General features: G+C 55.0%; 1 pseudogene; it reads right to left on the bottom strand.

The window, feature by feature from the left end:
• Positions 1-34,609: 34,609 nt before the first annotated feature.
• On the bottom strand, positions 34,610-67,532 carry LOC131478848 (transmembrane protein 266-like; annotated as a pseudogene).
• Positions 67,533-70,465: the final 2,933 nt, after the last annotated feature.

Here is a 70,465-nt window from a genome sequence, read left to right as displayed (position 1 = left end):
GAGAGAGAGACAGAGAGCCAGCCTTGCTCTGCCTTAGAGAGAGAGAGACAGACAGAGTCAGAGTCAGAGAGCCTGCCTTGCCTTGCCAGATATAGAGACAGAGAGCCAGCCTTGCCTTGCTAGAGAAAGAGCAACAGACAGCAACAGACACACAGATTGTCAAGGCAAAGCTGTCTCTCTGAGAGACAGAAAGACAGAGAGAGAGTCAGAGAGGAAGCCTTGCACTGCCTTAGACAGAGAGAGAGACAGCAGACAGATTGAGAGTCTTAGAGTCAGCAGGCCATGTGAGAGAGACAGAGAGAAAGCCTTCCCTTGACAGAGACACATAGAGCCAGCCTTGCCAAGCCAGAGAGAGATACTGCCAGAGAGAGAGACACAGATTGGCAAGGCAAAGCTGGCCCTCGGATAGACAAACAGACAGAGAGAAAAAAGAGATAGAGAGCCAGCGTTGTCTTGCTTTAGAGACAGAGAGACAGACAGAGTGAGAGTCAGAGAGTCAGCCTTGCCTTGCCAGAGAGAGAGAGAGAGACCCCCCCCTTCCCTTGCCAGAAAGAGAGAGACAGACAGTAAGAGAGACACAGATTTTCAAGTCAATGTGGGCTCTCTGAGAGACAGACAGAAAAAGAGAGAGAGACAGAGAGCCAGCATTGCTTTGCCTTAGAGTGAGAGACAGAGTGAAAGACAGAGAGTCAGCCTAGCCTTGCCAGAGAGAGAGACAAAGTGCCAGAATTGCCTTGCCAGAGAGAGAGAGATAGAAAGACAGAGAGCCAGCCTTGCCTTGCCAGAGATAGAGACAAAGTGCCAGAATTGCCTTGCCAGAGAGACAGAGAAAGAAAGACAGAGAGCCAGCTTTGCCTTGCCAGCCAGAAAGACAGACAGCAAGAGAGACACAGATTGGTAAGGCAAGGCTGGCTCTCTCAGAGACAGACAAAGAGAGAGGCCGAGAGGCAGCCTTGCCTTGCCAGAGAGAGAGTCAGAGAGCAAGCCTTGCCTTACCAGAGTGAGAAAAAGATAGCGACAGAGACACAGATTTGCAAGGCAAGGCTGGCTCTCTGAGAGACAGACAGACACAGCAAGAGAGAGAGACAGAGTGCCAGCCTTGCTTTGACAGAGATAGAGCCAGAGTGCCAGCCTTACCTTGCCAGAGACAAAAGGACAGCAAGAAAGACACCGATTGGCAAGGCAAGGCAGGCTCTTGAGAGACAGACAGACAGACAGACGGTGAGCTAGCCTTGCCTTGCCAGAGAGACAGACAGCAGGAGAGACACAGATTGGCAAGGCATGGCTCTCTCTCTGAGAGACAGACAGATAGATTTAGAGACAGAGAGAGAGCCAGCCTTGCCTTGTTAGCGAGAGAGAGTTAGAGAGCCAGCCTTGCCTTGCCAGAGATAGAAGCAGAGAGCCAACCTTGCCTCGCAAGATAGAAGGACAGCCAGCGAGAGAAACAGAATGGCAAAGCAAGGCTGCCTTTCTGATTTACTGAAAGACAGCGAGCTAGAGAGACACAGAGAGGCAGCCTTGCCTTGCCAGATGTAGAGACAGAGAGCCAGCCTTGCCTTGCCCGAGAGACAGACAGACTGTGAGAAAGACACAGACTGGCAAGGCAAGGCTGGCTATCTGATAGACAGAGAGAGACAGAGAGAGAGAGAGAGAGAGAGAGAGAGAGAGAGAGAGAGAGAGCCAGCCTTGCCTTGCCTTAGAGAGAAAGAGACAGACAGCAACAGACACACAGATTGTCAGGGCAAGGCTGTCTGTCTGAGAGACATAAAGACAGAGAGAGAGTCAGAGAGACAGCCTTGCCCTGCCTTAAAGAGAGAGAGAGACAGCAGACAGATTGAGAGTCTTAGAGCCCGCATGCCATGTGTGAGAGAGAGACAGAGAGAAAGCCTTGCCTTGCCAGAGAGACAGACAGAGAGCCAGCCTTGCCTTGCATAGAGAGAATGACAGCGAGAAATACACAAATTGTCAAGGCAAGGCTGTCTCTCTGAGGGACAGACAGACCGAGAGAGAGTTAGACAGAGAGCCAGCCTTGCCTTGCCTTAGTGAGAGACAGACAGAGTGAGAGTCAGAGAGTCAGCCTTGCCTTGCGAGAGATAGAGCCAGAGAGCCAGCCTTGCCTTTCCAGACAGAAGGACAGCGAGAGAGACACAGATTGGCAAGGCAAGGCTGGCTCTCTGAGAGACAGAAAGCAGAGAAGAGCCAGAGAGTCAGCCTTGCCTTGCCAGAGAGAAAGACAGACAGCGAGGCAGACACAGATTGGAAGCGCAAGGCTGGCTCTCTGAGAGAGAGACAAACAGAGAGAGAGCCACAGAGACAGCCTTGCCTTGCCAGACAGACAGATTAAACAGAGAGACACAGATGGCAAGCAAGGCTGGCTCTCTGAGAGACAGAAAGACAGAGAGAGTCCCAGAGGCAACCTTTCCCTGCCTTAGAGAGAGAGAGAGACAGCAGACAGATTGAGAGTCTTAGAGCGAGCAGGACATGTGAGAGAGACAGAGAGAAAGCCTTTCCTTGCCAGAGAGACAGACAGAGAGCCAGCCTTGCCTTGCCAGAGAGAGATACAGCCAGCGAGAGAGACACAGATTGTCAAGGCAAAGCTGGCCCTCTGATAGACAAACAGACAGAGAGAAAAAAGAGACAGAGAGCCAGTGTTGTCTTGCCTTAGAGACAGAGAGACAGACAGAGTGAGAGTCAGAGAGTCAGCCTTGCCTTGCCAGAGAGAGAGATAGACAGTAAGAGAGACACAGATTTTCAAGGCAATGTGGGCTCTCTGAGAGACAGACAGAAAAAGAGAGAGAGACAGAGAGCCCGCCTTGATTTGCCTTAGAGAATTATAGCAGACAGAGTGAGAGACAGATAGCCAGCCTTGCCTTACCAGAGAGAGAGACAGAGAGCAAGCCTTGCCTTGCCTGAGAGACAGAGAGACAGTGAGAGAGACACAAATTGTCAAGGCAAGGCTGGCTCTCTGAGAGGTAGACAGACAGAGTGAGAGTCAGAAAGGTAGCCTTGTCTTGCCTTAGAGTGAGAGACAGACACAGAGTGAGAGACAGGGAGCCAGCCATAGTTGGCCAGAGAGAGAGACAGAGAGCCAGCCTTGCCATGCCTTAGAGAGAGACAGACAGAGTGAGAGTCAGAGAGTCAGCCTTGCCAGAGAGAGATAGAGCCAGAGAGCCAGAATTGCCTTGCCAGAGAGACAGACAGACAGTGAGAGAGACACAGATTGGCAAGGCAAGGCTGGCTCTCTGAGAGGGAGAAAGCAGAGAAGAGCCAGAGAGCCAGCATTGCCTTGCCAGAGAGAAAGACAGACAGCGAGGCAGACACAGATTGGAAACGCAAGGCTGGCTCTCTGAGAGAGAGACAAAAAGAGAGAGCGACACAGAGCCAGCCTTGCCTTGCCAGACAGACAGAGAAAAAGAGAGAGAGGCAGACTGGCAGCAAGGCTGGCTCTCTGAGAGACAGATGAACAGAGAGAGACAGAGAGAGACAGAGAGTCAGCCTAGCCTTGCCAGAGATAGAGACAAAGTGCCAGAATTGCCTTGCCAGAGAGAGAGAGATAGAAAGACAGAGAGGCAGCCTTGCCTTGCCAGAGATAGAGGCAAAGTGCCAGAATTGCCTTGCCAGAGAGAGAGAGAAAGAAAGACAGAGAGCCAGCTTTGCCTTGCCAGCCAGAAAGACAGACAGCAAGAGAGACACAGATTGGCAAGGCAAGGCTGGCTCTCTCAGAGACAGACAAAGAGAGAGGCCGAGAGGCAGCCTTGCCTTGCCAGAGAGAGAGTCAGAGAGCAAGCCTTGCCTTACCAGAGTGAGAAAAAGATAGCGACAGAGACACAGATTTGCAAGGCAAGCCTGGCTCTCTGAGAGACAGACAGACACAGCGAGAGAGAGAGACAGAGTGCCAGCCTTGCTTTGACAGAGATAGAGCCAGAGTGCCAGCCTTACCTTGCCAGAGACAAAAGGACAGCAAGAAAGACACCGATTGGCAAGGCAAGGCAGGCTCTTGAGAGACAGACAGACAGACAGACAGTGAGCTAGCCTTGCCTTGCCAGAGAGACAGACAGCAGGAGAGACACAGATTGGCAAGGCATGGCTCTCTCTCTGAGAGACAGACAGATAGATTTAGAGACAGAGAGAGAGCCAGCCTTGCCTTGTTAGCGAGAGAGAGAGTTAGAGAGCCAGCCTTGCCTTGCCAGAGATAGAAGCAGAGAGCCAACCTTGCCTCGCAAGATAGAAGGACAGCCAGCGAGAGAAACAGAATGGCAAAGCAAGGCTGCCTTTCTGATTTACTGAAAGACAGCGAGATAGAGAGACACAGAGAGGCAGCCTTGCCTTGCCAGATGTAGAGACAGAGAGCCAGCCTTGCCTTGCCCGAGAGACAGACAGACTGTGAGAAAGACACAGACTGGCAAGGCAAGGCTGGCTATCTGATAGAGAGAGAGAGAGAGAGAGAGAGAGAGCCAGCCTTGCCTTGCCCGAGAGACAGACAGACTGTGAGAAAGACACAGACTGGCAAGGCAAGGCTGGCTATCTGATAGACAGAGAGAGACAGAGAGAGAGAGAGAGAGAGAGAGAGAGAGCCAGCCTTGCCTTGCCTTAGAGAGAAAGAGACAGACAGCAACAGACACACAGATTGTCAGGGCAAGGCTGTCTGTCTGAGAGACATAAAGACAGAGAGAGAGTCAGAGAGACAGCCTTGCCCTGCCTTAAAGAGAGAGAGAGACAGCAGACAGATTGAGAGTCTTAGAGCCCGCATGCCATGTGTGAGAGAGAGACAGAGAGAAAGCCTTGCCTTGCCAGAGAGACAGACAGAGAGCCAGCCTTGCCTTGCATAGAGAGAATGACAGCGAGAAATACACAAATTGTCAAGGCAAGGCTGTCTCTCTGAGGGACAGACAGACCGAGAGAGAGTTAGACAGAGAGCCAGCCTTGCCTTGCCTTAGTGAGTGACAGACAGAGTGAGAGTCAGAGAGTCAGCCTTGCCTTGCGAGAGATAGAGCCAGAGAGCCAGCCTTGCCTTTCCAGACAGAAGGACAGCGAGAGAGACACAGATTGGCAAGGCAAGGCTGGCTCTCTGAGAGACAGAAAGCAGAGAAGAGCCAGAGAGTCAGCCTTGCCTTGCCAGAGAGAAAGACAGACAGCGAGGCAGACACAGATTGGAAGCGCAAGGCTGGCTCTCTGAGAGAGAGACAAACAGAGAGAGAGCCACAGAGACAGCCTTGCCTTGCCAGACAGACAGAGAAAAAGAGAGAGACACAGATTGGCAGGCAAAGCTGGCTCTCTGAGAGACAGACAAACAGAGAGAGAGAGAGAGACAGAGAGGCAGCCTTGCCTTGCCAGACATAGAGACAAAGTGCCAGAATTGCCTTGCCAGAGAGACAGAGAAAGACAGAGATCCAGCTTTGCCTTGCCAGCCAGAAAGACACACAGCAAGAGAGACACAGATTGACAAGGCAAGGCTGGCTCTCTCAGAGACAGACAAAGAGAGAGGCAGAGAGGCAGGCTTGCCTTGCCAGAGATAGAGTCAGAGAGCCAGCCTTGCCTTACCAGAGCGAAGAAAAGATAGCGACAGAGACACAGATTTGCAAGGCAAGGCTGGCTCTCTGAGAGACAGACAGACACAGCGAGAGAGAGACAGAGAAGAGCCTTGCTTTGAGAGAGATAGAGCCAGAGAGCCAGCCTTGCCTTGCCAGAGACAAAAGGACAGCAAGAAAGACACAGATTGGCAAGGTCAGGCAGGCTCTTGAGAGAAAAACAGACAGACTGACAGTGAGCTAGCCTTGCCTTGCCAGAGAGACAGACAGCGGGAGAGACACAGATTGGCAAGGCAAGGCTGGCTCTCTTATAGACAGAGAGAGAGAGAGAGAGAGAGAGAGAGAGAAAGGGAAACAGAGAGAGAGAGAGAGAGAGAGAGACAGAGAGCCAGCCTTGCTCTGCCTTAGAGAGAGAGAGACAGACAGAGTCAGAGTCAGAGAGCCTGCCTTGCCTTGCCAGATATAGAGACAGAGAGCCAGCCTTGCCTTGCTAGAGAAAGAGCAACAGACAGCAACAGACACACAGATTGTCAAGGCAAAGCTGTCTCTCTGAGAGACAGAAAGACAGAGAGAGAGTCAGAGAGGATGCCTTGCACTGCCTTAGACAGAGAGAGAGACAGCAGACAGATTGAGAGTCTTAGAGCCAGCAGGCCATGTGAGAGAGACAGAGAAAAAGCCTTTCCTTGACAGAGACACATAGAGCCAGCCTTGCCAAGCCAGAGAGAGATACTGCCAGAGAGAGAGACACAGATTGGCAAGGCAAAGCTGGCCCTCGGATAGACAAACAGACAGAGAGAAAAAAGAGATAGAGAGCCAGCGTTGTCTTGCTTTAGAGACAGAGAGACAGACAGAGTGAGAGTCAGAGAGTCAGCCTTGCCTTGCCAGAGAGAGAGAGAGAGACCCCCCCTTCCCTTGCCAGAAAGAGAGAGACAGACAGTAAGAGAGACACAGATTTTCAAGTCAATGTGGGCTCTCTGAGAGACAGACAGAAAAAGAGAGAGAGACAGAGAGCCAGCATTGCTTTGCCTTAGAGTGAGAGACAGAGTGAGAGACAGAGAGTCAGCCTAGCCTTGCCAGAGAGAGAGACAAAGTGCCAGAATTGCCTTGCCAGAGAGAGAGAGAAAGAAAGACAGAGAGCCAGCTTTGCCTTGCCAGCCAGAAAGACAGACAGCAAGAGAGACACAGATTGGCAAGGCAAGGCTGGCTCTCTCAGAGACAGACAAAGAGAGAGGCAGAGAGCCAGCCTTGCCTTGCCAGAGAGAGAGTCAGAGAGCAAGCCTTGCCTTACCAGAGTGAGAAAAAGATAGCGACAGAGACACAGATTTGCAAGGCAAGCCTGGCTCTCTGAGAGACAGACAGACACAGCGAGAGAGAGAGACAGAGTGCCAGCCTTGCTTTGACAGAGATAGAGCCAGAGTGCCAGCCTTACCTTGCCAGAGACAAAAGGACAGCAAGAAAGACACCGATTGGCAAGGCAAGGCAGGCTCTTGAGAGACAGACAGACAGACAGACAGTGAGCTAGCCTTGCCTTGCCAGAGAGACAGACAGCAGGAGAGACACAGATTGGCAAGGCATGGCTCTCTCTCTGAGAGACAGACAGATAGATTTAGAGACAGAGAGAGAGCCAGCCTTGCCTTGTTAGCGAGAGAGAGTTAGAGAGCCAGCCTTGCCTTGCCAGAGATAGAAGCAGAGAGCCAACCTTGCCTCGCAAGATAGAAGGACAGCCAGCGAGAGAAACAGAATGGCAAAGCAAGGCTGCCTTTCTGATTTACTGAAAGACAGCGAGATAGAGAGACACAGAGAGGCAGCCTTGCCTTGCCAGATGTAGAGACAGAGAGCCAGCCTTGCCATGTCCGAGAGACAGACAGACTGTGAGAAAGACACAGATTGGCAAGGCAAGGCTGGCTATCTGATAGACAGAGAGAGACAGAGAGAGAGAGAGAGAGAGAGAGAGAGAGCCAGCCTTGCCTTGCCTTAGAGAGAGAGAGACAGACAGCAACAGACACACAGATTGTCAGGGCAAGGCTGTCTGTCTGAGAGACATAAAGACAGAGAGAGAGTCAGAGAGACAGCCTTGCCCTGCCTTAAAGAGAGAGAGAGACAGCAGACAGATTGAGAGTCTTAGAGCCCGCATGCCATGTGTGAGAGAGAGACAGAGAGAAAGCCTTGCCTTGCCAGAGAGACAGACAGAGAGCCAGCCTTGCCTTGCATAGAGAGAATGATAGCAAGAAATACACAAATTGTCAAGGCAAGGCTGTCTCTCTGAGGGACAGACAGACCGAGAGAGAGTTAGACAGAGAGCCAGCCTTGCCTTGCCTTAGTGAGAGACAGACAGAGTGAGAGTCAGACAGTCAGCCTTGCCTTGCGAGAGATAGAGCCAGAGAGCCAGCCTTGCCTTTCCAGACAGAAGGACAGCGAGAGAGACACAGATTGGCAAGGCAAGGCTGGCTCTCTGAGAGACAGAAAGACAGAGAGAGTCCCAGAGGCAACCTTTCCCTGCCTTAGAGAGAGAGAGAGACATCAGACAAATTGAGAGTCTTAGAGCCAGCAGGCCATGTGAGAGAGACAGAGAGAAAGCCTTTCCTTGCCAGAGAGACAGACAGAGAGCCAGCCTTGCCTTGCCAGAGAGAGATACAGCCAGCGAGAGAGACACAGATTGTCAAGGCAAAGCTGGCCCTCTGATAGACAAACAGACAGAGAGAAAAAAGAGACAGAGAGCCAGTGTTGTCTTGCCTTAGAGACAGAGAGACAGACAGAGTGAGAGTCAGAGAGTCAGCCTTGCCTTGCCAGAGAGAGAGACAGACAGTAAGAGAGACACAGATTTTCAAGGCAATGTGGGCTCTCTGAGAGACAGACAGAAAAAGAGAGAGAGACAGAGAGCCCGCCTTGATTTGCCTTAGAGAATTATAGCAGACAGAGTGAGAGACAGATAGCCAGCCTTGCCTTACCAGAGAGAGAGACAGAGAGCAAGCCTTGCCTTGCCTGAGAGACAGAGAGACAGTGAGAGAGACACAAATTGTCAAGGCAAGGCTGGCTCTCTGAGAGGTAGACAGACAGAGTGAGAGTCAGAAAGGTAGCCTTGTCTTGCCTTAGAGTGAGAGACACAGAGTGAGAGACAGGGAGCCAGCCATAGTTGGCCAGAGAGAGAGACAGAGAGCCAGCCTTGCCTTTCCAGGGAGACAGACAAAGAAACAGTCGTTCCTTGACAGCCAGAGAGAAAGATAGCGAGAGAGTCACAGATTCGAAAGGCAAAGCTGTCTCTCTGAGAGACAGAAAGACAGAGAGACAGAGACAGAGAGCCAGGCTTGCAATGTCAGAGGGAGAAACAGAGAGACAGCCTTGCCTTGCCAGAGAGAGAGACAGAGAGCCAGCCTTGCCATGCCTTAGAGAGAGACAGACAGAGTGAGAGTCAGAGAGTCAGCCTTGCCAGAGAGAGATAGAGCCAGAGAGCCAGCCTTGCCTTTCCAGACAGAAGGACAGCGAGAGAGACACAGATTGGCAAGGCAAGGCTGGCTCTCTGAGAGGGAGAAAGCAGAGAAGAGCCAGAGAGCCAACATTGCCTTGCCAGAGAGAAAGACAGACAGCGAGGCAGACACAGATTGGAAACGCAAGGCTGGCTCTCTGAGAGAGAGACAAACAGAGAGAGAGCCACAGAGCCAGCCTTGCCTTGCCAGACAGACAGAGAAAAAGAGAGAGACGCAGACTGGCAGCAAGGCTGGCTCTCTGAGAGACAGATGAACAGAGAGAGACAGAGAGAGACAGAGAGGCAGCCTTGCCTTGCCAGACATAGAGACAAAGTGCCAGAATTGCCTTGCCAGAGAGAGAGAGAAAGAAAGACAGAGAGCCAGCTTTGCTTTGCCAGCCAGAAAGACAGACAGCAAGAGAGACACAGATTGGCAAGGCAAGGATGGCTCTCTCAGAGACAGACAAAGAGAGAGGCAGAGAGCCAGCCTTGCCTTGGCAGACAGAGAGTCAGAGAGCCAGTCTTGCCTTACCAGAGCGAGAAAAAAATAGCGACAGAGACACAGATTTGCAAGGCAAGGCTAGCTCTCTGAGAGACAGACAGACACAGCGAGAGAGAGAGACAGAGTGCCAGCCTTGCTTTGACAGAGATAGAGCCAGAGAGCCAGCCTTGCCTTGCCAGAGACAAAAGGACAGCAAGAAAGACACAGATTGGCAAGGCAAGGTAGGCTCTTGAGAGACAGAAGGACAGACAGACAGTGAGCTAGCCTTGTCTTTCCAGAGAGACAGCCAGCGGGAGAGAAACAGATTGGCAAGGCATGGCTGGCTCTCTTATAGACAGAGAGAGAGAGAGAGAGAGAGAGACAGAGAGAGAGAGAGAGAAAGGGAAACAGAGAGAGAGAGAGAGAGAGACAGAGAGACAGAGAGCCAGCCTTGCTCTGCCTTAGAGAGAGAGAGACAGACAGAGTCAGAGTCAGAGAGCCTGCCTTGCCTTGCCAGATATAGAGACAGAGAGCCAGCCTTGCCTTGCTAGAGAAAGAGCAACAGACAGCAACAGACACACAGATTGTCAAGGCAAAGCTGTCTCTCTGAGAGACAGAAAGACAGAGAGAGAGTCAGAGAGGAAGCCTTGCACTGCCTTAGACAGAGAGAGAGACAGCAGACAGATTGAGAGTCTTAGAGCCAGCAGGCCATGTGAGAGAGACAGAGAGAAAGCCTTCCCTTGACAGAGACACATAGAGCCAGCCTTGCCAAGCCAGAGAGAGATACTGCCAGAGAGAGAGACACAGATTGGCAAGGCAAAGCTGGCCCTCGGATAGACAAACAGACAGAGAGAAAAAAGAGATAGAGAGCCAGCGTTGTCTTGCTTTAGAGACAGAGAGACAGACAGAGTGAGAGTCAGAGAGTCAGCCTTGCCTTGCCAGAGAGAGAGAGAGAGACCCCCCCTTCCCTTGCCAGAAAGAGAGAGACAGACAGTAAGAGAGACACAGATTTTCAAGTCAATGTGGGCTCTCTGAGAGACAGACAGAAAAAGAGAGAGAGACAGAGAGCCAGCATTGCTTTGCCTTAGAGTGAGAGACAGAGTGAGAGACAGAGAGTCAGCCTAGCCTTGCCAGGGAGAGAGACAAAGTGCCAGAATTGCCTTGCCAGAGAGAGAGAGATAGAAAGACAGAGAGCCAGCCTTGCCTTGCCAGAGATAGAGACAAAGTGCCAGAATTGCCTTGGCAGAGAGAGAGAGAAAGAAAGACAGAGAGCCAGCTTTGCCTTGCCAGCCAGAAAGACAGACAGCAAGAGAGACACAGATTGGCAAGGCAAGGCTGGCTCTCTCAGAGACAGACAAAGAGAGAGGCAGAGAGGCAGCCTTGCCTTGCCAGAGAGAGAGTCAGAGAGCAAGCCTTGCCTTACCAGAGTGAGAAAAAGATAGCGACAGAGACACAGATTTGCAAGGCAAGGCTGGCTCTCTGAGAGACAGACACAGCGAGAGAGAGAGACAGAGTGCCAGCCTTGCTTTGACAGAGATAGAGCCAGAGTGCCAGCCTTACCTTGCCAGAGACAAAAGGACAGCAAGAAAGACACCGATTGGCAAGGCAAGGCAGGCTCTTGAGAGACAGACAGACAGACAGACAGACAGTGAGCTAGCCTTGCCTTGCCAGAGAGACAGACAGCAGGAGAGACACAGATTGGCAAGGCATGGCTCTCTCTCTGAGAGACAGACAGATAGATTTAGAGACAGAGAGAGAGCCAGCCTTGCCTTGTTAGCGAGAGAGAGTTAGAGAGCCAGCCTTGCCTTGCCAGAGATAGAAGCAGAAAGCCAACCTTGCCTCGCAAGATAGAAGGACAGCCAGCGAGAGAAACAGAATGGCGAAGCAAGGCTGCCTCTCTGATTTACTGAAAGACAGCAAGATAGAGAGACACAGGGAGGCAGCCTTGCCTTGCCAGATGTAGAGACAGAGAGCCAGCCTTGCCTTGTTAGCGAGAGAGAGTTAGAGAGCCAGCCTTGCCTTGCCAGAGATAGAAGCAGAGAGCCAACCTTGCCACGCAAGATAGAAGGACAGCCAGCGAGAGAAACAGAATGGCAAAGCAAGGCTGCCTTTCTGATTTACTGAAAGACAGCGAGATAGAGAGACACAGAGAGGCAGCCTTGCCTTGCCAGATGTAGAGACAGAGAGCCAGCCTTGCCTTGTCCGAGAGGCAGACAGACAGTGAGAAAGACACAGATTGGCAAGGCAAGGCTGGCTATCTGATAGACAGAGAGAGACAGAGAGAGAGAGAGAGAGAGAGAGAGAGAGCCAGCCAGCCTTGCCTTGGCTTAGAGAGAAAGAGACAGACAGCAACAGACACACAGATTGTCAGGGCAAGGCTGTCTGTCTGAGAGACATAAAGACAGAGAGAGAGTCAGAGAGACAGCCTTGCCCTGCCTTAAAGAGAGAGAGAGACAGCAGACAGATTGAGAGTCTTAGAGCCCGCATGCCATGTGTGAGAGAGAGACAGAGAGAAAGCCTTGCCTTGCCAGAGAGACAGACAGAGAGCCAGCCTTGCCTTGCATAGAGAGAATGACAGCGAGAAATACACAAATTGTCAAGGCAAGGCTGTCTCTCTGAGGGACAGACAGACCGAGAGAGAGTTAGACAGAGAGCCAGCATTGCCTTGCCTTAGTGAGAGACAGACAGAGTGAGAGTCAGAGAGTCAGCCTTGCCTTGCGAGAGATAGAGCCAGAGAGCCAGCCTTGCCTTTCCAGACAGAAGGACAGCGAGAGAGACACAGATTGGCAAGGCAAGGCTGGCTCTCTGAGAGACAGAAAGCAGAGAAGAGCCAGAGAGTCAGCCTTGCCTTGCCAGAGAGAAAGACAGACAGCGAGGCAGACACAGATTGGAAGCGCAAGGCTGGCTCTCTGAGAGAGAGACAAACAGAGAGCCACAGAGACAGCCTTGCCTTGCCAGACAGACAGAGAAAAAGAGAGAGACACAGATTGGCAGGCAAAGCTGGCTCTCTGAGAGACAGACTAACAGAGAGAGAGAGAGAGACAGAGAGCCAGACTTGCCTTGCCAGAGATAGAGACAAAGTGCCAGAATTGCCTTGCCAGAGAGACAGAGAAAGACAGAGATCCAGCTTTGCCTTGCCACCCAGAAAGACACACAGCAAGAGAGACACAGATTGACATGGCAAGGCTGGCTCTCTGAGAGACAGACAGACACAGCGAGAGAGAGAGACAGAGTGCCAGCCTTGCTTTGACAGAGATAGAGCCAGAGTGCCAGCCTTGCCTTGCCAGAGACAAAAGGACAGCAAGAAAGACACAGATTGGCAAGGCAAGGCTGGCTCTTGAGAGACAGACAGACAGACAGACAGTGAGCTAACCTTGTCTTTCCAGAGAGACAGACAGTGGGAGAGACAGAGATTGGCAGGACAAGGCTCTCTCTCTGAGAGACAGACAGATAGAGTTAGAGACAGAGAGAGAGCCAGCCTTGCCTTGTTAGCGAGAGAGAGTTAGAGAGCCAGCCTTGCCTTGCCAGAGATGCAAGCAGAGAGCCAACCTTGCCTCGCAAGGTAGAAGGACAGCCAGCAAGAGAAACAGAATGGCAAAGCAAGGCTGCCTCTCTAATTTACTGAAAGACAGCGAGATAGAGAGACACAGAGAGGCAGCCTTGCCTTGCCAGATGTAGAGACAGAGAGCCAGCCTTGCCTTGCCCAAGAGACAGGCAGACAGTGAGAAGGACACAGTTTGGCAAGGCAAGGCTGGCTCTCTGATAGACAGAGAGAGACATAGAGAGAGAGAGAGAGAGAGAGAGAGAGAGAGAGAGAGAGAGAGAGATGAGCCAGCCTGGCCTTGCCTTAGAGACAGTCAGAGTCAGAGTCAGAGTCAGAGTCAGAGAGCCTGCCTTGCCTTGCCAGATATAAAGACAGAGAGTCAGCCTTGCCTTGCTAGAGAAAGAGCGACAGACAGCAACAGACACACAGATTGTCAAGGCAAGGCTGGCTCTCTGAGAGGCAGACAGAAAGACAGAGAGAGAGTCAGAGAGGCAGCCTTGCCCTGCCTTAGAGAGATAGAGAGACAGCAGACAGATTGAGAGTCTTAGAGACAGCATGCCATGAGTGAGAGATAGACAGAGAGAAAGCCTTGCCAAGCCAGAGAGACAGACAGAGAGCCAGCCTTGCCATGCCAGCGAGAGAGACACAGATTGGCAAGGCAAAGCTGGCCCTCTGATAGACAAACAGACAGAGAGAAAAAAGAGACAGAGAGCCAGCGTTGTCTTGCCTTAGAGACAGAGAGACAGACAGAGTGAGAGTCAGAGAGTCAGCCTTGCCTTGCCAGAGAGAGAGACAGAGAGCCCGATTTCCCTTTCCAGAAAGAGAGAGACAGACAGTAAGAGAGACACAGATTTTCAAGTCAATGTGGGCTCTCGGATAGACAAACAGACAGAGAGAAAAAAAAAGAGACAGAGAGCCAGCCTTGCTTTGCCTTAGAGACAGAGAGACAGACAGAGTGAGAGACAGAGAGCCCGCCTTCCCTTGCCAGAAAGAGAGAGACAGACAGTAAGAGAGACACAGATTTTCAAGGCAATGTGGGCTCTCGATTAGACAAACAGACAGAGAGAAAAAAAAAAGAGACAGAGAGCAAGCCTTGCCTTGCCTGAGAGACAGAGAGACAGTGAGAGAGACACAAATTGTCAAGGCAAGGCTGGCTCTCTGAGAGAAAGACAGACAGAGTGAGAGTCAAAGAGGTAGCCTTGCCTTGCCTTAGAGTGAGAGACAGACACAGAGTGAGAGACAGGGAGCCAGCCATAGTTGGCCAGAGAGAGAGACAGAGAGCCAGCCTTGCCTTGCCAGGGAGACAGACAGAGAGACAGTCTTGCCTTGCCAGCCAGACAGACTGATAGCGAGAGAGTCAGAGCTTCGCAAGGCAAAGCTGGCTCTCTGAAAGACAGGCAGACAGAGAGAGAAGAGACAGAGAGCCAATATTGGCTTGCCTTAGAGTGAGAGACAGACAGAGTGAGAGTCAGAGAGTCAACCTTGCCTTGCTAGAGATAGAGCCAGAGAGCCAGCCTTGCCTTTCCAGACAGAAGGACAGTGAGAGAGACACAGATTTGCAAGGCAAGGCTGGCTCTCTGAGAGGCAGAAAGCAGAGAAGAGCCAGAGAGCCAGCATTGCTTTGCCAGAATAAACGACAGACAGCGAGGCAGACACAGATTGGAAACGCAAGGCTGGCTCTCTGAGAGAGAGACAAACAGAGAGAGACAGAGAGACAGAGAGCCAGCCTTGCCTTGCCAGAGATAGAGACAAAGTGCCAGAATTGCCTTGCCAGAGAGAGAGAGAAAGAAAGACAGAGAGCCAGCTTTGCCTTGTCAGCCAGAAAGACAGACAGCAAGAGAGACACAGATTGGCAAGGCAAGGCTGGCTCTCTGATAGACAGACAAAGAGAAAGGCAGAGAGGCAGCCTTGTCTTGCCAGAGAGAGAGTTAGAGAGCCAGCCTTGCCTTGCCAGAGATAGAGCCAGAGAGCCAACCTGGCTAGCTCTCTAACTCTCTCTCGCTAACAAGGCAAGGCTGGCTCTCTCTCTGTCTCTAACTCTATCTGTCTGTCTCTCAGAGAGAGTGCCTTGCCTTGTGAATCTGTGTCTCTTCTGCTGTCTGTCTCTCAGAGACAGTGAGGTAGCCCTGTAGGTAGAGTTTACATTAATTATAAAGATGGTCCATGCGTCTACAAAGACGGGCTGCATGGTACAGCTAACATCCCATAGAGGCACCGGTTCAAGTCCTGGCTGCTCCACTTCCAATGCTGCTCCCTACTAATGCTACTACTAATGGTTCCTGGGACAGCAGCAAGAGGGGCCCAGCATGGTAGCCTAGTGGCTGAAGTCCATGCCTTGCATGCAATAGGATCTCATATGGATGCTGGTTCTCATGCCAGCAGCCCCGTTTCCCATTCAGCTCCCTGCCTGTGGCCTGGGAATGCAGTCGAGGATGGCCCAAACTTTGGGACCCTGCACCCATGTGGGAGATCCGGAAGAAGCTCCTGGCTCCTGGCTTTGGATCAGTTCACCTCTGGCTGTTGCAGCCACTTGGGGAGTGAGTCAGCGGACAGGAGATCTTCCTCTCTGTCTCTCCTACTCTCTGTATATCCAACTTTCCAGTAAAAATAAATAAATCTTCATACAGAAAAAAAAAGTGGTCCAGCAGGTGTACAAACCAGTACTAAATGGAATATAGAAATTGCAGGTGGTAGTTTTGTATGCTACACCACAATGCCAGCCCCTTTTCACAGTTTTTTTTTTATGCATTTCTGTTTGGGGTTGGGGACAGTGAGACTGAGGGTATGGTCAGGTGACCAACAACTCATTCCTTTGTATTCTCATGTGCATTTCCTGATATGGATACTATACTTCAATAACGGGTTGTTCAAAAAAACCCACTGTGAACCCAGAACTGAAATCCAGACACACCATTTGCCATTTTCTAACTCTCCATTCTGCAGGCCAGCAAGCCAGCTAGGCTCAGCTGAGTGCCTCTTCTGGTTTTGCCTGGACTATATCCACATGTGTGATCACCTGAAGGTTGGCTGGCAGCTCTTTCTCCGGACTGGGCTGCCTGATGGGGTACCTCACATGTCCCCCCCAGCTAACACTGTGTGTTCCCCTGGTAGAGACAAGGACTCCAATGCACACACGAAGGCCCCTCCAGGGCTCAAGAATGGTACACCATCAGATCTACACCTTCTCAGCCAAGGCAACTCATTAGGGCAGCCCAATTCCTACGTCTGCTGGGGGAAGGACACTCACACTGCAGAGTGCATTGTCCTCAGGGGCTAGCAGCATGGTCTGCCCTGGGAGGGGCGCTGACACAGCTGTCCCGTCCAAATACCCTGGGCTGCTTAAAACAACCTGAGGGAGCACCGCTCTGAGCAGAAGCACCATGAAAACCCAGAGCACTGCCCCCTGCAGGGAGGGCCTCCGCCACCCTCAACAGCACTGCCCCTGCCCTTGTCCTGGGCTTCCAGCATCAGCGTTGTCACTGCTGTTGTTCGGTCAGCTTGAGGCCTCCTCTCCTCTAGTCCCCATCTGACTCAATCATTCCTCATTCAGGAGGCTCTGAACACTGCAGACAGACCATCCACCTGCCAAGGTCACTGTGAACAGCACCCGCCCGCACAGCCTCAATGGCCCTGAAGATGTCCTTCTCCTCTGCAAACAGGGTCTGAGAGGGGAGCTCAGCTGTCCGAGGTCCCTGCTGTCCAAAGCTCTTCTATTTTAGCCAGAGATGCTGTTGTCAGGCTGACATCCAAATGTGAGCCCCACCTCCATTGTGTGGACACTGAGAGTGCGCTGCCATGAGCCCCTTACCCCACCGGGCCCACCTCCCAGGCCCTGAGCATGCTCTGCTGTGAGACTCCTCCCACCGGGCCACCTCCCAGGCCCTGAGAGTGCCCTGCCGTTAGCCCCCCACACTGGGCCCACCGCCCAGGCCCTGAGCATGCTCTGCTGTGAGCCCCCCACCCCACCGGGCCCACAGCCATCCCAGGCAGGCTTGGTTACAACCCAAGTCATGGAAGCTGTGGCTTCTGCAAGCGTGCTGCTGGTTCAGGGGGCGGGAGCCAGGCTTTCCAGGCCCCCCAGATGCCGAGCAGGGCCCCCAGAACCCGGACATGCCTGATGCTCTCCTCTGCAGGGCCTCATCTCCATCCTCCTCCTCCGTGGTGTTTTCTGCATTTTTTTCCCATCTCTGCATTTCACACAACACCCTGCAGCATCCACCTCGCAGAGCAGCCCTCTGTACTCCCCCGTCTTCCAGGCCAGAGCATCTCCACCCGCCTCCTTCCCAGGTGGCCGCAGACCTGCCTGCTCCCTGCTTGCACACGGCTCATTCTCCCCCACCCAGTCCCTGTACCTTCAGGTGGGTCTCAGGGGCAAGGGGCAAAGGTCTTGTCATTTGGGGTGGCTCCGACCACACACCCCACCTTCAGCGCAGCCTCTCCTCAGGTTCCCCTGCTTCTGGTCAGGCGGGGGGCGGGGGGTCTTCTTTGGGGTCCTCAGAAGGCTGCTGCCAGGAGCGCAGGGTGAGTTGGTATGAGACTCCCCCATGCAATCTCTATCATTTCCCAAACCCACAAAAAGAGTGAGGCTCCAGGAAGGTCAGCCCTGTATGATGGTGTGGGAGGCACCAGTGCACAGGTTGAATGCTGTTGCCAGGAACCAGTGGTCTGGTAGCCTGAGGGTGTTCGACATGGAGCAAAGCTGCACTGTGGCCCTGGGTTCAAGCACAGGGGTGAAAGGGGAGGAACGGGAGTTGGTGGAGTCTGCAGCGCTGGCCACATGAAGCCCTTCTCACAAGGCGGTCACCTCAGAGGGTGAGCCGCCCAAGGGACAGAAGAGACCTCGAGGGGAAGGACAGTCTAGGGACTCCCGTGCCCCCACAGGCTGTGCCCTAACTCAGGACAGCCCCGCCCGCTGTCTCACCTGTGCCCACTCACTGCCCTCCACCTGCTGGCCCCGACCCCTCTCCAGGCCTCACCAGTGGGGTGCCTCTTTGATTCAGACTGGATTGCCATATATTCTTATCATTTGCTCATTCCTAGTGGGCCCTGTTATCACCAAGCCTGGTTAATAAAGACTCGATAATACACCCTAGACTTGTCTGGCGTGATCTCGCCCGCACCCCACAACACTATCCCTCTGCCTCCTCACACTTGTAGTCACAGGGCAGAGCCTGGGCCAGTGACAGGAGCAGAAGGGCCAACTTCAGGTCAAGAGGGAAGGGAACAAGGCTGGCTGGACACAGATGGTCCTTGTCTGGAGTGACAGGACCCCAAAGGGGCTCTGGCTGGTCCAGCTGAGGGATCAGGCTTGGCAGGTCAGCACTAGGGGAGGGGGCATGGCCAGGACAGAGCTCGTGCAAGCACTGGGCTCTGCTGGGTTGGCAGCCACAGGAGCCTGTCCAGGGGCAGAGCAGGTCCTGGGGGGCCTACGCCCCTCGGGAGCTTCCTCCAAGGGAGGGTCCATGCCCCTCTGCTCCGTGGGCTGGATGCGTTCCTCCGCCAAGTCCTGGGTGCCTTTTGCATCCTGTGTGACCCCAAAACAAACGGCAGCTTTTTGCATCCACGCTTGAAACACCCTTGTTGCTGCTTCCTTTCTTTCTCTTACAGATTTCTCCGCCGTGATCATCACAATCGCTTCTGAGTGGCACTGTGCCATTCAACGCGTGGGCATTCACAACAGATGCAGACTCATGCCTCCCGGTCACACGCAGACAAGGTATTTATACACCATCGCTGTTCATTGGCTCTGGCCTCCGTTCTCACTTCCATTAATGAAATTATCCCCACAACATTATCATGGCTAAACACTTGCCATTCCAACACCCTGTGACACATCAAAACTCCTGCCATTTTCCATCACAATGACCACAGGCAATTACTTAGGCTAGGTAATTCAATGCCCAGCTTCCTGCCTTTGGAGACAGTTAGAATAAGATGCTTTTCTTTTTTGTAGCTGGAAGAATGCTGATGTATGTCCATAGATTGTGGGAGACAGCAGAGAGAGAGAGAGAGAGAGAGAAAGCCCGGGAGAAGCAGACCTGTGGGTCTCAGCACTTGCTAGAAAAGCCAGCCCAACTTTTCTGCTGCGTGACCAGTGATGACTGGAGCATTCTGCCGGGGAGGAGCACATTAACGAGATGCTTTCCGCAGGTTTTTGTCGGGGTTAGCAGCCCAAATGTCTGCAGAAGCTCCTCCAGGGGAGACCTGGAAAGCGCTTGCACAGCGGGAATCCCAGGTGCAGCCCAGAGTCAGCTGTTTCTGCTTCTTCCAGGGCATCCCCACTGGCATCCATCTTTATGCCTCCAACGGGGCCCTGGGTACTGACCCAAGGAAGGCTGCTGCTTGTTCCAGGACAGACACATAGCTCCCATGCCCCACGGAGCCACGGGAACCATGGGGAGATGAAAGGTCACTGCACAGTAGGGGTATTCACTTAACCATTAGTTCATGTCCGGCCTGGCCCTTTGTTGACTTTGATACTAGCAGTTCCACCTCACAAGGGACTTGCGAGCCTTGCACGCAGTACACAGTAAGGGCTGTACTCTGGCAGCCACACCACCTGTACTTCCATCAGTAGAGGACAGCAAGTCTGTCTGTCTGAACCACTGGCACAGCCTCAGGCCAAGAAGAGAGCCCTGTGTTCATCTCAGTTGTCATTGAGGAATGGCTTCTGTACTGTTATTGTTGGCTCGGTTGTTGTCATTATCCTGCTGGTCCTGGTCTGATGGGGAAACCAGAGGAGGTCTGAATGTGAAGGCAGTGACCCACGAGGATTCATCTAGCCAGGAAGGGTGGCATGCTGGCGGAGGGGTCCAGGAGGGGTAACTTGGCTGGGGGCATGCTGGCAGCAAGTACCCAGGAGGAATGACCTGGCTGGTGAGGGAGTGACATGCTGCCGGAGGGATCCAGTTTTGTGGTTTACAAGCGAGATCATGCCAAACAAGTCTAAAGTTCATTCAGGAGATTTTATTAAGCAATCTTGTTGATAACAGGGTCCACTTGAAATTAGCAAACCACAAATCCATATAGCAATCCAGTCTAAATCAAAATCCGCAAGAGGAACAAATGGTCATTACCCAGAAGTCCATCTGTTTATCTAAAATCTTATGTCCCAGCTTCCCCAGCAATATGTTATCCTGAGAGACATAAACAAACAACCTGGCCACACTCACAAAGCTGCAGACACCCACATTCCCTGGCTTCTCTGCCCACATTCCATCACTTCCAGGTCTCCCCTCTCCTGGAACTCCCGACAGCACACACATTAGAAATACAAATATCTTTGAAAGAGAAAAGTAAGGGTTAATGCTTTTTCTGCTTCTGTATCTTGCTTGGCTAGATCAGATTAAAGGTAGGGGAATGGCCATGCTGGGCCTGACAATGGGAAGAGGGCCTAAGTTTCTATCTCCTGATAAGTAAATTCCTTAGTCCGAGGAAATGAGGCTGGAGGGCCCTGAGCTGGTGCCAGACTAAGGTCATAAAATTTGTACCAAACCCAGCAAGTGTGCTGAGCTCGCAGTATAAAATGCCTGTACCCCTGGACATCGGGGCTTCTTCTCCTTGCGGAGTGGGAGCCCGTTCGCGAACGTCAATAAAATCCCTCTTGCTTTTGCAGCCTCTGACCTGGTTATTGGGAGCTTTCGGGCGGCGACTCCTGGGGCCCATACCTGTTAAACCCCCGCGGTTTAACATCTTAGCATTGCTATCTGCACTGTCCCGGCCAAGCCCTGCACAGAGGGTGAGGAATACAGACACGGGGCCATGCTCAGGGCTGCCCGTCCTCCTGTCCTCGGGTTCTGTCCACCGGAAGCCAGAGAGCAAGCAGGTCCTGCGGAGGCCAAGAGTAGGAGTGCCAGAAGTACGTGACCAAGAGAGCGAGCCCCTCCCTGTCATGGGCCTTTATAGGGGCATGTGAGGGGAGTGGTTACACCACAACACAGCAGGTTGTGGTGTAACCCCTCCCAGGTTCCAGGTGATGACAGGTAAGCATCCCAGGTGTGCCGGGTCCGTGTGAAGGATGTGGAAAACAGGAGGGTGTGAGGAGCATTGCTTGCATTGCAGGCAAGGCCGCGGAGGAACTCCCCGCCGAGCAAGGCTTTGGCAGGATGTTGCTTTGATCACCTGAATGCAGCCTGCTTTCCATTGCCGGACTTCCCCACTGAGTTTTCAGTAATCTGCCTAGGCACTGTCTGCCCCTGCGGAGTTAACAGTTGATGTATGGTATCTGTGCGAGCTTGGAAGTTGATGTTACTGATATTCGCCTTTAGCATAAAGGTTTTTATCTACTGCTGCTACAGCTACCACCATTGCTATGTTAATCAAAGGTGTTCCGTCCCCAGGTGGTGGGAACTTGTTTACAGCCTTTCCTCTCCCGTTGATGATATGCTAATCAAGGGTGCTAACTTCCCAGGTATAGGGGAAGCCCATTCTTTCCTTCTTTCTTTGATCTTTGGATCTTGCCTCCTGTGTTACATTTCCTCCCTTAGTTGATTCAAGAGGTATGAGCTTGCCTTAGGTGAGACAAATGGCAGAATTATCTTTAGCAACACCCATTTAATCATAACGTAAAAAGTCTGAGCCAGAGTTTGACTGATTCTGTATAAATAAAGTGGACGGCTTTATTGCATAGTCCACTATCATCATGGAATCCTAGTGGTCCGTCTCTTTCTTTCTGCGACTCATCCACGCACCCTTCCCGAGTTCCGAAACCCAGGCTGGAGCTGGACTCCGGCACAGGTGGGCAGTAGGGACCAGAAAGTGGGTGGGGCAGGGTGGGGTGGGGGAGTGGCTTCCAAGCTGGTGACCCTGAACTACCCGCCTACTCCACAACAACAGTAGGCAGTTAGGGTCTCTGGTCCCTGGGGAAGTTACCTTTTAAAATTTAAAGTTCTGCTCCTCCCATTTCTTACTCTTTTAAGAGCACCCCCTCTCTTTGAAGGGGAACCAAAGAATAAAATCACCACATCAATCCCTCTCTCAGCACCCTCCAGACAGGACAAGGAAGCCACCCTTCCAAGGTCATTTAGTTCTGGACAAGGTGCTGCATTGCTGTCCTTTGTAAAGGAGGCATTTTCTCTGTCCTTTCTCCCACCCCAGTTTGAGTGACTCCCCAAGATGGTGCATGAACCACTTCCACCATTTACTGGGATCTTCTCCTCCCTTGGAGCCCCGTCCTGTCAGTACCACGGGCGTCCTTTTTCCTGAGTAACTCTTGCTTCCGTGCTGGAACTATCCACACGAAGAACCTGCTTTCATTGAGACAGGTAACGAGGTTGCTAGTGTGTTTCACGTGGAATTTCCCACAACACAAGGAAAGCTGAACTTCCAGGCAGGAGAGCATGAGGATGACTGATTTGCAAATTGTCCTAAGGAACAACATTGATGAGTACACAAATGACAGGTTCCTGGGGGTAGGGAGAAAGCTTGGAGCGGGCATCCACCCACAAGGACAAGCCGGTCCAGGCCCATGCTGGCAGGCTCCTTCCCTGGAGCAGGGTGTGCCTTCCACTCTGCCCAGGATTCTTGAGGCTCCAGCAGCGCCATCTCAGGCTCAGCCCACAGCCAGGGAAGGCAGCTACAGGCATTTGCAAAATAATTGCCTTTTTAATCTCAAATAAGCCTATGAGCAAATTGCTTCATGAGGAGCCAGGTTTCCAGTGAGTCCTCAGGGAGCGGAACTTGGCCCAGAAGCGGCTCCAGCTTGCTCTGTCATTGTCTGTGCCACACAGGAGTCCATGTCATGGTGTTGTGCCGGATTTTGAAATCCCCAGATAATCATCAAGTCTGAAGTCGGAGCTAAGGCATAAAGATGGTTTATTTAGGTTAACCTAGGTCTACCAGCCACCTCCCCGCCGCCCAGCATAGCTGGGCGGGGGAGAGGCAGCTGCAGGGAAGGCAAAAAGCACAGGAGCCAGAGAGAGAGAGAGCACGAGAGCCCAAGCCTCCCAGTTCTTATACATTTAAGGCTATTAATTATACAGTCATGATTTAGCAGGCTTCCATTGGTGGGTTTGAAACAAGCAACTTTCTTTTTTTTTTTTTTTTATTCATTGATTACATTGTATTATGTGATACAGTTTTAAAAAGTACAAATTGATGCGCTATAGGGCGGTGAATCTTATCAAACACCAGGTACTTCCTTCCTGAGGAGTGGTCTGCCTACGTGACCTGCCAGGTGTCCTGCCGGGTGTCAGGTAGACTATCAGGCCTGGAGTTCACACAGCCCCCAGCCAAGCCACTAAGGCAGAATCACAAAAGGCAAAAAACATCCAGGTTCTTCAATGGGCTGGGTGGGGGTAGTGGGGGCAGCACCCACCTGCTGGGTCCTGACAGCCATTAACAAGGTGTGGGGGGGAGGAAGGGAGAAGAAGAAGGGAAGAAAGGGAGAGAGAAGCTCTCCTTAACAGAGTGAGAAAGTGGGGAGAAGGCAGGGCATAGGGGGAGGGGGGCTCCCAAGGCCCCCAGACCCCGGCAAAGAGGCTGACTCTGGGGCCTTCAGCACGAGACCCAAGGCTCCCTTGCTGGATGACAGAACAAACACCGTCCCACACGGAGAGATGATGCTGATGATGCTGGGACCAAGAGGCGCTGCAGCAGGACAGGGATACTGCAAAGGGGTGACCCGGCAGGGCCCTAGCGGTCTTTGAGGGGACAGGTGGGCAAGGGTGGCCACTGGCCATGAGAATGACGCCTCAAGCACCCTGGGTGTGGCGGGCCCGAGGCTGCACTCGGGAAACAGACCCATACACCAATGCAAAGAGTGTAGTGTGAGGAGAGATCTAACAGGTGTCCTGAAGGCACCTGCCTCTTTGGATTTTAAATATCTGTTTCCCCTAGGTCGGCTTCCCTAAGATTCGCGCCACCTTGGGGTTCTACTTTTGCTGTCTCCTATTCCACTCTAACCTCATAAACTCGCCTTCTCCACCCGAATCTGCTGTAACATCATGGCACCATACCTGACAAGCCCACCCACCAATCCCTCGCCGTCCCTCCCCCAATCCCCCACAGCACTGACAGTCCCCTCCGTCCACCAGTGGCTCACGTCGCCCTCCCATCCTCTGCTCCTCTCTCCCAGTGTGCATGCTCCCCGTGCTCCTCACCCTGCCATTCCCCTATCCTCCTTCATCTCACCCCTGACCCTTCTCTGCAGTCCTCTCCTGCCACCATGGCAGGAGACATTGTTTCCCTTCTCTCTCTCTCTCCTTCCCTCTTCCTTGTTCTGGAGTGCAGTCAGTGATTGCTCCTTCACCTCTCCTTGTATACTCTTCCCCCTATGTCCTAATTCGGCCAGGATGTTGGATGCAGATGAGTCCAATTAGTCTTTTTAGCTACAAGCACAGTTCCTGTTCCTGCCCATCCCAACGACCACTAATCAGCCCAGAGCCCCAGCCCCAATGCGTGCTCACCAGCTCTGCCCCTGTGAGCTGGCTGCCCTCCTCAGCAAGGTTCATCAGGGTCCCTGTGCCGAGAACACGTTCGCTTTCATCGCTGCACTGATAAAGAATGACTTCTGCTTCCCCGGCTCTCGGAGAACAAAATTAGTCCAGTTAGATTCTCTTCTGAGCCCCACTATCTATGGAGCAGCTCGGACGCAGACCGGTTAAACACGTCCAATTAATCAAAGTCTTCTAAGTCATCAGAACGTTCTAGAGCTCCTGATTGCTCACAACCTGGGTAATTAAAAAAGAAGATTTAAAAAATTGACCACCCTTTGAGGACCCCTTAGCAAGGTTAAGGTGCCCTCTGCCAAGAGTTGGGAACATCTGTCAGAAAGGAAACTTCCAGAACCTTCTGGTGCTTTTCAACCTGGCATCCCCAGGGCTGCATGCAGTCTGGAATTTTGTGCTAGGGGTTTCATTTGTTGGAGGGAGAGGTGTAATCAGATGGACACCACGTCCAAGGCCCGCCTTTAGGCTGGAACACTAACTCCTGTGCTCACTGCTGGTGAACAGCCCTGTCCCCGCCAGCTCGCCTGGGACTTGCTGTGTCTTTGTCCTCCTTGTCTGTCCAGGCTTGGTTAGCATCTTCTGAAAGCTTCAGGAAGACACTGAAGGCAAATTTTGCTGGTTTCCCCAGGTCTCGCCTACCCTGCACACAGTAGGAGCGCGGTAAGCCATGTCCAGGTGCCTGGACCATCCACAGCAGAACCCCTAATGGAGTTTGTTCACAGGCAGACTCAGCCTGCACTGTTGGGCAGAGGCTGCCACCTCCCCCCACCCCCCTCCACCAGGCACAGCGGGCTGGGGTCTAGGAGACCTCCTTGGGATATTTGGCTAAGGTGCACAGAGGGTAGGGACTGGACAGCTGATTCCTGAGTCTACCCACTGTGCAGAGGGAGGTGGCTCAGTCTGTGCTGGCCAGCATGTGCAGGGACCATGAGCTTTACAGGAGCTCCCCACCCTACCCCTCCCTGAAATGACTCAGCCATCACCACCTTGGCCTTGGTCCTGGAGGAGCCAGTGAGATGAGGCCCTCATCCAGTCGGTGGCAGGTCCAGTGTGGACTCCTGACCCTCATTGCTCTCCCAGGCCATCAAGCCAACATGCTGGGGCAGGGCTGTGATACCTCTGGGCCCTGAGAGCCAAAGGTGTAGCCAACTGACTGGTGAAGAGCGGACAGAAGAGCATGGGGAGGGGAGGCAGCAGGGAGCTGGTGGGAGCCCAGTGCGTGGGCTCCAGGGCACAGCTTTGACGCCCAGCGTCCACGGCAGGCTCCTTGCTGCAAAAGAGCAACCCAGCGACATCTGTCCGAGAGGAAGCTGGCAACACACGTGTGCCCAGCCAAGGGCAATCATGCCAGCCGCCAGGAGTCCAGCTCAGGCTGCCTTGGGGCCACCACAGCCAAGCAGCTTTCAAACGGGAGCAGCTGGAAGTGTCAGCTCCTGCTGCAAAGAAAACACCTCCCTCCCTTCCTTCCACCAGCCCTCATTTGTCACCAACACTAAATCCTGTGAGAGCTAGGACACAGCCAAAGCAGACACAGCAGACGCAGCCACTGGAGGACTGCCAGCGCTGCCCAGCACCTCGGCCTGGAGCTACCTGAACTGCATCCACAAGCCCTCAGAGCACCCCAGGGGCCTACCTAAGCCCCTGTGCCAGAGAAGACCAGCAGAGACATCTGTCCATGCTGGCTGTACCCTGAACCGTGTTTGCACTAACAGCTCTGCCCTCCCACAATCTCCAGCCTGGCCCCAAGAAAGGGCCCGTGGATCCCTGGACAGCCCTGGCTGTAGCCCAGTTGCTTCCTCATAGAAGCTTTTAATGCATTACGTGCAAGGCAAGGTGATTCTGCCCTGGTCTGAACACAGCCAGGATGCCCAGCCCGTGCAGAGGCCATTCCATGTCTGAGAGGCAGGCAAGTGTCTGCTTTGTCCCCTGCCAGGCACCTGCAGCCCACTGGGCTCCTCCTTCCTGTCTCCCCCTCTGCTCCTCCCCTTCCCCACCTGAGGGCCACTCTTTGCTCCCCAGTGTGATGTGTTGAACGCCGACCTCTGCAGCACCTCTGAGTGGATGCCTCCTGGGCCTCTTTGCGGAAGGCTCTTGCAGGTGCTGGTTTTCACAGGCTCCTCCTGGATTTTCTGGGTGAGTCTTAAATCCAGCAGGACTGTGCTCAGAGAGGCCTGGGTGAGAAGAGGTATGTGGTGGCAGGGTTCTGAGCCATGACCAAAGTGTTCCCTAGGGCCTTCCCAGGGAGCCTCGGCCCATATGGCCCCAGAACCAACCATGGATTCTTGGGTCCAGCACTGGGAGAGGAAAAATTCTAGTGTCTCGGGGTCTTCAGCTGTGGCTGCACCAGAGTGGGTCCCTGGTGTGGGGATGGCAGGCCCTGCCATCTTGCTAACTGGACCCTGGGCAGGTGCCCAGGCTGGAACACACCCAGGGTGCTGGCCACACTCAGTGCAGAGCCTGAGCCAGCAGGCTATGGCTTTAGGACAGGGAGGCTGACCTGCTGATCTCCCCAGCCCCAACTCAGTGGTATGAAGGGTGACTGTGGGGCCGGCCCATGCAGCCTGAAGCCGATCACTTGTGCTGGGAACTTCTGGGTCACCCAGGTGAGTGACACAGACCCAGGTACTTGAGACAACACCTGCCCACCAGGGTACTGATTAGCAGGGAGCTGACATGATGACTCTGTACCCTCGGCACCAAACCCGTCCAGCCTCCAGACTATTCTTGGGTGTGGTGTGCCTGTGTGCACTTCATGTCACAGCAGATCCACTCCTTCTAGAATGCGCACAGTGGCCCTGCGGCCAACAGGTGTGTGCTGGCCATCAGCTGGAGCTGACTTATCTCCCACACAGAAGCTCACTCCCCATTGGACACGGGCTCTGTTCCTTCCCCTGCCTGGCAGCCACCTTGCTGTTCCCTGCTTCTCTGAATGTGTCTATTTTGGGTTCTTTGTAAAAGCGACTTCTCAGCATTTGTCCTTTTGCTTATTAAATGCTGCACAATGTCCCTCCGGTTCAGCCACGCTGCTGCAAAGGGCAGAACTGCCTTCCTTTCCATTCTCTGTGCAACCAGTTCTTGGAGGCTGCCACCCTGCCATGAGCCGATAACCCTAAAGCCAGAACTTGCCAGAAGCTCAGCAAAGCACTTGCGGAGCAGGCAGATCCTCACATATCCCCTCAATGTTTGGGGTGGAAGACGCTGCCTGCCCAGGACCTGCTGGAAGAGGAAGCAGCCAAAGCCTGGCACATCAACGCTTCCACCCTGCCCACTTCAGGCCTGACAGTACCCATGCACCTGGCACCTGCTACTCATCCCACATGACTGGGCTCGCCTTCCTCTAGGCCTCACATTTTGGGACAAGATACCCCACCCGGTAGTGGCCACATGTCTCCCTTGCCATTCACTTTGAGCAAATATTTACTAGAAGGGGCAGGGATTGCCAGCAGGGATACCAACATGCTGTGGAGGAGTGCCTGGTGTGAGTCTAGGTTTGGCTCCTGAGTCCAGCTGTCTACCAGCAGCAGCTGGGGCCCTGCCACCCATGTGGGAGGCCTGACCTGAGTGCCCCTGGGCTCAGCAGGGGAGGCAGGGAGGGCATGGACCCAAATGTTGCCCTCCCAGCCCCTGCCTGCCCGTCTCCCACAGGCTATGCTTCTCACCCGGCAACACGCACAGCAAGCTCAGGCTCTCAGTGTGTGGGGCACATGCACGAGTGAGTGACTGACACGTGAATGAATGCAGCACCCTCTGGTTGGGGGCAGAGAAGAGGATATGCGCTGGGAGGGGCCAGGCCAGCAGCCGTCCATCTCCTTTGCTTCTCTGTCCCCTCAGGGTTTCTCTGGACTTTTCTGGGTCCTGCTGCAGCACACCATGAGGGCATGAGAAGTGAGGCCTCAGAATCCCACACTGCCAGGGAGAGGTACTTCCTGCTGCCTCCAACTGGACAAAGCCCTCGGGGCAGTTCTCAGATGCCCTTGGCCCTGGACCTCCTGAGGGAGGAAGGGAAGCCCCATGGGGGGCTGCAGGGCTAGAGAACCATCAGAAGACGAAGCACCAGAGCCCTGTTTGAGCTCAGAGGCTGGAGCTGTGGGTGGGAGCATTCCAGTCACTGGCAGTCACTTGTAGGGGGGGACAATGCCTTCCCACAGCACAAACATCACTTCCTGGGCCCCAGCCCTGGGGACTACAGGCATCCCACACACCTGGGGCACTTGGGCTGCTGTTGGAGTGAGTGTGTCCAGCCTCTGTCCTCCAGATGAGCCCGGGAGCCCGCTCCAGGAGGTGCCTGGATAACCCCACGGAGCCCACAGGAAGGAGAAGAGGTGGGTATCAGCAGGAATCAGCAGGCACCTGCACCTGCTGGCTTCACCCACGGAGGACAGGGACCACCGGCCATGGGAAGTGGGTCCTGGCAAAGGCATGCAGGAGGACGTTGTGCTGGAGCCTCCAGGAGTTTGCAGCCCTCCACACGTGTCCGGGCCTGCATACTAGTCTCTGACTTTTGAACTGATAGCTGACCTGTGTGTGCCACTGGAAGCCACACAGGGTGTTCCAGCAGCCACAGAATGGGCCATGGGGTCACACACCATCTGGAGAGCTCATCTACTGGAAGCCAGGGATTCTGCTCACGGCAGACTTGACTCCAACCAGGGGTCCCAACAGTGACTTCCTGGCCCAGTGGCTGGGCTCCATCCCAGCCTGGGCACTTGCATGGGACACTGGGATGCTGGGGGGCTCACTTTTTGGCTCCATGACTGAGTTTCTCCACTTGGAGCCATCGCAGGTGCTCCCCACTGCCTCAGGGGGCTGGGGCCCATCCTACACGCATGCCCAAGCATGCTGGGGGCACCATGCAGGGCATAGCCACTCGTCCACCTGACTGGAGCATCCAACACCGAACTCTGAGGAGCAGATTGTGCCCTCAGGAAGCTGCCAGCCTTCCTGCAGCTCAGCTGGCAGTTCCCAGGCATCCAGTCTCCCAGGTGGCTGAACAGCCACCTGCTTGGCTTGTCCAATGTCCACCAGGCGCTGGACCCACACCTGCTCTCTGGCCAGACTTGATGCAGGCATGCTTTGTTTGAATCATCACAGTCCAGAAGCTACTGCGTGGGCTCACAGAGCTTGGCTGGCATCGCCTGCAGACTCAGTCAGCTTCCTGCGTCCAGCCTGTGGTTTGACTCCAAGTTCAATGCTGCCAGCATGTGGCAAGGGCCCATGTGGGTGGCTGAGTGGACCCTCTCCCAGACAGCCCCCACCATTCTCTTGCATTAGCCATTTGATGTTCAGACACACTTAGCTTTTATCTTGTGGATCCTCTGGGTACCAGCCCTGCCTGCCACCCTGCCCGACCTGGGGTAGCATCCGGCACCATGTGATTTATCACATTTCCCTTTTCTGGAGGATTCTTCGGTCAGCTGCTATATGTGGACAGCCCTGGGCCTGAGGTTCCCTCGGCAGCAGATCCAGGCTCTACTTCCTGTCTGGGATGTGGCGGTGCGATGCTGCCCGGAGGTGGGAAAAGCTGGGGTTGTCCGTTCTCTGCACTTTGTCATTGCTCCAGTCTCCCTCAGAATTAACAGCTTGCGAAGGGGCGAAGGGGTCCCTACAAGGAGCCTGCTCCTGGTGAAGGTTTCTCCCACTGGGCCCAGTGCTCACCAGCGATTTCCTGCATGCTCTCTTCCCACAGGCGTGCTCACAACAGCATGGATGCCCCTGTGCTCTGCAGACTCACTGGGGTTGTCTTAGTCACTTGTCCACAATCTCTCACTGCTGTTCTTTATCTTGATGCCCACACCGGGCCAGGCACAGCCCCCACAGGTGCTTCCTGTGGCCCGGCTGGCCTGCAGCTCTTGAGCTTATGTGCACTCCCTGATGTGGAAATCACCCACGCTGGCCTGCTGCTTCCCTGCTTCTGTTCTGCAGTGTTGGCAGCACTCACTGGGCATCTGCTGGCTGTACCCAGACCCCTGGCAAGCCCCTGCCAGACACAGGGCCCTAGCAGGAGCTGAGAGTGTCCTGACTTGCATGTGGTTATAAGGGAGATTGTCTCAATGTACTCTGAGGCCCTTAACACCAACATTTGAGAAAAGTTGCAAATGACTGTCATTTGAGAAGACCCCAGAAGGACCCCCAGCCTTTGCAGGTGCTAGGCTCTGTGTGGCTTGAGGAAGGCAGCATCCCAGGCCAGCTGGGCCAGCATAGCGGGCTCTGGGGCGGGCAAAGGGCCTGGCTGTGAAGACCCACGTGTCCAACAGGAAAGTCTACAGGTGCAGTACACAGTGCCAGGTCCTGGCTCCAGCTTTCTGCCATTGCTCACCTTGGGAGGCACCAGAGATGGTGTGAGTACCGAGTTCCTGCCACGGACATAGGAGACCTGGATGGAGTCCTGCTCCCTGCCCCAGCCTGGTGGTCATGGAGACAGCAAACCAGCAAATAGTATCTCTCTTTCTGCCTCTGTCTGATTCATTAACTAACTGTAAAAAGCAAGATGGCCCCAGACACCTTCCACGCAGGCCGGCAAGAGTCGGAGCTAGGCTGACTCATCAGGCTCTCTCAGCTTCCTCTTCACCACAGAGCCCCAGCAGAAGGCTGGGAGCCCCAGATCTCAGCCCTGGGGGCAGGCACAGAGAAGCCCCTTGCTGGCTCTTTCTTCCTCCTCCCTGGCTGAGGGTCTCCCTGCAGATCTCCATTACCTAATTGCAATATTAAGGCCATCCATCTCCCGGTAGCAGAGCCGTAAAGCCAGGGTTTTATTGCCCACTTACAGCACAGACCCTGACTGTTCACAATTATTCCACAATTACTGCTATATTGTTAAGTAAATAGCATGCCAGAAGCAGCAATTCCAGGGCTCATAAATATATAAACAAGCATGGGGGTGCGGGAAGCAGATGGGACAGGCGCAGGTGGCCACAGCCAACACAGTGCTTGGAGACCTGCAGCCACAGCTTTCGCCCAGCAGGGTGCTGGCAGCCGTGGGTGCCCAAAGGGCAGAGCTTTAGGTCCTGTGCCCTGCAGCTGGGTGACCCAACGCAAGACATGGGCAGCTGCCTCAAATGGACACAGTCCTGCCATGCCAAACTGCCCTTTGCATGGGCACTCTGGGGACTCCTGACTGGGCCAGGAAGTGTTTGGGTGGAATACAGACAACCTGACTCCCCTGCCTGCTTGTTTTAAACAACAGTGTCCACAGCATCTTTGCTGATTGTAACCAACAATGGGAACCTGCCCAAAGGTCACCAACAGGAGGGTGGACAAGCGAAGGGTGCTCATGTGGAGGCATGAAATGCCAGCCTGTAGCCAAAGGAAGGACCTGCTGGCCCACACAGGCACACAGCTCCAGTTTCCACTCTGGGTGACAGAGGACAGAATCCAAGGCGCAGTGGTGCTAGCTCCTGCTGTGAGAAATCCCCAAGCTGGCCACAACTCCTGGTGAAGAAGCTCCCCTGATGTCCCAGTGTCTGGTACTGCCCTCCCCCACCCTGCCAGGCCCTGCCTCCAAAGTTCAGAGCAGCCCAGATGCTTCCCCAGCCACTGCTTCCTCCTCCACTGCCCCAACCCCCAACCCCCAAGCACCATGGCACTGGTAATCCCTAGGGACCTTATCTTCCCTGGCCTGTGACCTTAGAGATTCAAAAGTGGGAGCCAGGCCACACGTTATCACCGAGAGAGTTGTGGGGCGAGCTCACAGCAACTGCCGGCTGTCACCCAGCGAGGCACCTGGGACGGAACACAGCACACTCCCACCCCTGAGTACTGACAGGGCCAGCCCAGGACACATGCCAGGTCCATTGTAACCAAGAGCACACCCAGCCACGGGGCCAGAGCATGGGACACGTGGCCAGATGAGTGGCCTTGCCCAGAAGTGTACACCTGTCCATGCCCACATGGCCAGACCACGCCCTGAGCCAGGACATGTGGCTGGCAGACCAGGCTTAAGGGTGAGCACCTGCGGACCTCCCTCAGTGCCTGTTTGCTCCTCCACAGGAATCACCAGGGACCCCATGGCTGCCAGCTGGACTGAGCCTCTCCAGGGGCTCCTCACTGCCCTGCTCTACAGCCCGTTCTCCCAACAGTTTCAGCCCCTGTCCTCCTGCTGTTGGCATGGCAGAGGTAGAAGCTGGGGCCATGTTCACCTGCTCTGGGCTCCCTGAGTGCCACCCAAAATCAGCCAGATGCAAAGGACTCCATCACCGGAGCCGGCAGCTGGGCATGGTTTCTGTGGCCCTTCAGCTCACATTACTTGAGGGACCTTCAGAAGTTCTTGCCTCACAGACAGGTTCCTCCCATGATGTTAAGACAACAGCAGTACAGTGAGTGGGGGTGGGGAGGGGTGGACGCATCTGTCCCAGGAGCTGGAGGGCTCAGTAGGAGTTGGAGAGCTTCCTGTCCCCACAGCTGCTGTGGCTGCAGCGCGGGTGGAAGCTGAGCAGGGACTGCCAGGCATGCCCTGGAGTTTGAATCCTAGGTTTCGCACAGCCCACCCTCCTTATGCTCAGGAGTCTGGGGTCTGCCTGGTGGCGTGTGACACTCAGCACTTTGGTGCAGCTCAGATGGAGGGGCAGCTGCTTTCTGCAGCCCCTGGTCTGTCCCATCTGCTGGCAGGGAACCGTTGCTGCTGGAATCCATTCTCCTTCCCTTTCTCCCTATTTTTTTTTCTCTCCCTCCCTCTCTCGGGGGAAGAACCTATGTCAGCCCAGACTAGGATGGGTGATTGCCTGCTCCAGATGACTTGAGGTGGTCAGGTATCTGGGACCATGAGCTTCGGGCACCGGGACCTGCATAAGCCCCAGCAAACCAGGACAGAAGACCCCAAGTTGGGGGTTTGAAACAAAGCTTGCTCCATCAAATGTGAGACAGGAAGGTGCAAGTCCTCCATTCAAAACTGTCCAGAATAATTCCCAGTGAAGGTACAGTAGAGTCCTAGACTGGCAGAGCGGCTGTGGGATCAGTTAGAGGGGAGGGTACTCTGAGGGAGCAGGTGATCCCCCCACCTCCAGATCCTGCTGACGCAGAAGGCTTAGGCACAAGCCAGAGACAGCAAGTGCGAAGTGAGGCCCCTGCCCTGTTCTTCCCCAGATGTCTGCCTCAAGTCGTGCAGCATTGCCAACAGCCCTGGGCCTTAGCCCAGTGTCACCAATAGCCCCTGGACCGCACTGTCCCCAGTTCTGCAGTGTCACCAATAGCCCCTGGGCCTCACTGCCTGCCACCCAGCATCACCAACAGCCCCTGGGCCTCACTGCCCGCCACCCAGCATCACCACCAGCACCTGGGCCTCACTGTCCGCCATCCAGCCTCACCAACAGCCCCTGGGCCTCACTGCCCACCACCCAGCATCACCAACAGCCCCTGGGCCTCACTGTTCACCAACAGCCTCTCCAACAGCCCCTGGGCCTCACTGCCTGCCACCCAGCATCACCAACAGCCCCTGGGCCTCACTGTTCACCAACAGCCTCTCCAACAGCCCCTGGACCTCACTGCCCGCCACCCAGCATCACCAACAGCACCTGGGCCTCACTGTCAGCCACCCAGCATCACCAACAGCCCCTGGGCCTCACTGTTCACCAACAGCCTCTCCAACAGCCCCTGGACCTCACTGCACACCACCCAACATCACCAACAGCACCTGGGCCTCACTGCCCGCCACCCAACATCACCAACAGCACCTGGGCCTCACTGCCCGCCACCCAACATCACCAACAGCACCTGGGCCTCACTGTCAGTCACCCAGCCTCTCCAACAGCCCCTGGGCCTCACTGCCAGCCACCCAGCCTCTCCAGCTTCTGCAGGCTAAACGATTTTGTTGCACGTCCCAGGTGTTAAGAGGGTGACTGATCCCCCAGGCCAGTAGCAGAGCCTCGAGGTCCTTTCTTCACCAAGGGCAACACTCTGCATGGGAAAACCAAGGCCACCTGCAGGGGTCACAGCTACATTCTTGGGGTCAGTCAGCAAGAGATCAGAGCCTCTATCTGCTGTGTTCTACAGTCCTGTGGCCCTGGGCCAGAGGCCCACATTCCCTAACAATTTCCCTTGGTTTAATGGTGCTAACCTCCGAATGTCCCGCATCAGGCACGAAGCAGAGGGCGCAGGTGCACAGCTGCGCAGTGGACGCGGCAGGAGCACTGAGACCCACTTCCGGAGGCTCACTTGGCGAGGGTAGCATCTCCTCCACGCCGCTCTCGGCCACCGTTTCCTCGTCCCACACGCCGGCCTCCACCACCTTGTAGCGGCTGTGTGGCTGGCGTAGCACGTGCGGGTCCTGTAGCGCCGCCTCCCGCTCCGCGGCCAAATCCAGGTCTTGCTGCGCCAAGTGTGCACGCAGCTGCCGGATCTCAAACTGCAGAGGGAGAAGGGCCAGGCACGTCGGCTGGGTGGGGAGGTGGGGGACAGGAACCCTGGCAGGGTTTGTCCCCAAAGGGGAGGAGTGAGTTGGTAAAGTGACTGCCTCGTGCGCGTGTCCATCGGACGAGCCCACCCTGGTCTAGGGCCCCCGCCTGCTCTGTCCCCTGCCGCGCTCTGGCCATGTGGCCTTGGATCTGTCTCTCCCTCCCCAACCTTTTTCCATAAGTTTTCACCTCTTTAAAGGACCTGGGTTGCCCCATCAGGGGGCTTTATGAAAACCACACATTTTAATTTTGGTTTAATTTTGGCCTTCTGTGTCTGTGGCTTGTGGTTGTTGGCATTCGGGGTAACTGTACTGTGACAATAAAAGATGGGGTAGGGCATTGGGGCAGGGAGAACTCTGTGTCCTCTGCTCAAGGGGCAGCAGCCGGGAGCATGCACAGCCCCCTGTCTGCCTGCCCCCTCCTTCCCACCTCCCCTGCCCTGCCTGCCCTCCCCAACTGGAAGTTCCCTCCTGGCTGGTGATGGCCAAGTACACGCAGCCTGTCCTGACCTCTCCCGGAATGTCAGGCCCACACCTCCAATGCCAACTCAAGCTGCTGGAAACAGGAGCGAAACCTGCTCCTCCGATAGCCTCAGTCCATTTCAGCTGCACCTTCTTCAAGTGTACATGGCCTGTCACTCTCCCTCACCCAAACACCTGTGCCCCAGTCCAGCTCTACCTCCAAGTGCTGGCCATGGCTGCCTCCTCCCCGGTGTCCACTGTCCCCACGGTCAGCACTCGCCTGCACCTGGGCAGCCACACTCCTTATCCCCCACCAGCACCGGCCCTCCCCACTCCCAGCTGGAGCCATGAGGGTCCCATAAGATCACTGCAGACTGCGACGTCCCTGTCACTCAAACGCCATGGTGTCCCACCTCTCTTGGGAAACTCCTGAAGCCTTGCAGGTGCACTGTCTGCCAGTGCCCACCTGGCCAACAGTCTCACCCTCTTTCCCATTGCCAGCCCCTCCACACAAGCTCACTGTCCCTTGAAGATTCAGAGACCATGCGCTCTCAGGGTCATTTCCCCAACTGCTTCTTCATCCTACAACCCCTGACCTTTCGTGGAAGGTAGCTGGCCCAGGCCGTGGGTCACAGCAGCCTGTCTGAGTGCTCGGCATCATGCTTACCACCTTCTGGCATTTTGTGTGTGTTTATTTTAATGTTCTCTTAGTTTTTCTCTTTAGGAAAGTCAAACATGCACACTAATAAAAGCAGTCACGAACACCAGCAAAGCTGGCATCCAGCAGCCACTCTGGGTTAGTGTCTGTGGGCTTTCTCTCTGGCATTGTTCAGGTTTCCCAGAGAGGCCTTTAGTTTCTTGCCTATGGATAAAACCTCGAGTTGGCTCTGTACTGTGCAGGAAAGTATGAGATGGGGAGGGCGGGTGGAGGGAACTGGGGATGGTTAGTGCACCTCTGCCTAACCTACACTTGAATATTTTGTGTGCACATTTTTGAAAAAGATTTATTTCCATTTGATTTATACAGGTAGAGAGAGGGGGAACAAAGGGACAGAGCTCCCCCATCTGCTGATCCAGTCCTTAAATGTCCTGAGCAGGCGCTGGTGCAGTGGTATAGTGGCTAATCCCATGTGGGTGCCCATTTGAGTCCCAGCTGCTCCACTTCCCATCCAGCTCCCTGCTTATGGCCTGAGAAAGCAGTCAAGGATGACCCAAAGCCTTGGGACTCTGTCCCCATATGGGAGACCTGGAGGAAGCTCCTGCCTCCTGGCTTTGGCCTGGCTTAGCTCTGGCCATTTGGGGAGTGAACCAATGGGTGGCAGATCTCTCTCTTTACTAACTCTTTCAAGTAAAATAAATGAATCCTTAATATCTATATCTGTATTATCTATATAGATAGATAAAGATACAGACATAGATATAGATCTCCTGTAATACCTACCCATGGCTGGGCCAGGCCACATCCAGGAGCCCAGTACTCCATGCAGGTCTTCCACATGGCTGATAGGGATCCAAGTATTTGAGCCTTCCAGGGTGTACACCAGTAGGAATCTGATCAGAAACAGAGCACCGCAGCATCAGATGTGGGTACCCCAAGTGGTGTCGGTATCCCAACTACTGCAAAAAAAAAAAAAAAAAAAAAGCCCGCCCCTGTGTGCAGACTTAGCCAAAGCCCTGCCTCAAGGCCAGCTTCACCCCGTCTCCTTCTTCCTGGACTCCAGGGATTTTCAAAGGAGAATTAGTCATGCCTCCCCTGACCCCTGCAGCAGGTGCCCTAGTAATTAACTCTCCCATCTGCAGTCCGCTAGATCAGCTGTCTCCTGTCTGCTCTCTACCCTCTCCTAGCCACCTGTCTCTCTATGATTCTCTGTACTTTATGATTCTTTTTTCTCTTCCTATCATTTGAGTGGCGTTTGGGGGAGGAGAGCAGGGTGTGGTTCCATCACCATTTCCCTTAGGGACTCCCAGCATCCCCTTCCTTCTGCCCCCAGGGAGCCATGTGCTGGTGAGGGAATGGGCTTGAAGAGGAGTCTGTGTGATGTCAGCGACTGTAGACTGTCGTCAGGATGTCACAGGGAGCTGAGAGGAAGTGTGTACCACAGCTGTACAAGCAACTCTTCTGTTCTCCGCTCCCCGCCAGAGTTTTCACACCCCGGGTCTGCTTTGGTGCCTGGTGCCCAGGAGGCACCCAAGAAACAGTCTTGAATTAAAAATGAATAAGCAAAGGCATGAAACTTGTTAATTGCATGAAATTCTGTACTTTAGATCAAGCCCCAAACTCTAGCTACAGTATGAGCTCTGACCTTAGCCCAAAGCTGAGACCAAGACTGAACTTCAGTGCTAGCTGCACATGAAGTTCTGACCCTGGCCACACACTGGCCCCTGACCCTGGTCGTTGGTTAAGTCCTAGTCCTGGCCATGCCCTAAGCCCTGATGCTGGCCATACTCAGGGCCTTGATCCCAGCCACACTGAGCCCTGATCCCAGACATACTCTGAGCCCTGATTCCTGATCCCAGACACACTTGGGGCTCTGATCCTCTAACCCTAGTCCCAGACTCAGCCCTAATTTCTGATCTCAGGCTCTGGGACCTCAAAACCAAGTAGTTACATGGGCTGGGGGCTTCAAAGGGCCAGAAAACAGGGTTGGGTTGCTTCATGACTGGGTGCCTTCTGTGTAGGGGGACAGCATGCAAGCTACCCCTCTGGCAGCAGATCTCAGAGGGCCTGTAAGGCAACCTTCCCAGCCCTACTGGCCTGGGAGTCCTGCCTGGCCCTGCGTGATCTGAACTTCCTATGGGCACACCCTGTCCACTTTCTCCAAGCCCATGCATCTGGCCCCACAGGCCTGGCTAATGGCTTCCTGGCCACTCTAAAAGGATGCATTATTGATGGCTTGTAATTGATATGGAGCTGCCCAAGAGTGTCCCACTGGAATTCTGGCCAGACAGTCAGAGGCCAGCCAGGACTGGCCCTGCTTGAGCCCCCACATGCAGGCCCACACACAGAAACATGTCCTAAGCTGAAGAGGCAAACTCCAAACATGTGGTAGTTCTCCTAGTCACCTGCCAAGAGGCCAGGTAAAACAAGGGTCCACATTGAAACTGTTCCGTGGTTTAGAATGAGATTTCCTCCCCTAGCTGAGAGGTGAGTGCAAGTAAAGGCAGAAGGACAAGAATCCCGTGGGGAGCCAGGGAGCCCTGGGGTGGGGCTGGCAGCAGATGATGTAGAACAGAGAGCTAGCTGACAGTTCAGAGGGGCTGGGGAGGTGGCAGGGGCCCCATTAGCTGAGCCTCACAGCACATCAGGGCGTGTGAAGGACAGAGTCTGCCTGTATTTGAAGAGCCACAGAAGCCACTGGTATGCTTTGGCCTGAATATTGGAGTGGTGGAGGCAGCGTGCAGTGACAGGCTGTGAAGGGACTGTGAAGATAGCAGAGTAGATGGTGGACCACACGAGGCCAGGGGGGCCATGGCAACAGTCCAGTCTGGAGGTGATCGCGGAGGTGGAAAGAGGCACATGGCTTAGATTGAAATGCTTTATGTCGAGAGAGTGGAAGTGGCTGGGTGCACTCAGTCCTTCACTGTGAGGAGCCAGTGACTCCTCCCAGGAGCACCGCAGAGGGGTCTGGTTGCTCTGAGCTCTGACCTCAGCTGTGATGGCCCTAGAAGACTCTGGTGTGACTTTCAGAGAGTGGTTCTGGATGCATGTGGATGCATTCTAACATGAGTGCTCCTCAAAGCCAACTTCCAGGTCATCAAGGGATCCCAGCACATCAGGACCCCTCAGATGGGGAGTGGCCTCCATGCTGGACAGAAGATGGAAAGGCCAGAAGCTACAGTGCACCCGTGGCAAAGCAGGGTCCCATAACCCTACTGGCAGCCCTCAGGACTACGGGGGCCTGTAGCCCTCTGAGCAGGATGGGAGGGACTCATTGAGTTCAGGGGCCAGGACAGGTCAGGGGTTACACCCTCCAGGGCAGTCAGGAGCCTGAACCCAGACCCTGAGTAGGTCCACATGTGCCTCGGCACCTCAGCCTCACTGGGTGGCCAGTAAGGTGAGTGGAGGAGTGCTGAATCTGTGGCGAGCTCTGTCTGCACCGGCCCCAGAGCAGCACCTGGGTGGGGACAAAGTACAAGTGCTCTCTGTGCTGTCTCTGGCTTCCTGCTGGGAATGTCCCATTCACAGAAGACCCAACTCTTCAGTGTCAGATAACGCAAGCCAGAATCTTCGTGTGTCATCAACAGTGTGTTGCCTATAGGAAGAATGACTAGTCATGCCAACAAGCAGGAAAAGTGGTTGATGACCAATATGTAAAGCAGCACACAGAAGCTCGCCTGTATAAACATTTGAGTTAACAGATAGGGAATTCAAAATAACTGATTAGGGGCTGGTATTTTGGTGTCTTGAGCTAAGCTACCACCTGCAATGCCATCATCCCATATCAGAAAGCCAGGACCAGTCCCAACTGCTTCACTCCCGACCCACCTCCTTGCTCTGGGAAGGCAACAGATGATGGCCCAGTAGCTCAGACCCCTACCCCGCCGCCCCACAGGAGACCTGGATGGAATTTTGGGCTCCTGGCTTCAGCCTGGACCCAGCTGCTGTGGCCATGTGGGAAGGGAGCCAGCGCACGGGGGATCTGTCTCTGTCACTCTGCTATTCAACTAACTTTAAAAAAAAATAAATATCAGTAATATGTTAAAGGAAATAGTGGAAAAGATGGACAAAATGAATGCACTGTTTCTTCAGAGAACTAGACTCAAAGTCAGATACAAATTTTGAAAACAATACGTAATATATATCACATGCATAATGTTATTATATATTAAGTATATGGGTAGATGGGATTCATAGTATACTGGATATAGTAGAAGACAGATTTGTTAAACTTAAAGATAGGTTTCTAGAGAATTATCAGAGCTTACAGCAAGAAGACAGAGGTGGGAGGTGAGAGAAAATAGGGGAATAGGACAGGCTGTAACAGAGGTGTGAGTGTTGATCAAATGATGTAACATACTCACATTTAGAACCCCAGGGTGAGAGCAATGAGAGAATGGGTAGGAGCAATTGAACAGAGAAGTCACAGACAAGAACCTTCCAAACCTAATAAGAAACCTCAAGCCACAAGTCTCATAAACTAAGACACCCTTAACAGACAACAAATGCCAAAAAGTCCCTACCCAGACACCTGCTCAGAATGAGTGGCAAGGGCCAGCATAGCCCTTGGAAAAAAAGGTGCACAGTGGTGGCCTGGGTGACAAAGTGGAGCGAGTATTCCACCAACAGACAGGCCTGAGACCATGCCCAGAGTTAAGAAGAAATAAGGCACACCCAGAGCCCTACCTAAATGCACATCACAAAGCATTTCCAATTAGAGAATTTACCCAGATCAGGCAGGGTCCACAGGGAAGTCCTCTGCATGCATTACTGGAGGGGCCAGGCTTTTAACATTTGCCCAGGTGGGACCAGACCTGTCCAGGCAGCTGGGCAGCCACACCCAGCGCTCCTTAATGGGCTGGCTAAGGAGTTCAGTCAACACAGGCCCTGGGCCTGATCAATGCACACTTGGGCCAAAAGCTCGATGGGGTCTAATGCAACAGCAATAACCCTATTGCATCCTATTAGTGCGGTCGGCACCGACTGCCCTGCTTTCCGACCCATCTGCTTCTGGCACAGCACCCAATGTTTATTTCCATTGGCATCACCATTGTTGGTCGCAGTAAAAATCGGAGGCAGTTACAAACACATGATTTAGGTGCCCAGTGACACTGGGAAGGACCTTGGCCCCTCTCCATCCACTGTGAAGATGATGGGGGTGGGGTGGTGGGTGGCCATAAATCTAAATCTTGGCAAAAGAATAACATAACTTATTCCTCTGATGGCTAATTTTATCAGCTAAATGGGCTTGTCACTGAAGCTATCAGCCGCTTTACAAATCACTTCCAGTTTGACACACACACACACACACACACACACACACACACACACACACACACTTTCCAGGGTGGATGGAGGGCTAGAATATTCCATCTAACAGGCCGTTGTGCTGAATTGCAGGATGGGAAGGAGCCCCCTGGAACAACAGCAGACCCCTTTCCGGAGGTTTCCCTACTGCTATTCCTGTCTTTCAGCTCCTTCTCTGAGCACAAAGGTGAGCCCTCTGTGTGCAAGCTCCCAGGCCTTTTCTTAGGGAAGCAGCAGGGTTTAGGGGGTAGCCCCTCCCCACATACCAACAATAGCCAGAGTGGCCAGAAGCTGGGGCAAGGGCCTGAGAAGGCCCCCTCCCAGCCCCAGTTCCCTCCGTCAGAGATGCCCAGGCATTTTGTTTGCTCAGGAGACAGGCCATGTGTTGCCGAGCCTCCTGCAGGGAGTGGGCAATAGTGTGGTCCCCATGTTCTGGATTAGGTCACTGTGCAAGGAGACTGTTCTTCCTCCTGGGCACACACACCTGCTCCTGTGACACTCCTCGGCTGAGAGTCACGTTTTCAGGGGTTTGGCTGTCCAGGTGGGTCTCAAAGTACAGCTGAAGATGCAGGGTCTCTGCCTTCTTGTTCCTGGGGCACAGCCTGGCTGGTGACCCACAAAGGCCCCAAGTTTTGGCCAGGCAACTCCTCCACCCCCACCCTGCCATGGCCCCACTGGGATCCCATCTGGCCCTTTTTGCCACCTTAACCAAGATGACAGGTTCAGGTATTTTTACCAGGTTCCCTTGGTTGGTTTCTGTTCATCTGTGTCCCAGATGTCAGTGCCTGGGAAGGGGGTGGCGGATTGAATCTGTCTTCATTTTTTGGCACCTTTCTGTGCAGTCTGTGGGCATCTCCCAGCTCCCTGGGGAGGAGGCCACATTCCTAGGGCATGACCAAACCAAGATGGCAGGAACCGGGGTTCCAACTGGGTAGGGAGTGGGATAGGCCAGGACCAGGGGTTGTGGTGGAATCTCTGTGTGGGTGGGAGGAGGGGGAAGGCTGCTTGACACTGGCAAATGTTGATGTTTGCTCTGCCCGCATGGCTCATGCATTGTTGATGTGGTGTGTACAGCAGGGAGCAGGTGTTCTCTGCCAGACCAGGAAGTAGGAAGGAGCTATGGGCTTCCAGGAGTGGACCTGTGCTGGAGGATCCATGAGGCCAAGCCCAGCAAAACAGAACATTTGCTGGCCCACGAGGAGTAGACTGGGGACTGCTCACCCTCAGCTTCTGGGCTTGAAAGAGATTCCTTCCTCTATCTCCTTCTCTGCCCACACGCAGGACCTCTCTCACCTCAGTGGGCCCTGACCCCCAACAGCAGCCAGAAAACTCCAGAAGCCAGCCTAAGAAACCCCCAATCCCACTTCTAACACCCTGGTTATCCCTGGAGGCCCTGCCTAAGCTTGCCTCCCATCCCTGCCCTTTCGCCCACACTCAGAATAGCCTACAGCTCCCCAGATACAATTCCCACACCTGTGCCCCACCCACACATTGCCCAGATCTCAGGTGGCCCTAACTCCATGCCAGCTCCTCTGCAGGCCTTCCCCGTGTTGGCACACAGAGCCCCCAAGCATGTGTCTTATGAAGTCTGCATCATAGCAGGTGTCGCCCTGGTATGCAACAACAGCCCAGCTCCCCGAGTCCCAGGAGAATAGGGCCCTGTCCTGACCAGGCTAGCATCCCTGATGCCCATCACCAGCCCAGAATGGAGCCTGCTGGCTTTGAGCAGCAAGCCAAGGGCTGTAGTATCCCCTGAGGGTCCTTCCCAGGACATGCATGTCCCCCTGGGAACATTACTCAGAGGTCTCTTTGTGAGGAACATTCCTTAAAAAATGGAGAGGAGTGATGCATCTGAACACACATCCTCTAAGAACCAAAGGTGGACAGGGCTGGCCTGGGGCTGGGGCACCATGGGGGCAGATGGAGAAGCCATGGTTGCCCCTGGTGGGTGCCTGGGAATAGAGAGGGAGGTGCCCAGGGGTGGCCAGAGGACCCAGGCCTACATGAGGCAGGCAGCTCTGGGCTGGCCTGGGCCCTGAGCCTGGCAGCCTTGGGTTTAGCGTCTCAGGCTCATGGAGCAATCGGCAGCAGCCCCCTCTTTCCCCCCAGAAGCCAAGGGTCCCCACATCCCAGGGTGGGCCCTCACAGGGCCCACTAGCCATCCTTAAGAGCTAAGAGCACACCCAGCCTCTCATCATGGTGTGTGGGCATCGTGGGTGGCAACTGGCACCCTGTGGGAGGCTCAGCAACCTTCAAGATGAACTGGCGGAGTCTGCTGCAGTGTCACCCAGGTGACCAGGGAGATGTCCCAGCCCCGGGACTTGGGCTGCCCCAGCAAGGCAGTGGACAGCAGTGGGCAGAAGGGGAGGTGGTGGTGCCTTACTCCCTGCTCCTGACAGATCTGTGTCAGCCTTTCCAGCTGCTCGTCCTGGACGGCCTTGGCCTTCTCGTATTGCTGGATGACCGTCTCCATCTCCACCTTCACCGGCAGCACGTAGGCTGGAGGGGGGGGCAGCCCTGTGAGCAGCTCGGCAGCAGCAGCAGGACTCGCTGGGCCGAGGGGCAAGTGTGGGCCCCAGACTCAGTCCCCCCAGGATGGAGAGTGGGGCGGGGTGGGGGAGGACAGAACTCAAGGCATCCTGAAGCTGCACCCGTAACTCAGTCTCCCTCCTTGTCCACAGTGGTGGCACCCTTCACTGGGCTTAGTGCAGAGCTACCTGCAATATGGCCTGGGCATGAGGCCATATTCTGGGGTCAAAAACAGGAGCCAGTGGCTTCCTGAGAAGGCAGCTTGGGAGGGGGCAACTGATGCAGTGGTTAAGACACGCCTGGCTCAAATCCGAGGCCTGAAGGTCCAGTCCCAAAGCTGGCTCCTGACCGCTGCTCCCTGTCCATGCAAGTCCTGGCTAGCAGCAGGTACTTGGCTCAGGTAGCTGAGTTCCTATCACCCCCGTGGGAGACCCAGATCGAGTGCCTGGCTTCAGCCCAGCCCAGCCCACCAGCGCTGTTGTGCGCATTTGGCGGTGTGAACCAGTGGCTGGGAGCTTTCTTTCGGCTTGTCTGTCTCAGGAGGTAGTGTTACGCCCCTCATCCACAGCAGGTGCAGCCACTGTGGAGAGCAGCTTGGTGCTTCCTGGCAAATGTTAAAGAGGGACCACCTGGCCTGGGAATCCCACTCTAAAACTAGGGGACAGGAAGACACCCACCCACACACAGACTTCTCCACTAATGTGGACAGGAGCGCCTGTCCCAGTCACCAGAATACAAAAGGCTTTGTCTAAATCATCATTCGCCTCTGTGAGTCCACGACACTCGTGAAAACGTGCTTATGTGACTGAAAGGCGGAGTGACAGATAGGGAGTGGAGGAGGGGAGAAGGGTCCGGCAGAAGCCAGGAGCCCAGATCTCCCATATGGGAGGCAGGGTCCCAAGTACTAGAGCCATCACCTGCTGTGCTGCTGCTTCCCGAGGGGAGGGAGGGAGGGACATTAGCAAGGAGCTGGATTGGAAACAGAGGAGCCAGGACTTGGCCAGTCCCCAGTACAGGGCAGTGGGCATTGCAAAAGGTGGCTTAAAGCACTGCCCCACCTCTGTAACTGATACACACATAGGAAGACCCAGAGGAGACATCCTGTGCCCAGGAGAGGGAGGGCCGGGGGGCTTTCCCAGGTAGTTCTCTGCAGCTCATCAGCCCTGAGCTCCCGGATGTCTCAGTCTCAACTCCTAACATTGACCTGACTGTCACACCCTTCTTGCGCCTTCCAGAATGCAACCCTTCTGGCTGTTTGGAGGCCTGGGTCTCTCATCTGACCACCATGTTCTCTAACCTTCCATGTTGCCACACACCCCGAAGCCTCCCAGGTGCTCCCTGGCTGACACAATAGCATCCATGCAGAGGGGAAATTCAGGACTGTGTTGGCAGTGGCCTTCCCCGGCTCCAGGCCCAGGGACTGCCTCCTTGGCTCTGCCCAAGACAAGAACAGCCAAGTGACATCCATGGGTGTCACCAGCATGCCTCTCACGGTGGGGGAGAAGGGGAACAGCCAGGGGGAGCGCTACCTTCAGAGAGGACGCTGTGCGACCATGCAGCTGTCTGCAGTTGGCATGATGCAGTACGCACCACCCTACCCTGCCCTGTCCTGCAGAGGACGATGCTCTCAGCGGTCCAGGGCTGCTCGCATGGGGCCAAGCAGCCCTCAGCCCTCTCGCCTCAGCTTGCCTATCTGTCAGATGAGAGGAATGCGCAAGATGACCCTCCCTCTCCTCCTCCCCCACCCAGGGTCTTCTGGATTTCCAAAGTCCAGGACCCAACCACATTCCACTTTCATGAAAATTCCAGGTTAGGGGCTCCCTGATGAGAGATGAGCTGGGATGTGGGGTGGGAGGCCAGGGAGGGGTACTTCCCCAGGGCATGGGAGACCCTGGAGGCCTAGTTGCCTGCCTTCATCCCTGGGGACCAATCCAAGTCATAACCTCCACCATCTGCAATGAAAATCTAGGGCTTTGGGGGTAGGGGCCGGCCAGCAGTGTGGCGCAGTGGGTTTAGACCATCACCTGCATCCTATATAAGCACCAGTTTGAGTCTCGGCTGCCCCACTTTCAATCCCATTCCCTGTTCATGTCCCTGGGAAAGCAGCAGAAGATGGCCCAAGTGTTTGGGTCCCAGCACCCACGTGGGAGACCTAAGGTGTGCGGGGTCCTGACCTAGGGGACAGTGACACTGGGGAGGGAATTGACTCTGTCCTAGGGCAGAGGGAAACTTAGTCATGGTCCCAGGAGCAGGTGGGCAGGGACACACGTGGCTGCCCCCAGAAGGGCGGGTCATTGCATGTGCTGTGAGTAGCTGCACTGGCCGCCACCAGGACACTCACCATAGATGACTCTTTTCATGCGCCACACCCGGAGCACGATGATGAGGCTGATGGCGTCCCAGGGGTTCCGGGGCCCGTTGGCCACCGTGGACGCCACCATCGGGGCCAGGGACAGGTTGATCAGCCCCGTCAAACACCTGTGAGGGGAGGCGAACCTCAGCACCCTGGGTCTTGCCGCCAGCCCTAGAGTCAGAAACCCTGCCCATGGTCAAGGGTGAGGAGGACCCCCTGGGCTGGGGCCGTGGGTGGCTCCAGTGTTTACCTCGATTTTGTTCTCGATGTAATCCCAGATGCCAAGCACCACAATCCGCAGGACAGTCTGGGAGGTACGGAGGAGAAACAGAAAGAGAGAGAGAGGGTTTAGGGTTCTGCAGCAGCCCCCTACTTCTCCCCCACTGAGAAAATTCCAGAACTCAAGGTCAAGAGCACTCAGTCTCAGGGGAGGGTCTTCCCTACCCCCTACCACCTCACCTGCAATGGGTCAGGTGGCCCCTCTGCCTTTCCTCTTTGTGCCACTCCCCAGTGCACCCCTCACAACTCCCAACCCCATGCCAGCCTTCTCTGTGTCCCACGGTGGAGAACGAAGCCCCCGCCACCCAAGAGGGAGGCTAGGAGGGGCTCCTCGTCTTGGCTTTGATGTAACCCAGATGTGCCTGTTGTGGCTGAGCCGGTGGATGGGAATCCATGGCTCATCCCTGTGTCTTTCTGTGTCTCAAACACATACATAAACTATAAAAAAAAGAGCACAGATATGCTCTTGGGCAGGTTTTGCCCGGGGCTATCGTTGGACAGCAGGAGGAAGCCATGGGTCCCAGGATCCAGCTACAAGTGAACCTAGAGAGAGAGGAACAGCCCTTGCCACGCTCAAGTCCACACAGCGTGGAACAGATGGCTAGGGAAGGCCAGTGGCTGGTGCACGAGCGCCCCCTGGGGGCAGCCATTGGCAAAACAGGAGCACACGGACTGGTCCAGCCTCTCACAGGCATTCGCTCCCAGCTCCACCCCAGGGTTGCTGCACCCACGGGCTCAAGGGCCTGTCCTGGGCCTAGGGGAGAAATGCACAGGTGCGGGAGGTTCGTGCCCAGCTTCCACTCCTCATGGGAACAGTCTCAATAAACCCCCTTGCCAAAAACCTCTCCTGGAAATGGGTCTCCTTTAGGCTCTACCTTTGAAAGCCAGGTGTGTGTGTGTGTGTGTGTGTGTGTGTGTGTGTGTGTGTGTGTGTTTCCACCTCTCCCTGGCCCCTGCCCACAGTTCCCATGGCCCCCCTCATGGCTGCATCGCAAAGGCCACCTCAATCTGAAGAGTGCCTCCGTAGCTTCCCAGTCATCCCACTTCCCCACACCCCCTTAGCTTCCCCTTCCTGTGTGCTCGGCCAGGCTCTTGTCCTTTGTCTGTCACCCAGGACCCTGGTTTCTTTTCTTCTGGGACCCCCTGTGTCCCTGGGACCCCCTCCCCCATGGTGGCAGCCTTGGTGACTCTGGAGTCCCCAAGCCCATGGCTATGGCTTCGACTCCTCTCCTGAGTAGCTGTCCTCAGCCCAGCCAGCAGTGTCACCGCCTTGGGGGCTCAGCCAGAGGCCCTGGGGACTGCAGGGGACCCCTTACCTGCTCTCTGTCACCCCAAGTCCTTCTCCCTAACCTCCCATCCCCACTGCCCCATGATCTTTCTAAGCTAAACCGTGCCTTCCACTGGCTGGAAAAGGCTGTGTGTCCAGCTCCTTCTGGCTTGGAACCCTGGGGATCCCTTGCTGTTGCAGGCTGGCCCCAAGTCCAGGCCCCACACAGTCTTTCTGCCACCAGCTCGCCAAGTCTCCCTCCAGAACCCAGCATGCCAACTAAGCAAGTTGCCTTCCAGTGTGTGTCATGTACCCGGATGTGGGTCGGGAGACTGCTGTCTCTAAAGTTGGCCCCCTTAGCTTCCTCACTGGCCAGTTTTAGCCTCGTGGACCACCACTAAGGAAACAGCAAGATGGGGGCAGTCCAGTGTCTGATCTCTGCTTACTGTAGTACTCTGACTTACGCCAACCCCTGCTCTATTCATTTCAAAGATTTTTTTTAAAAAAAATTATTGGAAAGGCAGAATGGCAGGGAGATAGACAGAGATCTTCCATCCACTGGTTCACTCTTCAAATGGCCAGTTAGAGCCAGCAGCTTCCTCCAGGTCTCACACATGGGTGAGGGGCCCAAGCACTTGGGGTATCCTGTGCTGCTTTCTCAGGTGCATAGGCTGGGAGCTGAATGGGAAATTTGGAAATGTTACTTTGGGTAGGTTTGTACCCTGATGCCACTGCTGGGGTGCAGTCATCACAGGCTGTCCCATGTCACTTCACTTCCTATAGATGTGTCACTGAGCCACAGGTGACTGTAGGGACCTCCTCATTCTCTTTCTAAGATGTATTTGTTTTATTTCAAAATCAGTCACAGAGAGAGCGACAGAGAGAAAACTTCCATCCTCTGCTCCCAAAATGGCCACAATAGCTGGGGCTGACCAGGCTGAACCAGGAGCCAGGAACTCCATCTGGGTCTCCCACGTGGGTACAGGGAATCCAAGCACTTGAGCCATCTTCTGCTGCCTCTTTTGAGCACATCAGCAGGGAGCTGGATCAGAAATGGAACAGCTGAGACTTGAGCTGGTGTCACAGAGATTTTACGCACTTCACCCACTCCATCACCCTGGGGACCTTCTCATTGGTCTGTTACAACCCAGGTTAACAGAGGAAGTTTATACCCACAATCCCACTTGGATGTCGCTCATAGACCAGGATGCTTGATTTGCTCAGAGGTGAAATGACTTCCCCAGGGCACACTGCAGGTGAGAGCCTGAACAGGAGGCTCTCACCTGTTCTTCCTCCCTTCCCCAGGCCCACCACAATGAGGTGGCTGCCTGGTGGGAAGATGAAAGTCTGAACCCCTAGGGATACCTAGCAGTGTGGGGTGACAGAGCAGGTGTGATGGCAGGCAGGTAGCACTTACTGCTTGTACTTGGCTGGGATTTTAAAACAGTATTATTTACTGGAGAGCAAGATCTTGTATGCTGTGGCTAGCCTCCCACATGCCTGAAATAGCCAGAAGCTTAAAACATCCATCCAGGTCTCCCACATGAGTACCAGGAAAGCCAGGTACTTGAGCCAGCACCTGGTATCTCCCAGGCACGTTTAGCCGGCACAGAATGGCTGGGGCTGGAAACAGGCACGCTGACGTGGGCCGTAGGCATGCCAAGCGGTGGCTTAACTCACTGCACCATTTCCAAATCCAGCACTTGGGGATGGGTGCTGAGAAGGGGATGGCACTATTTTTTATTAGCCAAAAGTGAAGAACTTCCTCCAATCCCTATGTGAGGGTTAAACTGGGAACATCCACATGGCACACGCAACCACAGAAAAGCACGGATGGGTGGCCGTTTGGTACTGTGGTTAAGACCTTGCTTGGGGTGCCTGATGGCTCCAGACCCTGTCAAGGTTCAATCCCTGGTCGAGATGTCCAGTAAGTTTGGACCAACTCCCAGCAAGAGCCAGCTTGACCTTTTCTAAACAAGTGCATTCTGTGTTTCTAGACTCTTCTTTATATATTCAACCACAAAGCACAAGTGACAGTAAATAGGAGAGGAAAAACTGGGTGTAGGATAAGCCTTTTTCTCCCAGATTCATATTATCTATCCCCCCTGTAAGTGATGGGCACACCACACGCTCTCCCGGTGGGATGAGGGCTGACCAACTGGGCACAGAGCCTGTGTCCCAGGGAGCGAGAGAACAAGAGTCATCCCAGCTGACCATGGAGGAAGGGTGGGGCTCAGAGCAGGGTGCAACAGGGCATGGCCCCAGTCTTGGGGTCCTGCCAAGCAGTAGGTACCAGTCTGGGCATTTTCAGACTAAGAATAGAACCTGATGTGGCCACCTGCAGCTCAAGGCACACCTGTGCCGTCCTTTCCCTCCTGGGAAACTTTGGTTCTTCCTGCTAATGCAGACCTGGCCTGGAGCAGGTGGTGGCTCACACACGTGGGTTCCTATGACCCACATGGGAGACCTGCATTGAATCCCTGGCTCCAGCTTGGCTCAGGCCTAGCTATTACAGCTATTTAGGGGAGGTGGGAGAATCAGGGGATTTCTGTTTCTCTCCCTTTCAGATTCAATAAATTACCTCTTGATTCCGTTTTCCATGAGCAGTTTGGAGCTCTCTTTGCAGGCTCCCGTGGGCCAATGCACCGTCGGGGGCTGAGGGTGAACCTCAGACTAGAGCCACGAGGACATCAATAGTGCTGCCACCTAAGCCACCCTGGCACTGCAAAATGCTCAGAAGTGGCACCAAGAGGGAAGGTGACTGGTATATAAGATGATGAAATTCATGCACGTGAGGGGTTCTTGAAAATGTATGAACATGCATATTATGAGCAAACTCCAATGCACAAACTCCAACACCTTTTATCCACCCAAATTAGCCCACCTTTCAGCCCCATTTGCCATGGACTTTTGGAAGAATTTACATACAGGACATCTACACAGTTCAATTTTAGAGAAACAACACAGTTCAATTTTAGAGAAAAATGCTCCAAGCATTGGATGACTGGGAAAAAAATAGTAAATAAAAAGTGCCAGGGCCAGTGCTGTGGTGTAATAGCTTAAACGACAGTAGCCTCCCATTTGAGCACTGGTTTGAGACCTGGATGCTCCACTTCCCATCCAGCTCTCTGCTAATGCCTGGGAAAGCAGTAGAGGACGTCCCAAAACCGTGGGCCCCTGCACCCACGTGGGAGACCCGGAAGAAGCTCTTGGCTTTCGTCTGGCTCAACCCAGGTTGTTGCAACCATCTGAGGAGTGAACCAGCAGGTTAAAGGTCTCTCTCTCCTTCTTCTTCGTAACTCTGCCTTTCAAAATAAACAGTGTTCCTCTCCCCTTGAGGCGTCACAGTCCTCTGGGCCCCAGACAAAGCTCAGTAGTCTCTCTGCTGGGACAGCCCCTGAGCTCTGGCTGGGGTAGGTCTGCACAAAAGAGAGCTTGCTTCTGGGAGCCTGTGTCTGGAGCCCCTGCCATCCCTGCAGGCCCTGGGCTGCTTGCCACACCCCTCTGGGTTTCTGTTTCCTGTAGGATGCTCTGTGTACCTGCCCAGGCTGTGTGAAAGCTCAGGCGAGCTGTGAGTGGAACGTGGTTCAGGGTAAGGTGGGAGCCCCTGGGGTCCCAGCTTTTTGGGGTTGGCTGTGAGGATGAATCCCACTCACCAAGCCTGAGAAGGCTGGAGGTGATGCCCCTTGACCCACAGCCACACCCCCAAGCTATGAACCAAAAACAGCAGTTCAGAACAAGGGAGTGACATTTACTGTTGCCAGTCCCTGGGCCTGGGGTCAGTCCCTGGTCCTCTCCTAACCTGGCAGCACAGGGTGTTGAACCCAGCATTGGCCATGACTGTGTGGGTCATCCTGGACTGCTGACCCTTAGGGGTGTGGATGGTTCTAGAAGAACCTGTTGACATTTTCAGAAGCAAACACAGGACACTGGGACCTGAGCCTTCCTGTGGGTGGCGTCCCTGTCACCATGGATAGCAGGACTGCCTCCTATGCTTCTCAGGCCCTCTGGGGTCAGTGGGGCCAACTTTCTAGTGAAGCCACGGAAGCCCTCATGCCAGGTGACACTCTGGGGAGCCAGGTCTCCTTGTCACTCCACTGCTAGGCCCCAGGGTCAGGGAGCCCACTCCTCTCTGCTGTCTAGCTCCCTAGCCTGTGGGAAGCCCTCCAACTCCGGAGTGTCTCAAGTGGTTTGTCTCTGGTGGCGACAGGAAGGGACCCTGAAATAACATGGGGTCATAAATCTGGCCCAAGGACCATAAAAACCAAGCCTAGGGCATGAAGGGGTAAGAGCCGCAGCAACTGACTAGACATTTTTGTTGGCAGTCACACACACAGAACATTCCCTAAGGTCTGCATAGAGAGGCATCTGGCCACAGCCCGGGTGTCCGTGGGACCTGGTGGACAGGGTGGGGGGCAGGGAGCAGCTGCTACTCAGCTCCAGAGCCTCAGGCCTCCAAGCCCTGGACTGCAGGAGCCAAGGTGTGCACAGAGATGTGCTGTGCGTGGGAGGCCCGCTGCCCTGTCCACCTCACCCCTGGCCATACTCAGCAGCATGGCCACAAAGCCCAGCTCTCTCCTGATGTGTTACAAGGGGTTTCTGGGACTGCTTGGGTTTCGGCTCACGCCACAAAAATTCACCTCCAAGCCCTGTTCTGCGCATACTGCCTGTGGCTGCAGGCTCACTCCTGCTGCCCCGGCTCAGTCCCACTCACTGTGCAAGACACCTTGACATCACTTGTGCTGAAGCCCCGCCCCAATGCTGCCTCCTTTTTGCATATGCAATTAGGGCTCCACCCCCTACCTCATAAAGGGAAGACTGGAATTAGAGTAATGGCATATTCCATTTCCCACAACACCTGTGCATGTCCCTGTGAGCCTGAACTCCATGGGCATCTTCACATCACCTCTGCCTTCCCCTCAAGCCTGCTGACCTACACACAGCGGGGTGGGCTGGTGGCCCGTGCATTGGACCAGTCCCTGGCTCCATTAGGAGGAGCTGGTGTTGCCCAGGAGACATTCCTGTTCCCACAGGATCAAGTCCAGCTTGATCTCAACAGGAGGCCCTGTTCCCTTGTGGAGCTCAGTGCCCAGTGTCACACCCGCTTCCCTGCTGTGTGGCCTCAGGGCCTGCCACCAGGTAGGAAAGCCTGGTTTTCCCTGGTATTGGGGGTTGGAGGGGCCAGAGTTGTCACCCACCTCGGACAAGAACACGGACAGGATGATGAGGCTGATCCAGTGAATGACGCCAGTGAACTGGAAGGCGCTGGAAACTGCAACACAGGAAGGGCCCATTGGAGGGGCCACCAGCTGGCAGAGCCGGTTCCCGGGGACATTCAGAGGTGGCAGCATTTGGGTCAGAGAGCCACAGCCAACCACTTAGGGCAGCTGCCCAGGGGCCCAGGAACTGGTACAGGGGTGGGGAGGAATGTTGCACCCTGCGTGGCAGAGCTGAGAGGGCTGGGGTGGGGGGCAGGGGGTGGGAAAGGAGATGGGGTGCCAGCAGCCCAGACGGCCTCTCCCGCTGCCCCACCAGGTTCAGGGATGAACGGCAGCGGTGGGCGGGAGAAGGTGCTGGCTGTGGGTCCCGCCTGCCTCACCTTCAGCTAGTGCCCCTTTCCTGAAAGTCCCAGCCAGGGACATCTCCGCTGGCAAGGCCTGGAGCAGGGTGGCTGGAACCTAGGACGCAGGACAGGTGGGGAAGAGAGATTGCAAGGACCCAGGCAGGGGTGGCGAGGACAGAATTGCTGTGACACTCTCAGCAGCCTGCCTGCCTGCCTGCCTGGCACCCTGTGAGCCCCCTGGGAACACTGTCCAGACTGGAAGGGCAGCCCAGGGTGTGCAATCCCAGGTGCAGGTGGGGGATGCGGGGCCCCCTGGCCTTGGGCCAGTGCACCCCTTCGACCAAGCCCCGAGGTGCGGCAGATTCTTTACAGTCCCGGGTCACAGGGACACCAGTGGGAACCAAGAAGCTGAAGCCCTGAGTGACTCAAATACAAACAAAAAAACACAAAAGTCTCTCCATTATTTCTCCAGTGAATTCTTGGGCTTTAAAAAAAAATGGTTTGCATGAACACAGAGCCATAAATCTCTGGTTGTGCATTTTTATGGGATTTAACATGCCTTTTATGAGTTGCTATTGGATCTCCTACCAAGGCCAATCTCCTGGAGATTTCATATTAAGAAAAAAATTCCAGCATTGGCTAGTTCTCTATTTCACTGACCCCCCCCCACCGAAGATCCCCACCCACCCCAGCTGCAACCTGCCCCCTCAGCCCTGCCTTTCCCCAGCAGAGCAAAAAAGCAGTGGGGCCAGCAGGGCTGGCGGGAGGGGTGATTCTAGCATGGTTTAATAGAATACAGGTGGAGTGTGAAGACACTTAAGGAAGCATGAGCTGCATAAAACCCAGTGAGGACCACCAGACAGAAGCCACTGGGGTGGGGCTTGCTGGGCCCCCTCTTCTGGAGGGGGTTCAATGGCTCCTGTGGTCCCACATTCCAGTTCCCAGTGCCAGCCTCTTAACCTGCCCCACCCCTCCCCTCCCCACTGCCGCATCTCAATTTGCTAGTCCAGGAGGAATGACCACACCAGGAATCTAAGTGTTACTGGTGGTGGTCCCATAGGACACAGCTCCATTAAGCTACAGAAAATTCCAAATACTAACAAAAGTGTTTGTGTGTGTGTGTGTGTGTGTGTGTGTGTGTGATGCATACAGGAGCCCCCAGCCTTTTTTTTTTTTTTACTGTCTCATCAAGTCCCTGGTGGTGGAATGTTAGGCGGGGCCCAGCTCAAGAGACCCTCCCTTGGGTACAGAGGGGTGCCGGGCAGAAGGTGGTCCCCTTTGAAGCCCTGGGGCCAGGTGGTGGGTTGTGGGAGGGGGCCCCCTGGTGGACGCAGGTGCACATGACATATTCTCTCTGGCTACTCACAGTGGAGAAGCTTTACATCTATTAGCAGTTCCAAGGTCAGGAGAATCACCACCAATATTACACAGGCTACCAGGAAACTGTTGAGACTCGCACTGAGCAAAAATACCTGCCACGTGGCTGCTCGCTTCCCACAGCACGGCTTCAGCCAGTTAGACTTGCGGGGACACAAGCCGGGAGAGGCGGGCTGAGCTGGGCAGCCCCAGCATCTCCCAGTGGGAAGTGCCTGGACTGCTTTTCCTAGCCCTGGCTCCTGATTCCAGCTTCTGCGAACCTTAGGCCCTGGGAGGCGACAGGTGCTGACTCCAGGGGAGTGGGCTCCTGCCCTCCACCGTGGAGGCCTGGGTGGAATGTTCTGGCTCCTGGCTTTGTCCTCAAGCTCAGCTTAAGCACGGCCATTGCAGGCATTTGGGGGAGTGAATCTGTGAGTAGGAGGAACTTGTCTGCTTAGCACACCATCTCTCTTTTGGTTTCTCAACCTCTCTCTAAATTTGCCTTTCAGATAAATAAATCAATCTTAAACAAAACAACAAAAACCCAATGACACTAATTCTCAGCCACCTCCTGGTGAGTCCACGGTGCCACCGGACTGAGAGTGGCAGCTGCATTGCTGGAGTTGGGGTGGGGAGTTCTTCATGACCCAGCCATAGGGGGGCAGGGAGAGTGGGCAGGGTAAAGCTTATGACTGTTCAGGGTACCCGGCAGGAAACTGGGCTTGTTCTCGTCTTTTCTGTAAGGTTTTATCTAGATACCTGTGGCAGTGACAGACTGCAGGACAGACACAAGCTGTGGGAGCTGGCCCCCTAGAGAGAGGAAGGCCAGTTTTGGCAAGTGCTGGAGGAGTCCACGAGGGCCTGGGGGATGGTGAAGGAGGGGGCTGACAGTCACCATGGATTCATTCTTTGAATTTAAAACATGGATTTGAAAGATGGGTGGACAGGGCCCAGTATGATGGCTTAATGGCTAAATCCGCATCTTGGATGAGCCAGGATCCCATATGGGTGTCAGTTCATGTCCCGACTGCTCTACTTCCCATCCAGCTCCCTGCTTGGAGTGGAGGATGATCCAAGGCCTTGGGACACTGCACCTGTGTGGGAGACCCAGAAGAAGCTCCTGGCTTTAAATCAGCTCTGCTCCAGCTACTACAGCTATTTAGGGAGTGAACCAGTGGGATGGAAGATCTTTCTGTGTCTCTTCTCTGTAAATCTGTATTTACAATTAAAAAAAATAACTCTTGAAAGATGGGTGGACCCAGACACATTGAGATCTTCCATGTACTGGTTCACTTCCCAAATGCCAGCACCAGCCGGGCCTGGATCCAGACCCAAAGCCGGGGCTCCCTCTGGGGTCTCCCACTGAGGACTTAGCTGCCCTCCCCACCAAGGGTGCACATTAACAGTACGCTGCAATCAGTAGTACAGCTGGAACTTGGGCCAGGCCCTTTGGTTATGGGGGGTTATGCAGACACCCCAAGTGGAGTCTTTGTCTTAATTGTCACCCCAAACACTGGCCTGAGCTGACATTTCAACTAAGGCAGTAAGGGCGTGGCAATAAGGGGGGGGATAAAGCCCGCAGGGCTATCTGGGGGAGTGCCCTCCTGGCCTGGCTGAGTGTCCAGCAGGCAGGGACAGTTTGGGGTACTCTGCAGGCAAGGGTCCTCCAGGGCAGAACCTTGCCAGAGCAAGGAGGGCTCCCCCTTCAGGAAGTGGGGCGGGGAGCTTTCAGACTGCCAGTCCCTGGGCAGGTGTGGCCAATGCTGCCATAGGTTTTGCCTACCCCCCCACTCCCCATCTCCCAGGTCCCAGACTGCACCTCGCGGCCTTGGCCCCAGCCCCTGACCCACCTCCCAGGTCCCAGCCTGCACCTCGCGGCCTTGGCCCCAGCTGACTTCTGTCTCCACAATCTGCTGCTTTACATCATGTCCTGTGAGAGCCCAGGTGGATGCAATTGAAGTCCACGCGGGGAATGATGGGATCCAGGGGGCCGGAAGACCCGCATCTTCCGGGGCAGCGTTCCTCAGCTGCAGCTCCACCCAACATAACCGGGGAAGCCCCCAAGCCCCAGCGCCCAGGCCACCGACAGACACACCAGGCCACTTCAGCTACCTGCCTGTCAGGCTGGCGGCAAGTTGCAGCAAGCGCCAGTGACCCAGGTAAGCCTGAGAACCATGCCCCTGGGAGCTCGCGAGGACCTGGGTCAGTGTCAGCGCCCTGCACACCGGCTCTACCCCCCGAGCGGCTGGCTGGACAGGAGGACACAGGTGTGTTGGCAGGGGGAGGACGCCGCGGGCAGTGCTGACCCCGGAGCCGCCAGCAGAGGCGCCCCCCAATGTCCTCCCTGAGGAGCAGGTGGCCTTGGTGGGCAGATGGACATGGTTGTGTGCTAAGCTGCCTGGGAGAGAGGCCGCGGGGGCGGGAGGTCAGGCGGGGCTGCCTGCTTCTGTTTTGTCTTCAAAGGTGTTGGGTTAAACAAATCAGAGTCCAATCTAGATTATGGAAACACACTTAAAAAGGCAAACCCTCTAGCCTCTGTTGGCATGGTGTATTTGTGTGTGTGTGTGTCTCCCCCGTCCATCCCCATTATAACTCCGCGGTTAAGTCCTTGACATTCAAGGTTCTTAGTCCCTGAAATGGAGGTGTCGGCCTGTGCAGGCTTGCTGTGAAGGTGCAAAGCGTTAAAACAATCAATTCCCAGGAACTTCAGGACACGTGGCTTGCCATCCATATCAACTATGCCTGTTGGTCTGGGTGCTTGGCTTGGTCGTCTCGGGGGCGGGGTGGAGTTCCAATGTGTATTCCATTCTGCATCTAGTTATCATGTGCCCCGACATCGTTTAGGGGCACTTCATGAAACAACGGACAGAAAGGGGTAATTCAGTGATCAGCTTGGGACTTTGGTCGTTAAGTTGCTGGTTCACAGAGCACCTGGGCAGTCTCTAGCACCAGTGTCTGATGCCAACTTCCTGCTGATGCCGGCCCTGGGAGGCAGCAGGTGGTGGCGCAAGTCCTTGCTGTGCAAGAGGGAGACCCGGATAGAATTCCCAGCTTCTGTCTTTGGCCGTGTCCAATCCCGGCCATTGCAGACGTTTGGGGAGTGAGCCAGTGGGTGGAAGCTTTCTCTCTCTCCTCTTTTTGCACTTGTACAAACAAAATTCACAGGAGATGCTGATTGTCTGGGGCTGCCTCCTGGTGAGCCTGCAGCAAGTAAACTCCTAGATCTTGCTAAAAAGCAAATATAAAGACCCGGCTTCTCCAGCCAGAAACCGTGTTGTTGACCTTGATAATGTTCCTGGAAGGCAGGTCCCCCGGGCTCCCTCCCAGAGATAAAAACAGTCCTGGCCAGAAGGGTTAGGCTGATTGGGGCAGTGGGGAGGTTCTGCCAGCCCTTCCCAGGACCTCAGGGTCACCAGCCTCAGACCAAAAGGCGAGCCCAGCTTGCTGTACCCACAGGGGAAGGGCTGTGTCCAGCTGAGGTCATCAGAGCCTACCATTTGCATGCCCCAGGATGTTAGATCTCCGTGCCTCCTGGCAAATGTCATTCCCGGAAGGAACATGGCCCATGAGGCAGGAGCTGGGATTGTGCCTAGTAAGCCACGCCTATCTCTGCTCATCCCACCCTCACCCTCTGAGGACAGGAGAGCCCGCCTGGCCACCACACACCACGCACAGGGGTATCCAGGGCACCGTGGCCAGGGAGTGGCTCCCAGCTCTGTCAGCGCCCAGCCTGACTGGGGAGGGTGGTGCTCTGCAGGCTGACCAGGGCCAGTGGCCATGAGTCTGGCGGGCCAAGCCCTAGTACCTAGGTGCCCCCATAGATCGGGGAGCGTCCCCATTGCCTTCCCGGGTGACCGGGACTCCAGTCCCCTGCCCCGCCCACTGTGGCCAGCGGCGCTCTGCCGCCGTCTAGCGGTCACTCCCTGCAGCACCCTTGGTGCCTCAAGTGAAGTGGTCTTGGCCACCTAAGGTTACAAGAGAAATCATCTTATGTGTGCATTTTATTGTCTTCCTAATAGGTGCAAAGTCTTTGGGCTATAGTCCAAAGGTCTAATCTGTGCTTTCTAGTAAAAAAAAAAATATGTATTTTTGGTGGTGGGGCAGGAGGCACACTGTGACTCCCTGGTTGGAGCACTGTGAATTCTAAACTCACTGAAATAAGAGCGGAGTTCAGCTGGGGGTTGACTGTGGACGCATCAGTGAAATCTGGCACTCGAATCCCCCCACCCCACGGCCGGGGAGGGGGCCCTCACCAGTTACCCCAGGACACCCCTTGCTTTCCACTAAGGGGATGCGGGGATGCCCGAGGCAAGGCTGCTGCTGGCTTTGCTTGGGTGGGGAGCGTGCAGTCTGCACCCCTCCCAACCCCCCACCCAGGCGGGGGCTCCCCCTCAGCAGGTTCGGGTCCAGCTTCCGGCTCCCCACACCCCAAGCAGCAGCTTCCTTCCCTTCTACAGCCCCTACCCTCCCCTCCCTCCCTTATCCATTCATTCCCTGGCTTGGTCAACACCCCCTCCAGTTGCAGGAGCCCCCGGCCCCGCCCTGGAGGCACACTCGGCGAGGAGCAGAGCCGGCTGTCACCTCTGGGTGCACGGGTGCAGGTAGGCGAGGGTGCGGGGTTCCCCGAGCTGGGCCTGGAGGCGGGGTTCCCTCGGCCCGGACAGTGTGGGAAGCCATTAGGGTCACTGGGGCTGTTGTGGCCTGTTAGGTATCCCCCTGCCTCGGCCTTCTCTCAGCGCCACCCTGGCCCCCAGGTCTGGGCGCAATGGCCACCTGCCCGGACTTGGGACACTGGCCCTTCAGGAAGACTCAGCTGAGAGACTCTCACGTCCTCCTGTGACCAACACGGCCTCAGGGACGGCCGGCCCAGCTCAAATGGCACGGGGATGAGGGCCTCCAGGTGATGCGGCCCTTGGTAGAGATCATCTGGAAAGCGGGTGGCTCCCAGGCCAGCAACTGGGAAGGCTAGCGGAGGTGCGGATGGAGTGCTGGCTGCGGATGCGGACTGGACGCCCCTCAAGGCGGGAGCGCCAATGAAGGCCTCCATGGCCGCCCGGCCTGCCCCGGCCAGCGCCCCACAGTGCATTTTGGGAAATGAGGCGGTTGACGGGCAGCCCGTTTGTCCAATGGCGTGTCCCGTATTCCCGTCAGGTGACCCAATCCTAGCCACTAGGGCATGAGGAAAGAGGCTGGGTTGGCGGAAAGCTCTTTGCTGTTCTTGGAAGGAATGGGTGGGCGGCCATGGCGGCCTGGCAGATGTGAGGGAGGAAGGAGGTGCCGGACAGGCGTGGGGAGACTTGTTGCCAGGGGGACGGAGAGATGGGAGGGGTCTGGGCTTCGGGGTCTCCGGGAACCCTGAGGAGAGGTGTGTGTGGGGCGGAGGCAGCAGTAGCGGCCAGGACAGGGACACCACGGCGGCTGGCCTTGGTCCCCTTCTCCCCGTCTCCTTGATCCGTGCTCGGCGGCCCGGGCTCAAAGTGGTTGGCGAGGCCTGGGTGCCGGGGCCGGCTTCATGTTGGGGGGCCATGCTGGGTGACGGCGGCCAGGCTGGGCACCCTCGCTACTTTTCATAATGACTGGGGTGGCCAGCGAGCAGCCGGCCCGGTGGAGGGCTACACCCGCGGGCACGTGGAGGGTGATGGGGCTGGATGGGGCTCAAAGACGCTAACCTTGAAGTGAGACCACAGCATGGGTGGGAATCGATGAAACCCCACGGAAGGCAGAATTGAGAAGCATGAAAATGGCTGAGGACAGACGCTGAGAACCCGACGTTTAAATCATAAATAGAGGATGTCCCATCCCTGAAAGGTGTTGGAAGGCTCTCTCACAAAAGGAGTGGGCATTTCGGCTTGACCCTCAGCTTAATCTTGCTTTTCCGCTATGGAACACCCTTAGGGGGACAGGCGATGGCTCAGTTCTCTGGTCCCTGCCTCTCATTTGGGAGACCAGAAGGAGTTCCAGGGCCCCTGGCTTTGCCTGGATATCATGAACACAGGGGAGGTGAAGCAGCAGAGGGAAGAACTTGCTTGCTATCTCTCACTCACTTTGCTGTTGTCCAAGGCAGAAACAGGAGGACCTAGAGAATGTGGGAGGCACAGGGGACCCCGAGTGGTGGTCAGGGGCAGGTGCTGGCCACAGGACAGTGTAAGGATCCGTTAGGGACCGTGTGGCATGGAGACATCCACCATCTCAGGCCCAGGATGTGAGAAATGCTTATACCTGCCGTGGTGTGTGTGTGTCGGGGGGAACACAGGAGTGCATGGAGAAGGGGACAGAGTGAATTTTACTGGGTAAACGGGGTTCTGCAGGTGGGTGTCGCAGGCAGCCATGTGACACCACAAATGTCCTTGATGCCACTCCTGTGCACTTAAAGGATGGAGCTGAGATGCCAGCTTTCCTGCTGTGTGTGTACGAGGGTCCTTTAACAGTTCATGGTAGGCAGAATCAAGTTTACATGGGGGCAGACAAGTTTCTTCTAAACCAGGCATTGCTTTTCCTAAGGTACATTTTTCACGGTTTATTTCCTCATGTATTTTGCCACTTAAAAAAACAACTTATTTGAAAGAGCTGCACAGAATGAGAAGCAAAGAGCTCTTCCATCTGCTGGTTCATTCCCCCAGAGAGCTGCAATGGGCCACGGTGGGGCCAGGCTGAAGCCAGATTTGGGAGCTTCATGTGAGTCTCCCATATGGGTGCCAGGACCCAAACTCTTCTACTGCTTTGCCCAGGCCATGAGCAGGGAGGTGGATTGGAAAGGGAGCTGCCAGCAGGGCAACTGATGCCCGTATGGGATCCCTGCATCGGGGTAGGGCTTTAGGTGCTATATGCCCACCCCTCTCCCACAATTTTTAACTTTTTCTTGAATCCCACTGAAATGGGCATTTGGCAGGGTGGTCTAGCGGGGCGCACATGTGTTACCATGTTACCTACTGTCGCAGCCATGATGTACACGGATGTGTCACACGTGGGAGAGACTGGTGTGTCTGTGACATGGGAGGCAAGCCCAAGTGTGCTGGCATGGATTCTGGCTCCATCCTTGCCTCTCTGGGCATACAGCATCAATGCTGTCCCCACTCTGCCCCGTCCCAGACTCTAGGATCCTTTAAAACCCTGGGTCAAGGGGAGGTGGTGGTGGCGGGGGAGAGGTTGTGCTGAGTGAGCTTTGCATGGTGTGGGGGTACCTAGCCCCCCTGCCCTCCAGCAGCACCACCCATGGTGGTGGAAAGACGCAATGTCCTGGGGACTTTAGGCTCAGAGCTGCTGGGAGGAGCCCCTCCGGGTTGCCACATGCTCCCGCTGGAAAGGCCAGGCTGGGAGTCCAGGGAACTTCCCCTGACTCCAAGTCGGCAGGCAGCCAAGCTCCTCCCCCGCCATCCCCCCAGCACCTGCTTGCTTGATGTCCTTCCCCCTGGCTCCAGGCTGCAGTCTCCCCTCGCTGGCTCTGGGAAGGCCTCAGGCTGCCAAGGGGTCCCCAACTGGGAGTTCCAGCAGCCTAGGCCAGTCCCTTCCTGGGGTTGCTTCAGTGTCACCCACTTCCTGGGCATTCCTGGGGATTTAACCCTAAGCCCAGATCTGCCAGGGCCCTTCCCTTGTGTCCTCACCTACGGGGAGCATCCTGACACTGTGGAGGCCCACCTCAGAGGCAGAAAGAATAACAGCAAGGTTTCCCTCAGCTGTCTCTCTCAGGTTAGCAGGGAAACATCAGTGCATCTGGGTGCTGGTGTACACCCACATCAAGGTGCACCCAGAAGGCTGGTACACCCATGGTGTTACACCCATGGCACATATGAGGCACACTGCTCCAAACCAGAATCCTCGGAGAAGTGTCCCTGCTTCTCTGCACGTTTTCCCACCACTTGCCTTGAACTTGACAGGGACTGGGGCCAGTGCAAGGAATGAACCCTGGGGGGGGGCAGCTTGAACATGATAGGAGGCACACTACTGCAAATGACCACCAGAGGGCAGTGGCACAGTGAGTCACCTGGTGCGATGTAATTTTGCAAGGCCAGGTGGAAATGTGTAGGGCAGGGGTTGGGAGTGGGCCAAATGCTGAGGCCTTGGGAGCACAAGGCCCTGGATGCTGCACAGGTTGTGAGTACATGGAGTTGACCTGAGCCCAGCCTTCGAGCCGGCTGGATGCTGACAGTAGCCCTGGCTAGGGCTACCCTTTGGTACCTCCTGTGTGTCCACTTGGCCTTTCCTGTCTATGTTCTGCTGACTTGATAATTCGGGAGGAAGTGCCATTTTCAGAGACAGCCCCTGGGGTGCCATGAAGGTGTCCGGTTTGGTACCTGTTGGGTGACTTAGCCAGGAAAGTACAGAGAGCCATGCCACGCTTAGCAATGCAGCTGTAGCTAAGGCGACCCCTGGAAACCTGCCACCCTCACCCTTAGCTTAGAGCAGCCACACAGTATGAACCGTTCACAGATATCTGGGAGGGAAATGTTTCTTAGCATGGGCTCTTAAGGTCTTACCAGCTGTTATGATCGTGTGTGTAAGGGCCATGGGGTAGGAGTCTTGCACGTCACCCCGGGGGCCTGGCCCTGCCCTTCTCAGACCTGGGCTTCTGGTGGATAATGGGTGGTTTGTGGCAATGGTGGGGCCGTGAGGAGTGAGTATCCGACCCTGTAAGCTGGGCAGGGAGGTGTTAAGGCTCCTTCAGTGTGGTCCTCCCTATAAGGGGAAGGGGCAAGGCTGGCCAGTCCTGACAGGATCCCGCAGGAAAGAAAGGCACCCCCCAATGGGAACTATCAGTCTCTGCTTCCTAACATCTCTCCTCTTTGCTGCCAACACTGCTGCCTCCACCACCCCTTGAAGCGGGGGCTGCCGGGGGGAACCTAGGGGGTGACCCAGGACTCGGGAGCCTGCACCGCTGGCCGCCCCTCCCCACCCCCAGCAGGCAGCACCTACCCTTCTCTTTGGTAATCTCCATCCAGGTTTGACAGGAGCTGCGAGCCGGCCGTGGAGAGGTTGATGGCAGCCAGGGGCAAGTCCCGATCGGCAAAGTTCACCAAGAGCACCGGTGCCATGCTCTTGGTCTCCTTGTCCACGTGCTGGGAGATCTCAACCTCAGAGATTCCTCCTCCTAGGGCAGGCCTGAGGGGGATGGGAGAGAGGCACAGGGTGGAATCATCTCCCTGGCCACTGGGGGAGGGGAATGTGGCCGTGGAGAGGGCAGGGACTGAGTCTGGCCTTGTCCTTCACGGGCTGAGGAGTGGCAGTTGCCCAGATCTGAATGTAGGGGTTTCCGGGACAGGTGCCTGGGGGAGAGCAAGATGCAGAAGGGAGCTGCCAGCCGACAGAACCCCGGCAGATAGCACACAGCCTCTGTGGCATCACCCATGTCCTGGACTGGCCTCTCTTTTTAACATTGTCACCTTGGGTTTTTTATAAAGGTCCGGGAGTGTTCTCACGCCTGGCCTCCCTGTGTATTGGCGCAGACGGGTCTTGCTGGGGTCTCTGGACAACACTCCCTCCTCACTTAAACCTGACCCATGGAGGGAAACTGGGAGCTTCCTCTGGGTGACTGTTGGGCTTGCCCGGAGCCTTGCCATAATCAGACCCATCCTCACCCATCATGCACCATAGCCATCACATGTCTTGTCAGTGACCAAGCTAGCCTCTCTTCCCACTCGCATGCTCCTTCCTCTCTAGGAGTGATTGGCTGGTGAGCAAGTTTAGTGCCTTGCAAATGCTGCAGCTGGAAACAGCCCCGAGTCCTGGAGGTCAGACCCTGGAAATGGGGTGGCAGGACCAGAGACTCGGGGTAGGGGAAAACCTTTGCAGCTTCTAGAAGCTCCTGGAACCCCTGGTGCATGATCTCCCCGTCACAGCACAGCTCTGTTCCTCCCATCTCCTCCTGCTGGGAGGCCCTTGGGGGTGACTGGCCACTGCTCCCAGATGACCTGGGGCCATCCCGCCATCCACATCCTGCATCAAACCTGACCCACCTCTCATGATGCCATTTCTCATGGCCACGAGCTCCAAGAATGAACTGGAGCAGGCAGGCCCAGCCCTTACCCAGTCTGCAGAGTGGCCAAGTCCCAGTCCCCAACCCAGCACCACGACCACACTGCTGGCTCTGGCAGTGCTGACTGGGCCAGGGCCTGGGCTGGAGACAAGATCCACAAAGAGACATGGCCAGAAGCCGGGGCAAGGCACTCTGCCACTTCATCGACTTGGTCCTTGTGGCCAGGGATGGGCAGGCCTGTCCTACAGTGATCCATTTGGAGTCTGACACCTGCCACATCCCCAAGAGGATGGTAGGCCTAAAGGGACTCCAGGGGGAGAGAACAGGACAGTTCCCGGAGCAGCCTGGACTGGCCTGGCTTGGGCCTGACCTTCATGGGCTTCCAACGTGGTGGAAATTCAGCACTGGGTGCCCCAAGACCAGGATCCCCTGGTGTAGCTCTGGTGGACTATGCAAGGCCTTGGGCATGAATGTGCACACTCTGCTGGAACTTGGCCTTGGCATGTCACAGCAGATTATGGAGGCTTCAGCCCCAGGCCAGGAGATCGAATCAGGGCCCATGTGGGATGCTGGTACTGCAGGCCGAGGCTTAGTCTTCCAAGACACAGCATCAGCCTCTGTGGCTACTTTTACATATTTAATCATTTTTATCGCAAAGTCAGATATACAGAGAGGAGGAGAGAGGAAGATCTTCCGTCTGATGATTCACACCCCAAGTGACCACAATGGCCAGTGCTATGCCGGTCCAAAGCCAGGAGCCGGGAGCTGCTTCTGGGTCTCTCACACGGGTGCAGGATCCCAAGGCTTTGAGCCATCCTCAACTGCTTTCCCAGGCCAAAGCAGGGAGCTGGATGGGGAGTAGGGCTACTGGTGCCCATATGGAATCCTGGCACATGCAAGACGAGGACTTTAGCAGATAGGCTACTGCGCTGGGCCCCTGTGGCTACATTTAAATGTAGTTCGCACTCCTGGGGGCCTCAGTGCTGGTCCTAGGACCCAGGGTCCAGTCCTCAGAGCCACACAGTTGCTGGGTTAGCTCTGTGGCCACACTTCTTCTCTAGCTCTCCCTCCCTCCCTCCTTCCTCTTTCTCTTCCTGCCTCTCTCTTGCTCTCTCTTGTGTGCGCTCTTGCTCGCTCACTCTTCCTCTTTTCCTCTCTGCAACCATTCACTCTGCATTGCCTTCAAGTCTAAGAGAGGCATCCAGGGAGGTATCAACCTTGACTCCACAGGGCCCTGACCAGGAGGCTCTCATGGACCCTGGTTTGTCAGCCACGGCCAGCCTGACGGCCGCATCAGGCTTCCTGGGCCAGAAGAGGTAGAACTTGTCAGAGGTCAACTGAGACCAGAGAGGAGTGGGTTGGGGGCAGAGGGCATACAGACCCCCTGCAACTCAGGGCTAGGGAGACAGGTGAACAGGACTGCCCTCTGCTCATGGGAGTCGGGCCTAAGCGGAGGGACCGGGAGGAAGCCAGGACTCAACAAGAATCCTTGGAACTTCTCTCCAGACATGGACGCCGAGGCCAGTCACCGGTAGATGGTGTCGTGCTGATGGCCAGTGGCCACAAGGTGTGTGGGACAGGAGGGCAGGTCTGGGAGGATGAGCAGTGCCCCACGATGGCAGCTGCAGAGCCGCAGGCAGGACACGATGCCCAACCACTGGCTGCACCCATGTCCAGGGCAGCAGGGTCGTGAGCAAGTCTGTGCCTCGTCTCTGCACCTGTGAATGGGGTTAGTGACAGCATCAGCCTAAAGAATCAGCAGTGTACCTGACACTGCATGGCACAGGTGCAGGGCCAGGCCTGCCAGGACAGCGGGCCAGCAGGATCTGACGTCAGCATGCAATTTTATAAGTCAGGAAAGCGATGAGGAAAGATTTGCTTAAGCCTTGGTTTTTGGCACACTTGGAATTATTGATTTCGTATTGTCAGCACAGGAAAGAATCCAGAGAACAGTAGGAAAACAAGTGCCTGGTTTATCAAACAAAGGGAAAACAAACACAAGCATGCTGAGAGCCAGTAAATACAGCCACAGCAGTACCTACACCAGAGACATGGCCACCCTGTGTGTGCTCGCCACTCCAGGGACACAGCCACCCTGTGTGTGCTCGCCACTCCAGGGACACAGCCAACCTGTGTGTGCTCGCCACTCCAGGGACACGGCCACCCTGTGTGTGCTGGCCACTCCAGGAACATGGCCACCTCGTGGGTACACGCCATGGGCTGAAGGACACTGCCTGACACACCCCCAGCCATCCCAAGGGGACACAAATGCTGCCCCACCCAGTGCCATAGCCCCCAACCTCCCTGTGGTGTGTCAGGTGGTGGCTGCAGGTGCCAAGCATAGCCACACCCTGCAGGCCATGGCCTCCGGAGCTAGCCCATGGGAGGGGGGCACTTGGGTCCCCAGGAGAGGCTGACTGGCTGCGGCTGACACATGCCTTCCTACGGACAGGAGGAGCTGATAAACACCAGGTTTGCATTTGGTTTGGTTCTGAGATGCAGGAGCAACTTCTGCTACTCAAGTTGATCTGAGACCATCCCGAGGGACCCCACAGGAAGAGCGGGACTGGGGGTCCACTCCCCGATGACAGAGATAGGCCACAGAAGGGAGGACCCTGAGCATGGGCTGCAGGCAGCCTGGAGCTGATGGGAAGCCACGGAATCGCACTCCCCCGGAACCTTCCAAAGGAGCAGAACCCACTGGGCACTCTGGCTTTACCCAGTGCTGTCTTCTGAACTTCCTGCCCAGTGCCAGGCCTCAAATGGATGCCTGGTGAGAAGCTGCACAGTGTATGCATGGGTGGAGGAATTAATGAGCGAAGCAATGACGGTGAAGGAACTAATGAATGAAACTGGCTGGCCCATGGCCCTCCTCCAGGTGCGACCACACTTGGGCCTGACTCCTCACCATGAAGCTGGCCAGTGTAAGCCCCAGGATCATGGGGGGATCACAGGCTGGCGTTCATGCCCAGCCAATGCCACTGACAGCACCAAGGTCACTGGGTGGCCATGGGGTGACCCTACGGCTCTTTGGGTGCCCCTAGAAGGTGCCCAGTGGGCACAGAACCTGTCTGGGGAGCTCCCAAAGATACATTGGACATCAATTCCTCCGGCCTCTCAGACTTCTGCTCTGTGGGCACCAGTGGCTCTTTGAAAGAAATCATTTTTAATAGTAATTGTATGTATGTAGAGTCCACAAAGGGACATTCCAACACCGTGCATGCTGGAAATAGGACCACCCAGCAAGCGTGAGGTCACAGGAAATCATTCCTGTGACAGGGCACAGTGGAGGGCAGGAATTTGCCACAATGTGCCACACCTTCTAGCAGCAAACAGAAGAGAGAAGAGGCAGAGAACCAGTCGTACAGTAACATCAGCGGTGGAGAAATGGCAGGTGGGTGTGCGGTGCCATGGGTGAAGCCGCTCCTCCTGCTGATGTATCTAAAAGCAGCAGGGATGGCTAACGTTCCCACCATCCACTGCTGCTTCAACCACCTGCTGCCAAATGTTTGGTTCCCTGCCATCCATGTAGGGAACCCTGGATGGAGTTTCTGACTCCTTGCTTCGACCTCCTCCAGCCCTGACCATGCTTGGGGAGTGAAGCAGGGGATGGAAGATTCTCGCTTACTTGCTTGCTCACTCTTGCTATCTCTTTCTCTCCCTCTCTCTTTGTAACTCTGAGTTTCAAATAAATAAGTCAATCTTCCAGACCAGAAGAAGGGGACAGGTTGCTTCTCTTATTGGAGTTCTCTGGGTATTCCCATCAGGCCTCTCTGTTGTTTCCTGAGCAGTGTTTTGCAAGTCAACGCCACAGGACGTGGTGGGGCACAGCTGGCGCACCACACTGCCCACTTAACGGTGCCCGTGTGCGATACCAGCTCGCTGGCCACTACTTGGCATCTGGCTCCGCGCTCAACAGGCTGCAGACACGCTCACAGAATACTCGGGCTCCAGGAAGTTCTACCTCATTCCACTAGAGGCCTGCTCATTGGTGAAACTCCAGGGGCTGGAAGCAGCGTCTCTCTTCCACCACAGCGTGTCTGCCATCACTCTGGGGTGTCCACGTGGAGCAGGAGTGGCATCCTGGATGCATCTGTGTCCCATCCTTCAGCGCCTTCTGATCACGTCAACAAACCGAGAGGCAGGCAGATGCAGAGCTGGACTGTAGAAGCCCAGCCTGGCACGCGCTTCTTCTCTGCCTTCATACGGGCATCACCCATCTCTCCCCATCATTCTTTCCTCTGCTGTCCACAGTTCCTCCAGCTCAGTCATGTGTGGGTGTTGCTGAATTCTTCACTCGGTGAGCACCTCTGTGTAGAAATGCCTTCGACTTCACCCATGTTTTATGGTCTTTCCGCGGATGGATTTAAATTTCGGTACCCAGCAATGACTGTTTTCTTTGAACAAACTTCCAGAAGAGAAAATGATGACTAAATGGGTCTGCGGATGTTTATAAAGGATTTGTAACTGTTATGCCAAATTACCTTCCCAAAAGGGCTTATCAATCCACAGTGCCCCCAGCAGTGTCTAAAAATGTACATTTGGGCCTGGCAGCGTGGCCTAGCGGCTAAAATCCTCGCCTTGAACGCCCCGGGATCCTAGATGGGCACCGGTTCTAATCCCGGCGGCTCCACTTCCCATCCAGCTCCCTGCTTGTGGCCTGGGAAAGCAGTCGAGGACGACCCAATGCATTGGGACCCTGCACCCGCGTGGGAAACCTGGAAGAGGTTCCTGGTTCCCAGCTTCAGATTGGCGTGCACTGGCCCGTTGCGGTTCACTTGGGGAGTGAATCATCGGATGGAAGATCTTCCTCTCTATCTCTCCTCCTCTCTGTATATCTGCCCTTCCAGAAGAAAATAAATCTTAAAAAAAAAGATCAAATGTCTACTGTTGAAAAAAAATATTTAAAAAAAATAAAAATAAAAATGTACATTTTCCCCTCTCTGATGGCACCTCCGATCCCTCTCTTTGAATTGCAGTCACCAAACACAGAGCAAAATGTGTCAACAGGGGATTTGTTTCCACTTAGGCTGCTCAGAGACGGGTTTCTGCCATCTGTCTCACGTCTTCTGTTGGCTCTGGAAAATTCTCAGCCATTACACCTTAAGATCGGGTCTCTCCCCAGGGACCTCCCACGTGGAAGGTGGTGGGTCTGCTCCCTCTGCGTGCACTCGGTGAGGCTGCCCGCTCCTGGCTGGGCAGCTAATTCCAGGCGGCTGCCAAGTCACCCGTTTGAGTTTGATTTAGTGTGTGATTTCTGTGGCTGCACTCCCTCCCACCTGCTGGACATCGTGTTCTGGCTTTCTGGTGTCTTTCTCCCCTCTGACTCTGGAAATATTTCATACACATTTATTTTAACACTCCTTAGAGGTTGCACTATTTCCTGTATTTCTCAGTGTGTCATTTAGCCCAACCAGTACGGCTGCTGCTTCTCCCAGAGCTGTGATTCAGCTCTGCCCACGGACCAGCCTTGCTGCCAGCCAAGGGACCCTGCTGCCAGCAGCTTCCACTGCCCTCTCAGCTGCACACTCGCTGGCACCTGTGTGTGCATGCTTCTGTGTGCATACGTGTGTGCACATACATGTGAGCCTGCACGCATATGTGTGCATGTGCATTGCGTGTGTGTGTTTGGGGATGAGATCTGGCCGTGCGTGTGTGTGTGGGGGAGGACGAGTTCTGTATGTGTATGTGTGTGTGCGTGTGTGTGTGTGTTTGGGGATGAGATCTGGTTATGTGCCTCATGTGGCATGAGAGTCTCCACTGTAGACTCTTACTATAAATTTCTTGCTGGCATGCAACTAATTATAACTTTTATTATTATGATTACCATTATTATTTCCATGAGTCTGAGGTCCCAGGAGGCAGCAGCAGTCG

This window comes from Ochotona princeps, unplaced genomic scaffold (genome assembly GCF_030435755.1).
Source record: "Ochotona princeps isolate mOchPri1 unplaced genomic scaffold, mOchPri1.hap1 HAP1_SCAFFOLD_135, whole genome shotgun sequence".
Lineage (NCBI taxonomy): Eukaryota > Metazoa > Chordata > Mammalia > Lagomorpha > Ochotonidae > Ochotona > Ochotona princeps.
This window is presented reverse-complemented; position numbering and strand designations above follow the sequence as displayed.